Below are 72089 nucleotides of genomic sequence, written 5' to 3'. Positions count from 1 at the left end.
CAGAGAAACACTGTTGTGATGACATGCTGAAGGGGGAGTACCAGAAAGGATAGGAGCCTTTTAAAGAGACAGAAGCCCAATTTCAAGGTGTCAGATACAGCTATGATGCAAAATCAAATTTCTTTTGAAGTTGTTTTTGATATATAGAGAATTTTCATAACAACTGAAGGTAGCACGGTTACCTTGATTGAAGTATTTAGCCAATAAATACTTCAATCTTAGTTCAATTTAATTGTACACTATTTTCTAAGGCTTTTTGCATTACACCATTGTGGTATAAAATGGAACTACATGCCTGAAAAAATGCGTGATACTCCCTCTTTAAAATGAAAGGAAGAAGGGGAGTATTGTTCTGGCCACACAGTTGTGTTTTAACTAAAAATTTAGCACAGCAAAACAGATTAAAAGATGACATTTGCCGAGCCATTGCTGAAGCTGCATAATGAGATGGATCCAATAACACTTTGGTGAAACCTATCCATAAGGTGAATTAATGCACAGACAGGAACACATGTGGGTGGTCTGATTTAACTGCAGACTCTTTTGGCTCAGCAGACTTCTTGGGTTTTTTACTTGCTGATCTTTACCTTTTCTTCTTCTTTTTTTTAAAAAAAAACTCTAAACGTATACATTCAGGCCCTTATGATGCAGGCATCATTTCAGTGCACCTTTTGTAAAATCTACCAGATATTGGGTGAATTTGCAACTTTTAAATATAATCAAGTTAAAAATTTTAATTTGGTGCCAATTTATAAAAAATATATAAGTATATTGATCAGTTGTGAACCAATTAGCCAATAAATACTTCAATCTTAGTTCAATTTAATTGTACACTATTTTCTAAGGCTTTTTGCATTACACCCTAGTATAAAGGATAATGGTCCTGTTTCCCATTATAAGAAGATGGAATGTTTATAAGTGATGTATGGTTACAATAAAAGGTCCAATGGGAGCTTGGGCTGATACAAAATGATGATGATGAAGTGGTGAAGGTGACATGAATGTTTTCAGGTCAAATTTAGATTTTTTGTTGTTGTTGTTTTTTAATGCAAAACATGCAGCATTTTGTCTTTCAACATGAATTGGGAGAACTAATTTTTTGTACAATCTGAAGATAATTTAATTTAATTTTGTTTGGACCAGCATATTATTAGATATAAATGTCTACTAGCATAAAGTTACAACTTTAATTATTTATTGGTAAAAAACAAAAATAAATAAATAAAGTACTATCAACCTAAATGATTAGCTTAATACTCCACACATTCCATTTTTATAGTCCTTCACACTTGGCCATCTTGTTGTAATATATTGTGGCTGAAAGCTGCGAGCTGATGGAACAAACAGCTTTTTGGGAGGTCTGTCACTTTAATTAACACTGAGGGTGAGCCTGACAGCTGTGATGGCAACAGACAGGCCAATCACAGGTGCTGCATGTGGCACAGAGAGCAATGTCAGCTAGTGTTTGACAGAGGAAGCCATGTGCAGAAATAAGTTGACAGGTGGCCTGATCCAACGTTCTGGTTGCCAAAGTGAGTCTCCTTTTGGGATTGCTGTGGAAACAAGCCAGTGTTAATGAAAAAGGCAGCATTTAAAAATGTTTCACCCCACAGAAACATATCCAAAGGTTAGAGAAAGTAAAATTGGATATTGGTAGCCTGAAATATTTCTGAATTCAATAAGTATGATGTTTTAGCAAAAGTATCCAACATGCAAGTAGTTTTACTTCTGAAAATTTTACGTCTTATGTTTTATCTGTTGAATAGACTAAAGCTTGTCAGACCATCAAAAAAGCATGTGGATCAGCAATGCAGCTTTCCAGCCATCGCCAACAATGTGATATTCTCTCTGTGCTGTTGGGTCACAGTGAGATCTCCTCTGAATACCTCACAACCTCCAGGAAGCAGAAGCACCTCCAGGTGCAACAACACAACTGTGTGACTCAGATGCCAGCGTGGAAACATGCAAGGAATTTCTTTTTTAAGGATTGGCCTTTTTTAAGCTTTCTAAGAGTCAGATGTCACACTTTGTATGCTTTTCACAACAGCATGGAAGGTACGTAGGTGCAGAGAAGTAGCTGTACAATAAGAACTGTGTGTGCAGAAGTACAGTGTTGAAATGTAAAATCTGGGGTTTATTTTAGGGGGACAAAGACACTTGCTTTAAATTTGTGCTCAGGATTTGACCTAAAGTTGATTTTGCTTTCTAAGCACTGGAAGATGAGAAACAGGTGGCCAACTAAGCCTTAAGAGGAAATCCCTATTTGAATCACAGCAGTTATTAAGACCTATTTATTATCTATTTATTTTTTTAAAAAGGGATTCCATTATAGAGGGAGTTAGGTTCCAGATTTCTCTAGAATAGATCAAATCTGCAAATACTTGCGACCCCCTTAGAAAAACGCTTATAAGCTGCCTATTTCAATATGCAATAATATGCACAATAGAACTGTCTTAACATTAACACATAACCTAATGTCTCTATTATTTTTCACTAGGTAGAGTCAATCAGCACCACGCAAAAATAAGTGGTGCTCTTGGATCGGCTGTTTTGCAAATTCTAGATAGCAGCAAGTCAAGTAACATTGAGTCTATATATTTCAGCTTTCAAAGCCAGTTTATATATATATATATATATATATATATATATATATATGTACCCAAACATTGTGATTTCATTTTAGCCTACTTCTATTTCATTCTCTGAACAAAGCAATGTGTCATTTCAGACTGAGTTTTTATGAGTTTTGGAGACAAGTTGTCATTAAAGTGCTTAAATATCACCTAAAGTTAGGTTACCATTATTTATGCCTTTTTCAAATTTAGATTTAAAGTTGTTTGTTTTTTTGTTTTTGTTTTTCTCAGTCTATCTGCAGCAATCATTGAGCAAGAGGTAGAGTACACCCTGGACATGTTGCCAGTCAAATCTCAGGGCAACAAAGTGACACAGAACTGTACATCCACAAATTTAGATGCATGAGTACTTTACAGAGACCATTTAACCTAGCAGTCTTGTTTTTGGACTGAGGCAGGAAGCCAGAGTACCAGCAGAAAACCCACACCCTGAAACAAAACTGAAAATGAAAAGTTGAGAAAAAGGTGTTGAATGCCTTTCAGATTTTAAATAACTGTTGCAGGTTTTATTGATTGAGACAGAAAAAAGAAAACAACTAAGTTCTATCCTGACCCAAACAATGCCTTCATGATTTTATGTTGAATAAAAAATATGACCTGCCTGTAGCAGCTATGAATCAACCTTTACCTTCTTTTCAAACTGTGGTGTCCACAGACAGGTCAAATAGAGGTTGGAAAGTTTCTGACACATGCCTCAATATACAAACAAAACAAAACAAACCTATTCATACAGCCATAGAAATAAAACACACAATCCGTGTTTGCCTTGTGGGTGTGTTCTCATCCTCGCCAACATTATTCGTCCATTTCAGCGTGCATCTTCTAAGTGTCAGCTAAGTTTTCTACAGTTTTGCAGCTCTGTGAGCAGCACAGCATGTCAGGGCCTGCTTCCTAAGCCCGCTGTTCTGACACACATAAAGGTGCTGCACATCCAGGCTTTGTGTCAAGGATTAGAGGAGCAGATACTCTGCAGCCACAAAGAGACACACATCGAAACTTGCCGCTTCCGTTTTTCCCACATACCCTCACCATTAAAGCGAACAGTGGATTCCTGACAGCGTGACATAGATATGCAGCGAAAGTATCAGCAGTACCCAACAGGCTTGAAGACTCCAGCAACAGAGAGCGACATAAAAAATAGAGAGTGCTTTAAGAGATAATCTGCAGTTTCAGGAAATAATTTAACTAGCTTGACATGTTAGAAAGTTTTAGCACAGTGCAGTGCGGCACAAAAGGCCTCCGCTCGTTTCTAGCTGGTTTTCTGACCAAAAAACAGCACGACCCATCAGGTCCAATTAGTGTTGCACACTTATGCTGCGGCCCAGCAGTACAGAATGCCAAACTGAGAGCAGCAGGGAAGGATTAAGGGCCTCTGGAGGAAAGCAGTATGAAGAAAAAAAAATGAGTGAGTTAAAAAGTTCTTTATTCAGAATCCGACCATCTTTTGGAATTGATTAGTGCTCTAGTCCCGCTCATTGTTTTCTCTGACCTTTCATTTACTCGCTAAATAAACAGTTTTATGGAAGAATCTTTATCCTCTGCTTGATCATATATCAATCTCTGATGTGTGTTTGCAAGAAAAGCTTCAGAAAGACGAACTTTGAAAGGACTTAAAACGCGGCATGAAAGTACTGATTAGGCAAGAGTTAAGACTATTGTCACTGCCTGCGTGACTGTCAATATAATGGATGATTTTTAATGTCTACACTAAATAAACCTTCCTCTCTGAAATGTTTGCTTTGCTTTCTTTTGTTCTATTAAAAGCAAGATTCCAACTGCATGGATGTCAGCAGGGCTGTTGGGCCTGTCTGTGCTCATCTCTGGATCCTTCAGCTCCCCTCTTTTCTTGCACCCTTCATGCTTTCCATTTCTGTCTGTCTTCTGAGTCTGGTTTTATTTGAACCATTTGCCTCTGCAGATCCAGTTGGACGCCTGAGGTTTTTTTTTGTGTGTTTTTTTAATTCAGGTCATTGTGTAGGGGAAAAATGTCTGACAGCTGCTTGTGAGAAACCAAGCAGCTTCACTTCTTTGTCAGGCTGTTCTAATGTGGCAGAAGACTCTTGGGTGTAAAACGTAGAATTAAGTTAATGAATAGAAAATAGTTTGTGGAAAGTTTTTAGAGGGCAGGGAGGAAGAAAAATAATCAATTATTAAAATAAAATGAACAACTCTGTTACAGTGTGTTGTAAGAAACATGCACATCCCTTTAACTTTGGCGCACTAAAATCTTTCACTAATTTTCAAAATCTGAAATGTGTAGCAGGCATATACATTCAGCCATGAATAAATACTTTGTAGTATGAAGAAACCTTTCGCTATGATTACTGCTGCAAGTCTTTGCACATCCAGATGATTTTTTTTTTTTTACCCATTTTAATTTGGAAAGTAGCTCAAGCCCATCTGGACTGAATTGAGAGATAATCTAATATATAAATATATACTTAATCTAAATATTTTTATTGTAGTTATGGCTGCATGTTTAGGATCCATGTCCTGCAGGAAGGTGATCCTATGTACCAAGTCTCAAGTCCTTTACATAATCTGATTTGGCTCCCATCTCTCATAAGGAAGCATCCTCTCAGCATGATGCTGGCACCACCATATGTCACAGTGTGAGTGATGCATTCATGGCAATTGTATTTTCCCACATGGTGTTTTACACAGAGTTCTAACCATTAAAGTTGTGTCTCATCTGACCAGAGCACTTTCTTCCACATTTTTTTGAACGCCCTCCATAAAACTGCAAAAGGTACTTTGTGCTTTCTTAAAGTAAATTCCCACAGCATTGTTCTGCAACCACAGTGTTTCAGCATAGAAGTGGTTTGTTCCAGGTGTTACTGTTCTACAACACAAAACATTTGGCATCTGACCAAGACACTTGAGCGTCTTCTCCCACATGGTCTTGGGGAATTCCTCAAAAGGGTTTGGTAGGATTTGGCCAGAAGCTGGAAGGAGAGCTCAAGACTTCAGCTGGTGGTTTGATTTTTTTTTTCCCCAGCTAGTGCAACATGCAGATAATGATTGTAGGAAAATATTTACAAAAACTATCTGTAGAAAAAACACTCCCACAGTTTTCAAAGTAATAAAGCTTAACTTATGGCAAAATTTATAAGGTGTCACTGGGCCCTAGGTTGTGTGATAAATACAGTCTCTCTATTAAAGGCTTTGGAAACAATCTGCTCTGACTTGACAGAGACACATGAAGGTAAAATAGAAAAAACACTGATAACTATTAAGATCAAGTGACCAACAGGTGATCAAAAATCATTACAGTCACTGTAGAGAACAACACAAACCAAGCAGCGCCATTTTGTTTTTCGCTACTTTTGCATAAAGGCCACATTGGTGCAATGGACAACTAAAAGTTGTCTTTTTAACAGATGTTCCCCCTTGAGCTGAAGATTCTTTCTATTTACACTTAGATTAAACAAAACAGAGTAGAAGTTATCTTTATTTACCAGGTGATTTTTAAACTCTCTGGTTGGTTATTACTTAGTGGTATTGGAGGTAAAAGGGACTGGATGCAAATTCATGTCATAGATTTCAGATATTATTTCTAAATCTAGGCTGTGTATAATTTTTGTTGCACTTTACAAGTATGCACTCCTTTGTGCTGGTCTGTGACATAAAACATAACAAATACTTTTCATTTTGTGGTTGTCAGAAAAAAAACCCAATAAGAATATAAAGATGTTCGGTTTACACTAGTGCAAAGCGATGCATGTGTTTTAATTTCAAGGTGAAATAAGGGAATGGTTTGCGCTATTCAGATAGCGCCTACATGCACATGGGCAAGTTTTGACAGAATCTCCTAGCCGATTTCTTGGTTCTGTGATCTGACAGAAATTGAGTGTCTTATCTGAAATGGCAGAGAGATGTCAGCGTTTCTCTGCATAGGCTGTGTCTTCTGTAAATTTCATGTTCTGAGTTCATAAACACACCATCAGGCAAGCTATATTAAAAGATGCTTCAATTTGAAAACTTGTCAAGTGTTTTCATTTATAATACTTTTATATTTTTATTTAAGATTTTTTTTATATATGCCACCCAGCCTGCACTATTCAGCTCTATGTTGCATGTCTCCTTAGATAAGACACACTGTGTTTTTTGGAGCTGATACCTCAGGATTTACTGCAAAGATGCAGCTCAGATTACAAGTTCAGATCACCTTACCATGGAGAAAAAGAGTAACACAAACTGGGAGGTAGACAAATATAATCCAACTATCTGTAAAACTCTCACACACTGCTATGCATTCAGAACACTACGTCAAACAAGCATTTTTGCTTGACCTTAGCATTTTTCCTTTTTATTTCTATTACAGATTAAGCTAACTGCGTGAGCCCGCTGTGAACTAAAAAGTAGAATCTTCATGCTGTGAAGCAATAATGCTAAAAACTGGCATTATGTAGAACAGAACTAAACTTAAGAAAATAAGTTTAGTTCTTATTTTCTGAATGAAGAGTTAGATATATCATTACTATTCTTTAAAACATTGTTTTGACAGGACAGAGGTATACAATCATTTTAAAGTAGTCACACATATATAGAGATATTTATTAAGGAGTAATTGGCACAAAGGGGGAAAAAATCAAGAGGTAAACTGGTGAGACATAGGGGATTGCACAACAGGAATCTGATAACTGAGAGTAAATCAGAAAAATAAATCCTAAGTAGTGGGATTAGTAGAACATTGATTACACTGATATGAAATACTGAGGGAAATGGAACAATAACTAAACGCAAGTAACCTCAAAAAAAAAACCTGAGATAAGAACAACCCAAATACTGGAACTAGAAATACAGAATGTAACACAGATCATAAAAAAATATTTTACAATCAATTGATTTTACATATGCTATAAATAATTAGGTGAAAAGTGATAAAGACTTTTTGTCTTCGCTTTTGTCAACACTGCAGTTTATTATGGCACCTTCTAAACATAAACATTTTACTGGAGAGTCTTCATTATTGCGTATTATGATTGGTGATTATGCAGATTCTTTTTGACTTTTTCAGAAATTGTAAACCTTTTTGGGGATTTGATCGTGGATATTTATATTCTTTAAGTTGCTGTGAAAGTTTCACTTTGAACCTTTAACACTACTTCTCTTTGTTGCATCTGTTTTTAAGTTCTTTGGTCTTCCCATACCTCTATGAGTATGTGCACCTTTTAATATGTTAAGGCTTCTGTTTACAATGCTAACTCCTGTCTTCGGTTTGCATCTGTCTGATTCCGTTGAGGGAACTGAATTAATGCTTCTTTTATTACCTCAGGCCTTTTTACAGCCTCCATTGTCCCTCAGTTGCCTCTGGCTTGGCTTGGTTCTGAATACATTTCTTTAGTCTCTATAGTCCATGCTTGTCCTGTCAGCTTTAAACAATCGCATCTCTTGCTCATCACTCCAAAACAAATATTATTCACACTCTGCATCCATGTCACCACCTTCTGGCATCATCTTTTCTTTACCCTGTCATTGTTTCTTTCTCAGGCCTCTCTGAGATGGACGATTGGCCACCATGGAACACTGCCAGTGACCAATGTGAGAAATATTCAATGTGAATATGCACTTATATGAATATGTGAAAATGCTCTTAGTCAACTGAAAACTGTCTTTTTTGTGATTTTGCTTTCTCGTTTGCAATGTTTGAGATAAATTTACTGCGTCTCTTGCCCCCTGTCCTCTCTTCTCATTTTGTAAGGTTCTCTAGAAACAGTATGCTGCCAGTGTATTTTATGTGTCCAGGTGGAAGAAGTTACTTGAAAATATCTTCAAATTTAAAAAGAAATCCAACTCAACCTTCCCTGTAAAACTACAAATGCTGCATCAATAAGTACAGTTGCAGTTCTTGCATGATGTCCCTTCTTTCTGCCACCCTACACACAACCAAACACACACCGTAGCAAAACCCATTTGTCGTAAAAAAAACTTTTATCTTCACAACTTCAGATATAAAATAGCTAAGCAACCTGATAGCCAGATTCTCAACCTTTTTTAATAAAACTAAAAAATCTCATTTTGTTATACAGATAATCACAAGCTTTGTTTTCAAGCATCTGTAAGTAATGCTGAATACATCTATACATTTTTGTCCTGTCTATATAATGTGCAATTTTGTTTGCTTTTATTTAAGGTGGTCCTAATGCCAAGAAAGCAATGAAAATGTTCTATTGTAGAAGAAAGTTTTCAGATTGGGTTCTAAAGAATCTCTTTTTTATGTAGAAGAAGTGAATGTCTGACCATTCTAATCATAACAGATATGGAAGATGGTCAAATTTTGTCTAGATTCCAGTAAAAATGTAGCACAGAATCCTAAGCTAAGAATTAAACACCACCTTCAGCTTCACCAGTCACCCACAGGGTACAACGGTATTTTTTCTGCAACCCTTACACTGTGCGCAACATAGAAGTGGAATGCAATCATGTTGCCTAACATGCAAATAAGTAATCAAAAGCTGTTTCTGGAGAAATCAACAGTTATTTTTACATTCTAGTTGATCCAATCACCCCCCCCCCCCCCCCCCCCCCACTCTACCCTCTGAATGCAGTGCCACCCTGGGCAGAAAGCACAGGTTTAAGTCTGGCTTTTCCCCCCAAGACAGCACAACCAAAGCAGAAAAATTAATGCCCAATTTGGCTGTGGGCCACCAGTAAAAAATGAAATCTGAAAATACAAAGTTTATGGAATGCCAAAATATTGCAAAGAGGCTATCATTATCCCACTCATCTTAATGGCAAAAACAATGAGCTTTGCAGCACTTATGCTTTCATTTTGCATCCGCATTTCTCCCTTTGGCGACACACTTTGTGCCGATTTCAGTGGTCTCATTAAAATAAATGAAGAAGCTGGTGTGCTTTGCCAGGAATAATATCACAGAAGAAAGAAATCCTGAAGAGGTGAAATAAAGCCACTCTTGGTCTTCCTTTCACATGCATCCAAGTACAGACTGACAGTCAGAGAAATCAGAAAGATTTCATCTGCTTTGTCACTAGATGAGGAACTTTAGGTCTTTTCACCCCATGGCTGTTGGCATTGCAAATTATTGGAAGCAATATCCCTTGTGAAAAAGATACATTTATTTAGTTATTTCTCCTGACTCGCTGACTCATAGTGGAAAAGGCTTTTGATTCAATTCATGAATAAAAACAAGGCTTTTACACCTGGACATGCAAAATTTAGTTTTGCTTCTAACAAGTGCAAAAGTTAAAATGATCTTCGAAGTTACTTCATTTAATCAGCTGTAAATAATTTATTTATATAGAAAAGGTTATTATTTGGAGAAACGACAATACCGAAACAACTTTGACTACCGTGAAACAAGCAAAAAACCTTCATATACTGTGTACTAGAAAATTACTTTGCATGCAGTGAAACTAAGCTTCTCATCCTGAACCTCTTGATCTAGAAAACTCTTCTTTTAAGTGAAAAATTCTGCAAAATAATAATTAATCTGCCACAGAAACCCGAGCTCTAAATTTTGCAAAATTTAATGCTGTCACTTTCAAATGTGTATTTGAACTTTTCTTTTTAGATATCATCATGAAAATATAATCAGATTTGTGACTGCAAGACGTTTTGATTATCAGTGTTTGTGAAAACACTGGAATAGGAATGCTGAATATATTTGGTGATAATGCTGAAATTACTGTGCCATTTACTGAAAGTATTTTTGAAGCTTTCAGCCTTCACCATTACTGAAGTGAAATTTGGAACATTCAGCCTCTTTTATGTCATTAAGCTATCATCCTTTTCTAAAACAACATTCAAATTATATAAAATTGGAGTGTTTTACAATGCAATACCACTTACAATGTAACACAGAAAATAGCATAAATGCCGGTCCAAATATGTGAGAAGCTATTTTAAGATTCACACACTCTCAGTAAAGCTGAAGTGGTGGCTCAGTGTCTTTCATGTTGTTGAGCAAAGTATCAGTATGGATGGCTACTTCCAGCTTACTAACATGAAGCAGCAGCAGCATGGACTCTCAAACTGGCTAAAAACTGCCAAATGCCACTTCAGATTCATTTTATCTGTTCAAATCTTAATATTAACACGCTAAATAACTTTTACTTGTTTTTAAATATACTTTTTGTATGCAGCTGGTGGGTAACTTTCACTTTTTTAAATCCAACTATTTGATGTAGCTGTGCAAGGTTTCTGATTATTAACAGTTGCAGTGTGTGTTTCTTGGGACACCTGACAGGTATGTGCATGCAACTTAGTTTACCTAAGAGATTATTTTGTCATATGTTTGGAATTTTATTACCCAGCAGTATGTTTCCTCCTCTCCTCAGTTTGCTCTTACTGATTTAAATAAAGGAACTAGACTAGGGCCTGTATGTAGACAGATAACAATTTGTTATTGTTAGTTATTAAAATGTTAATTCTGACTCTTTTGACCACACAACATTCTTACATTCAATGACTTGGGGAAAGAAAGTGCTTTTAGTTGTAGACACATATAATTATATTGAAAGTTTTAGAAAAACAAATCCTTTAAATGAAGTAGAGTATCTGTAGTGAAAATAGTCAATGTTTAACAAAATAATCGGTGCCAAATGTATCCTGCCCAGCCTTCCGGAAAAAAAAAGAAAATCGACAATGAACATAACTGAATTCTGTTTCTTGATTTCTATTTAAGTTAAACAGTTTCAACAGATTTTTGATTAGCAATTTATAGTTTTGTGTTTCTTCATAATTGCTGGTGAAATTATGAAGCACTTTGGTCAACTGCTCTTGTTTTTCCACGTGCCATGTAAATGAATTTGACACTGAAATTGACATGTGACAAGAGAGAGCATGCAATTCAAGCAAAGCTAATATTTTTATGTCTTTAGAATTTACAACGAATGAAAAATAAAAGTCATGAATTTCAAATAGCCATGTAATAAAGACTGAAATAATTGATAAAATCTTATTTTTAATTATATAAAGCAGTAAACAAAATCTCAATGAAGCAATAAATGCTCACTGTTCTTAGAGGTTGAGAAAAATATTGCTTATTTGACGAAGTTGCGGTTAAAAGTAAACAAAGAAAAAATATCTTGTCTTCAAACATCTGACCTTAATTGAGTACATGTTGATTTAAAGTTGGGAGAAAGGAAAAAGAGAAACTAGATTTTCTAATAACCAAAGCTACAAAGGTATACATTTCCAAATCAAATCGAAGTAATTCACTGAACCAGATTTTTTTTTTCAACCCTTGGAGGCTCCACTACAAAGTTTCTGGACTTTGTTTTTTTTGTTTGTTTTTTGAATAAGTAATGACCTTTTGCTCATATATACTATCAAACATATTAACAACAGTCTAATGTTTATATTTAAGCCTTTAATTGTACATAACAAGAAGAAGATAAAAGTGTATTCTTCACTTTTACAACTTCTGAAAACATCTATTATGATACCTATTAGGACAAGGTTAGATATAAGGAGATGTCTGAGCTTGAATTAAAGTTACCAGTAGGAAAACCTCCATGCAAGTTGAGACAGAATAGGTAAAGTAAATGTGGCCCAAAGGCATGAATCACTCAATTGCCATTTTGGCAACAGTATATTGATTTTCTTTCTTTTTTTTTAATAAAGTGAGCTCCCATTTTTTTCTCTATGCTGTTTAGGAGAGCTTCACTGTGTTCAAGGTGTGGTTTTAAAAAATGTCAGTAACACATTAACAAGTATTCTATCGTAGTGATTTTAAGCTCTGTTACATTATATTATCATAAATACATAAACTGGTCATGTAATCTATCAGAAATCGGCTAGAAGGAAGAGCTTTCCTTTAAACAATCTGTCTTATACATTCAAAGATGAATGGTTTCAGCATACTTCCCATGATTAGAATTGATTTGGAATCAATAAAATATCAATGTCACTAAAAGAATTTAAAAAATAAATATTTAATCAAAATAATATATATTCACTAAGGACTAACTGAGAACAGACAGATGAAGCCCAAACAACTAAGATGTTCTACTCTACAAGTCTACTGCTAAAGGAGGAATTTAATGACTAGGAATTAATCCTTTACTGTACCCTAATCTGAACTGATTCTTTAATGCTCAAATTCTGATTTCTAATATCTATTTTTATACAGGAGGGGGGAAATGAGAGGAAAAACCCAGATTAGGATGCAGCCTTGATCTGCGAATTCTGGTACCGAGCTTTGGATGTCCTTAAATTCCCATTCTGGCTCACTTGCAGAGTGTATAAGTCGGACATGAATGGTAAAGGCCTTAAAGAAAGTTACTAAGTCAAACACATGTCAAACATCTATGGAGGAAAAATCAGAAATTCACACTAAAATGGATTAGTTCTCTGAATTCATCTTTGCTTCTTAAGCTGCATGAGCATCTAAGGTAGGAGCCATCAGCAGGGACAGATAAACCAATCAACACCAATGTGAAGCAAGGACAATGTAACAGCTGGTTACATTGCTGTGTGATTAGCTGTGTTTTCAACCCTGGTTCTCAGTGCACACCACCATGCATGTCTTAGATGTTTCCCTGCTTCAGCACACAATGAGTTCAGTTGATTAACAAGCTTTTGCTGAACTGCAGTCGTCTGAATCAGGTGTGTTAAAGAGGGGGAACCTCTAAATCATGCTGGACAACATGCCTTGAGGGCCAGGGTTGGTAAATGCATGAGGTGAAAAATGGAATTCACTTTTCTCCAAAACAGCTTCTTTATATGTCAGAGAAATTTCTCTAAGCTAAAGAAATGCCAATTTTCTCTATGCTCATAACCTCAGAAACCTTATGACTGGGGTTTCCCACCTTGCTATTTTTCTTTAAACATGCAGTCATTTCATTGAGGAAAAAAAGATTGGTTCTTATTTGAATTTTGACATATTGACAACAAATATTGTAATAGAAAAACTATCTGAATTTCTAACATTACCCAAATAAGATTATTTGTGAGGAGACTTGAAGAAAAACAGCCTTATACACCAGTCTTTACCCAACAGTCAATCATATCTTCATCACAGATCAGCTACTCTCTTTAGTTCCACACGAATTTTTGTAACCTCCTTCCTGATCCAGCTCAATCTCAAGCATGCAACACATAAATCCCCAAAACACCCTCCTTTATGTAGATCCCTTCTACAGGTCTGATGTAATTAACCTTCCTCAGCTATGTTTGTGGTAGACACCGTGTATTGTATCACATAACACATCCACAGTCAATAACAGCACCATTTAGCCTGGAGGTGAAGCCTACTGTCTCAGAGAGATCATATTTCTCCCTGAATCTTTTCTCCTGTAATTAAACATCCACAAGCTCTTCAATTACTGAAAACCCAGGGCACTGACATTTCCACTTCTCATTAAGAACCACAACACACTTCACTGAGGTGAAGTGGACAAGTCTACATGCAGATATGTAGTTCGGGTCATACAACCTTTCTATCTTCACTGACAATAGAGGTATTCTGGAGGCAAAATAGCTCTTTTTTTCAGGCTGCTGAGGGGATAACATCCATCCTAATGAGCTTCAAATTAATCCGTTCCTTTATTTAGGGCTGAATTCCACTCTTCGGCAGTTTTAAGGAGACTATAAATGTTTCAGCTTGGAAATGATCTATTTCTAGGTTAGAATTGCAAATTCACTTTCCTCCACCAGTTAAGGATGAAATTATGCTCTTGGCTAGATTGTGGCAGGATTTTACTGACCTGTGATAATGCTTTTTTTCTCACTCAAATGGGTTTGTGAATTTATGTCAAACTCAACCTCATTTTATAGATGAAGAGACAGGAAGAATATCCATCTTAACATAAAGTTTAGGAGTGGGAACACTGTCAAGATACAAAATTTGACGATGGTCATATTTTCTTTAATAATAAAGAGGAACTGGAGTAATAAAATGTGAAATAGAATAAGATGTGGGATTAGTGGGAGCTGCTATCTTGGCAGGAGAAACGTAAAGACACTGTGTGTGGTCAGAGTGAAAACAAGAAGGAGCTGCAGAGCTGCTTGGGCCAAAGGTGATCTATGCAAAACCATCCTGTAATAATGAACTTTTTCTGTCTTCACTGGGTTCAAATTAAGTGCTACAACTTTTCCCACTCATATTGCTTTAATTAAAATTAATTCCTGACAACTTGCAACGAAGGCAAATTCACTCCTGGCTGCCGACAACTGGTGTCCACCTGCACTGGCTTTACCAGTACAGCTTTTGTAACAGAACGTGACAAAAAGCGAGGTCCGAATGAAGCCCCTGCAGCTGTGCACACATCACAACACTGCAGGAAACCAGTAAAGTTCAACAGTCAAGCAGAAGCAGCCAAAACATAAAAGAGATGTAAGGAATTCAGGACTGGGCTGCTTATTTTCAGAAAAAAGAATCCTCCAACATAGTTGGTAGCTTTTATTTACGACTCCCTGTTAGGTCCACAATAAAGTGTTCATTCTCTCTGTGCACGTGTTTAAGCGTTGTCTGTCTGCTTTTACAGCACTCTCTGTTGAGTTTAGATGAGAGAACTATTGGAAGCATGCTTTTCAGTAAAACACACTGCTCATGATGCTGCATCATGATGCTCTCTTGAACATTAATAGAGTGTTGTTAGATGCAAAAAAGCCTCATCTGGATTCTTTCAAACATATTTGTCATTTTGGACACAAACAGCTCAATGTTTTACTCATATGTCTATAAAATGTTTCCCCAGAAGGCAACAAATTTCAGTCAAGCTCGAAGGTGACAGGTTTGGAGCAGTCTACTTCCTAGGCTTGCTTTCGTTGTTCATATTGATGTGAAATTTACTTCAATGTGAACCGTGATATTGGTGTTCCAACAGCTTCCAATTCAAAGCAGGGTGACATCTTGATGGTCCTGGATTGTTCTTAAACATCCTAAACAGTGCTTCCTTTTGATTGAGGATGTCAGCTTTGGTTAGATGGTAGAAACATGGATGTAAGTTGGGAGTTCCTAAAGATGAATACTCCAAAACTCCATAAAAATACCAATAGGCTTCTGGAATTTTTCCTGTCGCAACACATGTGTCTAGTATGAGGAATTGCTGCAAGGTCAATGGCACAAAGCAAACAGTTGTCCACTGTTATTAAATGTTCATCAACAGGGGTAAATTCTGCAAGTCAATGACTAGATGCAATCAGCTGGGTTTCTGTAGAAAACTGTCTTATCCAATTTGGGTAATAAACTGAACTTGCCTGCGTTGTTTAGTAACTCAGGTCAGTTGGAATCTATGTACGATTTAATTGAAATAACCTTTTTTTGTATTGAGATGATGTGTTGTAAATTGGTGCAACACAAGTAAATAGTATTACATTATATTGATTCTGTGAACTGTGCTTAAAGGATGGATCATTCAAATGAAACCAACAGTTGTTTTTTTTTACTTCTATCATTAAAACTGAATCTTGTGCTATCAGTCTACTTTATAAACAGAATGGTTAAAATATATAAAGTCAAAACTGGTAAAAACATAGCTGTGACCAATGTAGACTTTTTACTAGTTGCACTTTTTATATCAGTGCAGCAAAGACACAGCAACAGACAAGTAGCATAAAACCAATGCTGTAAAAACAGTAGTGACAGCCAAAAGGATCATTAAAAAGTTGACAACTACTTCATTTTGTCTGAATAGTCACTATGTGCCATATATTTTATAATTTTAATTTTAGCTAATCAGCTGTTGCTGAATTTTGCACCTATTTTCTGTGTAAAATGTAACACAAGGTAAGACAATGACTGTAATGACTAGAGAGACAAATAAAGCCAACATCTTCATTGTTTTCATAGTGAGGAGTAAAAGCTCATCTAATCTTACATTCATAGGATAAATATATAGATTATCCTTCACTTTTTACACATAATGTTGGGTGCAGGAAATTAAAAAGGCAGCTGTCTTGCTGAGATAAGCCTTTTTTCCCTCCCATTTATGCCATCTCGCATGCAAATCAAGTTGTGGAAGCTCTACTATATGCTCCCCCCACCCCCTTAAATCCTGTCAGGTGGTAAATTGTGAGAATCAATCCTAAATCTGAGTCAGTCATATCTTTTCTATGACTATCTTTTCTAAAATTAAGCTTGATCAAGTGTGTATTCAATTAAGACCTAGACAGCACATGCTAATTATCTGTCAGGAGGTCTGAGCAAACTGCAATGTTTGGTCCACATATTCAGTAATTCTCCACTGGATTTCAGTCTGGTTTTAGAAAGGGGGGGGGAAATGGGGCGGGGGGAATACATGCTTCCCCTGCTCAAAATGAAAAATAAGATTTTTTAATGAGAGTTTACACATTCAAGTCTATTCCTCAGCCTGCATGAGCAGACAATTTACAAGCCTTCCAGCATTGTTTCTGTTGCATACCGTGGCTGTAATTCTCAACAATATCTGGGTTAATAGAATTTTGTGCATTCATACTCACACCTTATTACCAAAGAGGGTGATGCTGGTGAACAAACATAGCTTTTCAAATGCCAGTCATGTACAAGAAGCATAAATCTTACCATATTTCAGAGTATCAAATGGACTCTCATTTGCAATAATACCTAAATATTTTTGAAAAAAGCATAAATTCTGAGATTTTAATTTAACATAAACATATTCCTTGGTAATTTCTAATGCATACAAGCAGTCTAAAGATATTTTTATGAGCAAATACAAAACTGCTAACGCTATGTAGCTCAGCAGACGTAATTTTTATCTCTGTTTCCAACATAGATGGATTTTATCCATTGTTGAAGTCCACCAGAGAGCAATGGGAGGTTTGTGTAAATTTACAAAACAGATTGTAATTGGAAATATTGTTGGAGTCATTTGTGACAATAATTCAAGTTACCAAAGGAGAGCCACAAGCTTCTAAAAGCTCTGAATCATCCATTTTAAGATAATAACTGCATTTGGGTTTCAGTCATATTTCTAACCAGTGCCATCTAGTCTGTGGCACCGTTCATTTTCTGTGTAATTACTGGAGGTTTGGAGCTGCAATTAATTGTTGTTCCTTCAATGGAAACTGTTGTTTTTTTTTACTGTCTAAGCTGCTTATAAAGTGCAAGATGGAATATGTGCCCACGTTTTTCAACTTTCTTTTACTTTCAAGTCTGACTAGTCATGTGATGGTTATGCTCATTCTTTTTTATAAAATCAAAAGTGGGGTGAAAATGAAGAAAAAAACAGAAAAAAGGCAGCCCAGCCTAATTTGTAAGAGATATAAACATCACACTCAGGAATTAATGCATGACACAAACACCAATGACAACAAAAGTAAAGACAGCAAAGTTCCTAGTTAGAATATGAGTTCATAAGTCAAACTTTTATATGGGGATTTGCTCAGTATGAACTTGAAGATAAGAAGAAATATTGTTTAATAAACACTAACTTGGAGAAGTAACAAACCAGCACCTTACCTCTGGACTTAAAAGCATTCTTTGGGAACCTCTTACCAGCATTGTACTGTACTTTCCCATTCTGTTTGAGAGTGACTAGTGACAAAATCTATAATTACAAAATTAAAATTCTGACAGCATTCAGGTAAACAGACATTCAGGTTCTGACCAGCATTCTGGTGCCCATTTGAAAGATGTATTCTGAGAAGAAAATAATAATTTATTACTATAAACAGCCCCAAGCAAGATTTCACTGACATGACTGTCAGAAAAGTACATTAAAATCACTTCTCTGATTTGACAAAGAAAATGCTGTTTATGCTTAAATGCGTTAAGATTTTGAAGTTTTCTGACTTCAACATGTAAACATTGCTATTTAAACAGATAATTGAGCTGCTAACCCTACAAATGTTTTAAAGGATTATTTAACAAATCATTCAGCTTTTGATCATGAGATTTTAATCAGCTCCACATAGGATGAGCAATTAGTGGGAATTTCTTTAAGACGATGTAGTGATCCCAGGTGGGTCTGAACACAATGCAGTGTGACACCTCTGACAAGAAAAGCACAACACACTGTGATGGGCTAATTGTTATGCACCTGGAGCTCAAAAAGGCACAGAAAGGTCAGTCTGAGTATATGATGTTACTGAACCAGGAATGGCTCAGAAGCACTGCAACAAAATACAAGCGAGCAACATCTTCACTCGAAGCTCAACATTCAGACATTAAATCCAAGAATTTTTAAAGAGGAATAAATCTGATAAACATGTTTAAATACAGCCAGCGTTGATGTTTTTATATCATCATACTTAACTTTTATGAAAGGCAGCTTTAAGGTTTGTTCACGTAATCTGTCATTCTTCAATTTACTGAACTGGATTATGAATAATGAAGGTGCTGGAATATAGCTGAAAAATGTCAAAACTCTATGCCACCCTTAACAAAGGCAACATGTTAATCTTTGCGTTAGAATGCAGCATATGTATCTTCATATAAACAGTTGACATTATAAACTTTCCTGTAGATTCAAGTAGATTGTAATCTCTGCCACACATTGTCTCCTGGGTATTCTCAACTCTGCAGATTTTAATCTGTTTCTAAGACAATACAGAGGCAAATCACAGCTACATATTCAAAAACTCAGGAGCTCCCAAGGGTGCTGGCATAACTGGAAGCCTATGTTGCTATAATTGTTACAGCACATGGACGATTGTCATTGATTGTCTATAAAACTATTCATAAACCGGAATCTGACGTATGCATACAGAAGGATCCAAACATTTTATCAGTCAAATGGCACATTAAGCACATCTGTTATGTTAACTTGGCTGTAATGCCTTTAGAAAGGCAGCATGTGCACCAGCTGTGTTTGAGATGGGAGCCAGCATCCTGCACCTTTAAAGCCATTCTTTTCACTCCAGGGTGTCGCTCTTTCATGTTCTGCTCTTACATCAGTGTACAATTCGGAGCCTGTCTGTGGCCGTATGGGAGAGAGAAGGACATTTAGTGAAGAAATAGATCATAGTGGTGATTTTTTGGCTTTAAGCTCTAAGGAATGCTTTGTATTCTTGTCTAATTAAAGTTTTGTCACACTACAATCACAAACTTCAATCTATTAGATTTTTTTAAAACAGGCCAGGACAAATTAACTGTCGTTGCTCAGTAATACTCCCAAAGGAAGACCAGTGGAAACAGTTGCCCGTAGAAGTCAACTAATTATTAATATATTGTCATTTAATATCAGTATAAATACAGATGTTCTGAGAGGAACTCAGAGGAAATAAAGCCTAGAAATAAGGGTAACTCTGGAGGATGTACAGAGATTTGCGGCTCAGATAGGAGAAAAGGTTGACAACTTTGTGCTTGAACTGCAACATGAAAGACATTTTTTCTAAGAAAGTCGCATAAGGTCCAATTTAAAATTTGCCACAAATCATGAAAGAGACAGAAAACACCATGTTGGAGAAAGAGGTATTGATAGAGAAGACCTAAATTAAACATTTGGGCTACATGCAGTGTCTTGCAGAAAACCCACCATTGTCAACGCATCACACCCACAGTCAAACATGATGTTGGCAGCATCATGCTGAGGGAACACTTTTCTCTGCCAGAGCTTTTGTTAGTTCACAGAGAGATGAATGGAGCTAAATACAGGGCAAATCCTTCAGGACAACCTGTTAGAGGCTAAAAACGACTTGAACCCGGTGGATGACCCCCACCGTATGATCAAAGTTTAACAAGTCCGAACCTAAATCTAATTCAGAATCTGTGGCAATACTTGAAGACAACTGTTCACAAATCCTCTCCATCCAGCTGGACAGGATTTAAGCTACTTAGCAAGGAAGAATAGCTGAACTCGACCATTTTAGTCTCTTGACAAGCGAAGCTAATACACTCGCAGCTGTGAATTCAGAGGGGCAGCACATAAATACACATTTCAGACTTCTATTTGTAAAAAAATATTAAATAATATTAATTCTTTTTCCTTCAAAAACGATGCACTACTTTGGGTGGTCCATCATATAAAAAAATACCCCAATGATATATATTTTCACAAAAAGCACAGGGTATGAATACTTTTGGTTTTGGGCAGAAACAGCAGCAACATCACCTCTAATGGGAGCTGAAGGCATGGGCTCATTTGACAAAGTCAGGTTTTGAACAGCTCCAAGTTTGTGTTGCATCAGAGTCAGACAACCTCCGGGGGAGCTGCAAGAATCCTGATTGTTTCTGCTGCTTTATTCAGCCACAGAGGGTTAGAGGGAAACTAGAGAGAATAGGGAGAATCTGTTGAGTTGATGAAGCTGGGAAAGCTTTTAAAGCAGGGAGGGGGAGGTTGTGGTTGCAGTCTGATCCTAAAACACAGGTGCTGCCTTCCTCCTGAGCTGCAGCCCACCCCCTCTCCCCCAGCTGCAGAGTGTTTGTCCATCTGATCCTCTGTTAAATCCTGATTATTATGGATTTGTCTTTTCCCAAACCTGTGATTTGTAAAGACGAGCGTGATGGAGGTCATCCCGTAAATGGATCTGACAGTCGGGGCTATTTGTCGGCAATCAAACTAAGGCATCAATTTCAACTGTGTTAAAGGTGCGAAAAGTAAATAGGGTAGAAAATATGAGGCACCGATCCTCATCGCACGTCAGAAGACTTGTAATTGAAGTGTCATCGGTGATAGGACTGTGTGGATTTAGTTTCAGTCGGTTTAAAAAATATATATATTACTGCTAGAGACATTTTTCAGCTTCTCTTCAACAGCTGCGACCTGATCTGAAGCCCACTTCTCTCCAGTGCAAAACTACAACAGCAGGAGGGGGGTCTGGGGCTTGGGGGGGCTTCATGTGGCGTCACGCAGAGCTCATCATTGTCTCTCTCACACTTTCTAACAAGCCATTTCACAACATCCAGACAGCGGATCGGGCTGTACGCAGCAGCGGCAGCGGCAGAGTCGGCAGCAGCTTTGCCCTCGGGGCTCTTTTCCCCCCTCCTCTTCCTCCTTCGTCTTCGACCATAACTAACAACCTGGATGAGGCCAATTACTTGGACTTAATCTCTCATAACGTCTCCTTTCCGATCGACTGAGTTAAGCGATGGCTGGGGAGATCCGAGTCCGCCGGGTGCGAGAGGTGTCTGCTTGAGATTAAGAGACACTTTGATTTGGCTGCAGAGCGGATTCGGGACAAATTGATCCGACGGACCCCAGCATGCAAGGAGCAGAGGATTTTACACTCAGAGAGCCACTGACTGTGTGTGATGTAGGATTAGTGTGACAGCCTGGTGTCCGAAGAAAGATTTTTCTTTTTAATTTATTTATTTGGTCAGGAATCTGCTTTCTCTCTGTTCGCTGTCCTCCGGGTTCCTGCAGAACTCCTGACTCGCGGAGAGCCCATGCAGCCGCAAAGGTTGGTCTATGTCCTCCGTTTGTTTTACGTGCTAACCACAGAACTTCCTTTTGCATATAGATCTTTTACGATTTTTCCTTAAAATCTGGGTTCGCAACCCAGAAAGGTGAATTTCTGCAGCCTTGGATTCTTCAGTTTGAGCCAAGACACAAACGAAACTTCTAGTAAAATCTAAATAATTCAGGTTTACTTCTACTAAATATCACCTAAAGCTTCTTTTTCTTTTAGTGGCAACATTTATATCAGTAACAGTCATTTCAATGGGACACTTATTAAAGGATGATCTTCTAGCCTGTAACAGGTAAAAAAAAAAAAATGCCCCCGCTGGATGCAGGTTTTCTCTTTTTTTAATGTCTGACAGCTCCAATTAGCACAATAACTGGGCTGTCCGTGCAGCTCACAGTTAATGACAGGTTTGCTTGCCCTCGTAAAAGCCATGTGCGTTTGTGTCAAGATTTCTGCTCTCAGATCAGATCTAACAAGCGCCATCTGTTGGGGGCAAGAGGCTGTCGATGTAGATCAGGCTTCCATTAATACAAAATGCAACAGCTCACTAATGTTTAATTTTCATTTTAAAGTGCATCGTAATTTCAAAGAGTGGGATTTACAAAAAAAAATTGTATGCGACCCTATGCATATAACCAACAAATTTATTGAAATGCTGTTTTTTTTTCTGCCCATATTTAAAAAGAGAGATGCACCCATCATGCGTTAGCTGGCCAATACTGATTGTAATGGTTTCCATAAGGTCTGATCTGCCGATTATTTTTTCTTCACTTATTCTAGTGACTACAGTACGTCACTGAAGAGCAATAAAAACGTGGTACAGGTTCACTGATATGAATTCAAATGAAAGTGAAACAAGTACAAAATCCTCTCCGCTTGTGCATTAAAGTATGTCTCTAAAAATCATTACTATTTTTATCGAATGTGTTTTTTTTAAGCAATAAAGTATGTTTATGATGGGTTCTAAGACCAGCAATGGTGGCAGTTCTTAGTTTTGATGAATGGAAGGCATTCTTGTCTGTGTTTGTGGCATGTAATACTGATCAAGGGAAAAAAATGGGTGATTGCAATGTCAGATCAATTGATTGGTGCATCTCTATTTATATTGTATGGAACATAAATACAGTAATGCATCAAGGTCTGAAACATCACTGTCGAAATCAAATCAATTAATCAAACTAGGATGATTAGCATGTCACCTATTTTTATTTCTTAAAGTGACACGTGGCTTGATAAGAGACGGCAGCTGGTGTGAAGGTCTCTAACCTTCAGTTGACTGGTGGCATGACAGGAATTAGGGTTGTGCATATTGATTTAGTTTGACTAAGATTGATTTATTGATCTTTAAAATATTCCACCACAACATTTAAAACTGCCTTTGAGGGTGTGGGCTTCAGATTGATAACATGTAGCAGTGAAATACTCCATTTACATAGAATTTCAGCTGAGATTTGAAATGCTGGAAGCAGAAAGTGTTTAAATAAAGTTGGACTTGTGTTATTCAATAGTGCTTTCTGGATGGTGTAACATTAAGAGGTATGGTAACTACCACAGTTTTGATCTGGTAATTGGGATTTAATTTAATTTGTTCCTTTTAAAAACAGTAAAAACTGCTATTATTATTCCAACTGTTAAGTAATATAACATTGATGTTATTTGTGACAGTATTTAATTCTTATTTAGATTTTTTTAATGCTTAGACTTACCTTATGCGTAGACAATTACTCATAAAATTACTACAATTTACACCATGAGAAAATTTGAAAGATTTTGTGTATATTTTATTTGGGTAGATATATTCAGTATTTCTGAGTGGAAATCTTTTACATTTATGATCAAATACACTTGAAAATTGTTTTTTACATGAATATTGAAGTAAATTATTTTAATGCTAACTTATGTTTCTGAAGGACTTAACAAATCAGTCAACCTCAGCAATAGTATAACAGCATGTATTTAAGATGATTTGAAATCTAATTATAATTAGAAAATTATTGAACCAAAATTAATCTTTATTCAAGTACATTTAAAACCAACAGGCTCAGCTTGAGTAATAATTTTAAAATTGAAGTTATTATTGCACACTAATAATTTCCCTGCATCTCAACAGACATTTCTGCTTGGTCCTTCAGATTTGAGTCATTTGGGTTGCGTTCCATTGTTAAGAACGAAACAAAAATAAAAATTTCCTTGTGAAAAGAGTAAAAGAGTTATTAAAATAGTAATAAACATTGAAATCTATTTAAACAAGCCATTTATTTGCTTACTACCTTAGCATTGAGATGTTCAGTTAACTAGAAAGTTTCACTTCAGCGTTAGTGCTGTTGCTGAACCTGTAAAAGCAAGATGCAAACCTAGATTCTTAATTTACCCAACCACAAATCTCATGGCAGTTCTTTGTTTTTTTGAGTTGTTGTTTTAATTCATGCTGGAACCAATATAATCATATCTATCAAGCTGTTCTCAGCTGAAAACCAATAAAGAGTGGGAAAAACATTTGTCTGAGCCACCATCTTGAGTTAAATTAGAATTGTGCATTTTTAGGCACAACTTGTAAAAATAAGCAGTTAATAAGATCAAATTTCAACAAATAGCATTACATTTACAAAGTAATTTTCTTGAATGAGATTAACATCATTTTTTAATGACTAATTAACATTACTCGAAACTCTGTCCAAAATTTACTATTTTATAGCCAAGCTTTACATTTTACAGAATTGTGCTTTTTACTCTTTATAAAGGAAACATTGAGATTACAACAAGCTGATATTGCCCAGTTTTATAGCTTGTGATCTGCTCTGTTTGGTTGCTGAAAAGATATCAAGCTCACTGTAGTTTGAAAACATTGATATCTTGTAAATGTGTGTAATCCTCCTCCGGCCTCCACACTAAGGCTGCACAATAAATCTATTGTTGTCCGTGTATCACTGTGCTCAAGATCAATATAGCAAAGTCAAAGCTTCAAATTTAAACCAGCTTGACATCACCACTCTTCAGTAAGATGGTTGTTTATTTCTTGTAAAACATAAGCATTGGATAACATTATCACATATTGATGGTGTTTATTTCCAAACACCTAAAGTTTTCTTTTTGTAAGCAAGGGAAATGTGTAGGAACCTTCATTCAGTCAGATATAGGGCTGACTGAATGCCCTATATCTGCCCACTTGCAGATATAGAGCATTCAGCAAGTGGGCATATCCTCTCCCCCACTTGCTGCACACTTGCAGCAAGTGGGGAGAGGAGGAGCCACACTGGTATGTTATGCTCCATATACAGTTAATAAAAACTTTTGTCACTGCAGCATATTCCCTGGCATCTCCTATATGACTCCCATCTGCAAGGATTGATATGATGGAAAATAACAGTGGTTTTGAAACAGAATATCTGATACTGGTGAATATCTGAAACTGTTATTCATCTTTAGTTAAACAACACATAATGCAAAAAAAAAAAAAAAAAGCTCAGTAAAACTACAAAATAAAATACTGAAAGCAAAAAAAAAAGTGTTTATAGTAATTGGGACTAATATAATTCAAGATAATAGCAAGAAGATATGTTTAACTTTAACTTCTGTGCCTTCTCCACAACCAGAATTCCCTTTGAATTTTCTTATAATCATTTACTGACATTTATGTCATCCATGGGAGCTTTAACAACATCATTTGTTAACTAATTATGAGTCTAAGTAAACTATATGCCAACGGACTTTAAAAAAAATGGAACACACATGATCACTCCGTTTGCTCTGGGGCTTTTCCAGCCAGCAGTCAACCAGTAACACATCATAAAAATATTCACATCAAAGCCTTCAGGGTGTTAAACAACAATTTAACTCCCAGGTTGTGCAGCAGCCACAGCCTTTCTGCCACTAGCTCCAAAAATCATTCCATGATATATCAAAAACATTTTCAGTGAGCAGCAGCTTAGAGCTTTCAGCTGGTCTCATTCATTTCAGATGTGAGCGCTCGGCATATTAGTGTTGGATGTAAGCCTCTGCACAGGGCCACCCTTGTTGAAAAACATGTGTAGGCTCAGACCTCATTGTATGGGAACATATCCATCACCCGCAAGAGGGGACAGCAACCACACAGACGTTCTCCACTCCTGTGGAAAAATACTGTACGGCCAGCCACAACCTGAGCGTATATGCAGTCATCCATCAGGTGGGGTTTCAGCTTAAATGGCAATGAAAGGCAGCACCAGTGCAGCCATTTGTGAAAATGAAAGCTAATCAAGAAGATGTCTTTAATAGAAGTGGAGTTGGAAATGGTTATCTGAGGAAAGTTTTCAAAGTGATTGAACTGTCAGCAGACAAGTTAGTTTTCCCTGCATTGATTATGTGCTGCTTCAGTAGCAGTTCATCCAAATGCACTTAAATACCACTTAATACGCTAAAGCTAACATTAAAATTAAGCCGTTAATCAAAAATTAAACGCTCTTCTTGTTTCTGATTTAGCAGGGTGTTAACCCTGTGTTAGCAACATGTACTATTTAAGATACACGAATCAGGCTTTTCCTGGCTGATACAGATTTCCTGATTCCTTTAAGGTCTGAGCTGCCAATTCTAATGTTTCTTCTTTCTAATTACTATTAAAAATGTCTCAGGTCCTTTGTTAGAATTTGTAGTATTGAATATGCAAAAAGAAGGAATGGCCAGATGATGTATTTTTATTACAAGCAAATCTATAATTGTTTATATATTGATGAACTTGTGTCACAGTCATTTGGTGGGTAATTGCCCATGTTTCACCTTTAGTCAGCTGATTGGTGAATTAAAAAAACAAAAAACTATTACACATTGGTATATGTCTTGTTGAAGAAGTTGTTTTACCGTTCACTTTTCAACATTTTTAACTTGTATAGACAAAAAGTAATGATGTATATTGGTGATCAGTACACAGTACAGTTTATTGGATATTTATAATACATAACATTTTGTTTCAACACTTTAATGCCTGCAGCGTTATCATAATATGACCCAACTTAAAATATTACATTATGTTACCCAAGAGCCTGGCCTGTTTTCTTTTATTTGTTATGCTTTTTGATAAACTAAAAACCAGTTCTATGGGCGGAGAGACTCATCACAACCAAAATGACTAATTGATAATAAGACCAGGAAATTGATGTAAAATTATATTTTTAGTGGGATTAATTTGTATTTTGAGTTATCTTGTGCCCACACTTCATTGAAGAATGTGTGAAACACTTGGACATGAAGATGTTTATGGATGCTTTTAATTAAGTGAAAATATCAGTTTGCACACACACATATGGTTCACAGATCCAGTCTGCCAGTGAGTCTTTGAGGGTAAAAAAGATTTTTATTTGGCTTGTAAACACAAATTAAGATTAACTATATCTGTGGCACAGAGCCACTGTTCTCAACCTATGGCACACAAAGTGCTGATGAGACTTCGACGGTATTTTGCAACTCACAAAAAATACTGGGATTACTTATTTATTACTTTAGTAGCAAAGTAACTGTAACAGCAGGCAATAAATATGTTCATCTTTGCTTCAAATGGAAACTACTTGAAAGAGTAGTGCAATATAGAAAACTTTGAGAACTCACAGCACAACCTGAGGCAGACAACAGTGAACTAGTAACAAGTGATGGTAGTTGATATTTCCACGTGAGATCGGATCTGGAAATGACGACTAACTCATGTTAGTCAAGTACAATAATCTGCTTCGCTAAAGGATAGGCTCAAAGCTAGGAACAAAGTGACAAAGCTAGGAACTACTAGCAAGGTAAGTCATTAACAATGTGTACCAAGGCATTTTGTACTTTCAACTATCCTCACATGTATTGTTGTATGCTTCCAAAAGATCAAATAACTTATAAATGTTCCAAAGTACAAATAAGCCATTTCATTGGCTGCTGTCACAATGTTTTGCATGCAAGGAAGTAATTTTGACTGTTAAGGTTAGGGGTTGGTGAGAAACCTCCAAATATTCCCATTTAAAATTCTCACTTCAAACAACCTTTGTGGTAACAACAAACTAAAAAAAAGTTCAAGTCTCACTGAAATACTGTTTTCAGTATGTTGGCTGGAAAAAAAAAATATTTACAAGTTTGGTACTTGCTCTAAAATCTTTAAAAACCAGCCTGAGTGAATGGAAGAAGTAAAAATGAAATTTTTTCCTCACACATTGGGCTTATGTTTTACTTGTGTGGATTTAACTGCTCAACAGTAATGTGGTTATCAAAATGTTCTTGTTACGGCACCATCTGTCCTACTACTTGAACTCTGTAAGTCCATCTACCATTAGTTTTCTCACAGTAACATGTTTGATCCTAAAAGATCTTTTCAAACTAATGACATACATGTGGTGCATAAGAGTAAAGTCATAATAGTGACATACGGTGCTGTTAATTCAGCTCTGACAATGAAGAGACAAGTCACTGCTGCAGCTAATTATTATGGGTAGAACCACGCAGAGGTAGAAATATAGTAGAAATCTGCCATTCTACGCCAAGGTTCAAGTAAATCAATTTTTATGACGGCTCACTCTAAGTTTTATAGGCAAAGCAGCCATATGGGGATTTTAAGGTCGGGGTTGGTGAGAAATTTCCACTTTTTAGGGACCTATTTTTAGTATTTCCAACAATAAACTTTGATCAAGTCTGTAACACCGTACATGCTATATTTCCTTCAACCATTGATACGATTTTCTTTTTTTTAATACACGAAACACAATCGAGTAAACCATGGAGGAGGTACTTGGAGTGTTCACTGAGGTAATATCTACTTTGAATGCCACTGGCATAGAACCATGGTTCTCAAACATGGGGTACTTAGGGCATCTTCACTAGTTTTTGTAAAACTCCCAGTATGAAGCGGATGGCCATGAAGGAGAAATAAGTGCATAAGAATACTTATGCTGTGTTTCATTCACTTCTATAGTTGGAACTAATAACATCAGGCCTAAATTAAGTGTTTGTGTTCCATAAATGAGAAGCAGTTGGGATTTGGAAACTGACGTACTCAGTAACAGGGTTGGCCCGAGGTTGTATAGGGCCTTAAGCAGAATTTGATCTGGGGCCTCAGTTCCCATTAAGAACATCTCCACCACTAAAAGCTCTACAATACAGATTTGGTGGAATCTGGGAGATAGTGAGGGGGCCAAGTTTAATTGGGTGACTTAAAAAGGTTTTCCGTTTGTTTTTGCTGAAGCTACCCTTCAATTTTTTTTTATAAGAGACAGACACATCAGAAAATTAGATCAGAGTAGTGCAAATCTACTCTGACTGTTCACTTGTAATTTCAACTTCTACTGATCATTGTTCATTTTCCACTTCAATATTTACATTTTCCGCTTCTGAGCTAAGATGTAACACACCTATATCCTTTGACGACTTATAGAGTCACAATTTATTTATATCTTTTTCACAACACAATAAAAATGAATAACTGCAGCCGTTGCACTAGTATTTGTCACAAGAGCAACTCATATGTACAACTAATATGCACAAGAGCAATGTAATATGGTTGTTTGGAACCACTGGCACAGAGTGCCAGAGCTTTTGAAGTGACCAAAAAGAAAATAAATGTTTGTTTATATAGTCAGTACCTGCATGTTGGATAGTGGTTTCCCTCCATTTCTGTCGATATCAATCAGCTTTTCACACTGAAGTTTTTTCTAGTGGTTTTTGCTTTAAAACAAAGGTGTCTTGCTCATGCCGTTGCGGGCTGCAGCTTCGTGGGTCGTTAAAAGTCGAACAAGTCTGCACATTGAGGTGTAACATGAGACCCTCATCCAGAAGGAGGGTTTGAGTGCCGTGCGGACGGTCGTGATTGGCTGAGTGTGTCCGCTGGTCTCCGGAGGGAGGTTGTACCTTCTCGGCTCTCTAGAGGAGAGCCCTGCAGCCCGTCGCGCTTTAGAGACTTCTGTACCGCATACTTGTTGGTTGAAGGAGCCGCTGTGTGTTAACTGGGATACAGGAAAAAAAAAAAAGGGCAGTAAAAGCAGCTTCTGCTAACTTGGCAGTGATGAGAGAAGGACGGCTCCCGGCTTCAGACCTGTTTTGTGGACTGTCTTCTCAGTGGGAACGCTGCAGCGCTGCCGCTAACTTTTCTCCCCTGTTTAATCCCATGTGACCAGGGAGAGGAGCGAAGCGCGACCCCGAGCTGGATGGATGGTTATGGGGGAAAGAGGAAGACCCTCGGCGCTTGACGTGTGCAGAGTCTTCGCTGTGTTTTTCGCTCTTTTCCCCTCCGGTAAGAAACTCGGTGTAGGATGTTAAGACTTTAGGTGCACGCGTCACACCAGCATAGATATGTGGCCATAAACATTGTTGTTCATTTTCATCGGGTGATAAAAACTTTTTGCACTATTTTTTTTATCTGTATCAGTGTATTTGCATTGCTTTTTCTTTTTTCTTTTTTACTAATCTGAGTTTAACATAGTCTCTGATTTCAGTGTCAGATTGCATAGATTCAGATATGCTATTTTCTATGGATTAGATTAAGGATTCTTCTCTTTTTTTTTCAAATTCCACAGCTTTCCAGCCTGAAATGTCTAGATTTTTTTTCCTTCTTTTGCTTTTGTTTGTTTGTTCTTCGCTTTTGCTTCTATATAGTATCTTAGACATTTGTGTACAAAATGTTCAACAACGCTGAAGCTAACTTTTTTTTTTGCATCTGGACTCACTTCAGATAAATCATCTCTATTTTCTAACCTATGTTGGATTTTTCAATGGTTTATCCTACACTGAATGTAAATTCTGTACTGTCAACTTTGTGATGTTTGTTACCTTTATTCACTTTGTAAAAATTACTAATAGCCACAGTGTCTGTTTGGCGTCTTAAGTAAACTTATTTTGTGATCTGCATGTCCCGTTCAACCTAAATTTAAAGTTGGCAAGAGTCCACAAAAGTCCGCAATGGCTGTTTTAACTTTCTAATTAGTATATTTAGTCAGTATTTCACAAAACTGACTAAATATACCTTTCACTTTACCTATCCTTCAGGGAAAGGTAAAGTGATAAAAATCAAGGCAGAATGCATGAAGCAGAAGTAGAAGTTAAAGCATGCATTTAAATATAAACTCATGTAAGGGTCAGAATCAGTTTGTCAGTGCTCAATTTCTTTATTCGTATTTTATCCAGACCTGGAAATGATTTAATTCACCTAATCTAACCTAACTTCATTTAGAGTCACAGCTTTTACCATCTATAATGATTCTTTAGGTAATGAGAGTTACTACAACCTCTGAGTGTAGTAGAAGTTTGTAACTGGATGGAATTGATAAATAGTTAATGAATTAGGATCAAATTGAACTGAATAAACTAAACTGAACTATTCTGGTGGGAATACCTTGGTCAGTTTACTTTACAAGTTTCTTAGTATTATCAACTTCGCACCTAAATCACTTACCATTTAGCAACAACGGTGATAAGGAATGCAGCGAGCAAAAGCGATGATAGCTGAAATCAAGATTGTTGCATAATATCAGATGGTTGTTAAGTGCTGAGTGAGGAGCTATGCCAAAGCTTTTCCAAAAATGTTTAAATTGTGCCTTTACAAATTTTGCTGTGACTTTTGCTTTGTAACATTTGGCGAAATAGCCTTATACATAAATGCTTTATTAGCCCAAGGTGATGCTTGTCAAACAAGGTGTTGCAATAAGGCTTTCTGAGATATGTTTGAACAGTGAAACAGTTCAACAATCTTTGGGACAGGAGTGATTAATCATCACTAAGCCTGGAGATTAGAACCAAAAGAAGGGTTTTAACTTAAAACTTTCAAGGTAAGGAAATCCAGTCCTTTACTATAGCAAGAGACTTGAATATATTTTTGCATTAGGTAGATGGTCAAAAATGTGAAAACGCTGTTTTTAACTTTCAGCATGCAAGTGTTGGCCAAATAAACTTCTTTCCTTCTAAGTGTATAGAAAGTAATGTTTCATTTGTTGTCTGAGCATTATGGATTAGTTTTAGAGAAATAAAAACACTACTCACTTTTAATTTACAGCTTAGTGTGTCAGCGTCATATTTCTAGACTGCATACCTTTCTGATTCCGTTTATCTTCCTGACAGCGAGTCTGCAGTGCAAGGTAATCAAGTGCACCACTGAATATCTGGCAATCACCTCAAACTCTGGACTCGGGGAGGAGGAGTACTGCACGGCTCTGCGGGTGTATAAAAGCTGCGTGGGTCGACTGGCGCGGAGCTGCAGGGGCGACCTGGCCTATCACTCCGTCCAGCATGGCATAGAGGACCTTATGAACCAAAAGAACTGCTCCAAGGAGGGGCCAACGTTCCAGCCGCGAGCCAGAACCCCGCCTCCTCCTCCTCCACCTCCCCCAGTCGTGACCGACAGCCAGGAGCGTTCCGATGGGCCGGAGGTGTGCCACTATGAGCGCAGTCTGACACGTAACTCGGCCCCGCCTAACTACACCCACTGTGGCTTCTTCGGAGACCCTCATCTCAGGACCTTCGGCGATGACTTTCAGACGTGCAAGGTGGAAGGAGCCTGGCCCCTCATCCATAACAAATTCCTGTCGGTCCAGGTGACGAACTCGCCTGTGCTTCCAGGATCTATGGCAACCGCCACAAGCAAGGTGAGGATTAAATGTCTGTCTGAGTCCAGCCCAGTTTATTTGGGTTAATACAGCTTTTGATGAACCTTTATGCAGAAAAAATGTTTTACAAAATGGACATAAGGACTGTATGGAGATTTCATGTCATAGTCAGGAATTTATTTTTAGCATTTTTTGCAACTGATTGACATTATTTTTGATGTCATAATTTCTTTCATCTTTTTGCACAAAAACACCTAGCTTAAACATACAAAAGTGTCATGTTCTAGTATGTGATTTAAATGTTAATTTGGCTGTTTTTGATTTAGCCTTTTTTTCTTCTGGAATTCATGTTATTCCAATCAAATGTGCAATTTTTATTCAGATATTACAAACGGCTAAAATGGTATTCTGTGTTGTGTATTTGGTGCCAGTTAATGTTTGATGAGCTGTACAAAAGGTAACTGGGTTCATGGTCTTGGAAAAAGTTTGAATTTGGATTTTAGCCATGTTTAAATTCTTGGTGGGCAACAGAAACATAACCGAGGATAAACGTTTCAAGACTTTATTGCCCATTCCATTATCAGAATTTAAAAAATGAATTTCAGAAAAGGTTTTGGGCCTTTAGACCTATTTAGATCAGGGTTTTAAATCAGTCTTGTGATTTCTAAACTGAGTCAAATTGAGATTTCAAACATAGCATGATATTTTTTACTAAAACAATCAATTGTCTTAGTAAGTATTACAAGCTGTTCTTAAAAAATGATATTTAGTCTATTCTACAATAATGCATTTTAGATTTGACAAGTCTGAGTATTAAAGATAATCAAACAAAGTTGGTCTAGATGCCAAAAAACTGCAACGCAACCTTTCATCACGATGGAAATAAATACAGCTTTGTGGTTTATGGATAACAAACCCAACTAGGTAAACAATCTTAACTCCAAATGCTAAAAATTAATTGTAAAAATCCATTGCAGTTGTTTTTGGCAATAGATCATATGGCTGTGATTGCAGATTACTCCAGATAAAGACCGACAAAATTATATAATTTAAAAAACAGACAGTCCCTCAAAGAACAACATAGCAATTATTGTATAGACTCATTTACAACACTAAAGTAGTCTGAGTAGTGCAAAAAAGAAGCACTGAATACCTTCATTTAATCATGGTTTTAAAGGCCGAGCTGAACCAAAAGTCCAGAAAGCTGTTGGTGTATTGATTTTTGCATGTGTCTGCTGTTTGATGCGGTCTGACTGTTAGCGCTGCGGAGCGGCTTCCCTTCTGTCAAACTGTGGCGTCTGGATAGTGTTTGGAATTAGCTCCATAGTAACACATCGAGAAGTCCAAGCCTGGTTTGCAATCGCTGAAATCTTGATAAGCCCCCTAAATGACATGTTGCAGCAGAGCAGAATCAGATGTTAACACAAGGATTTATTTTCACTTCAGCTCCGTCTGATGTTTCTGCTGCTCAGGGTGGAGTTAGCTATTGTGTGCATACTTGGTTTTCTCATATCTTTATTTGCCGAACACCCATGATTATTAGTTTGCTTAAAGGCACAGAGGATAATGTGGATAGCTGCTGCTAAATTGTCTTCTAGCATCATGATGGAGTTGGCCCAGATTTCTTAGAGCCTTAGGAGCAATTGTAATTGAGGCTCAAAACTGAAGTACTTAGATGGAGGAATAGAAGGGCTCACATTAGTAGGAACTGTAATTTTCTGTAATCAGGGCTTCTTAATGACACTTATTAAGCATTTGTGGCTTATTTAGCTTTAAAGTGAATCACATTTTTGTGCTGCTATTCTTGGAAGTAAACGGAGACAGCTTTTTAAGAGTGCTCGATTCTGGATAAAAGGGGAAACAAAGCAGCAGCAAGTGCCACCTGTGCAAACAAGAGCCTTCTGGTGAAAGATCTGCTTTAAATAGAAGAGCGCCATGTTGGTAGTAACACTGTTCACACAGCAGCAAATAAAACTGTCTTCATTCAGAGGGAGCACGGATAGAGGCTTATGTCTTTTGATTGCTTCAGAGAAACGTTTAAGAAATGAGCCGTGGGTGCAGGGCAGCCGCAGCACATTAATTGTTAGGCTAATAGAGTGTTGTGTAGACCCCCTGTCAGAAACAGACAAACAGAAACAGGCTGTCCTCGTACCATTGCTCGGACAATGGCCCATTGGTGTCCCATGAAACGGAGCCTGGAGAGTTCTGACCGGCCTCGCTTAATTAGCTGCAGAGTCTATCGCCGTGTCCTGGCCCGACGCCACTCCCTGGAGCATAGTTCTGGGGGTTCACAGGCAGGTTTTTCAGCGCTATGAATAGATCGTCTTTGTGTCTGCAAACTGAGGCCTGATTTTTACATGGCCAGGAACTTGTGTTTTTGGAGGGCGTTTACCTTGGCCTCCCCCCTTGTTGAGCCAGCACTGAAATGTGACACTTTGCTGGAGTAGAAGGGAGTTGATGTAGTACAAACCTATCCTCAGTGCAAAATTATAAACCTTTCCATTTTTAATTGTGATGTTCACAACCTCAGGGATAAAAAAGGGATAAAAGCATTTATCCCTCTTGAACATTTCCTCATGCACATTACAACCACAAATTACAACGTGAAACGTTATTTGCAACGTGATACGTTGCAAATAATTGTATTTATTAGACTGGATTTTATGTGTCGTACACATAAAATCACATACTACATACTTTTTGGTCCAAAACTGAAGCTTTTGGTCTACAGACAAAATGGATGCGTGATGGAAAACAAATGATGTACCCTTTCCTCACAATCCACCCTCTAAATCATGGCTCTATCATTTTGTGGGGATGCATTTCTTCGGCATTGAAAAGTGGTTGAAATGAAATGCAAGGCAATCCTGGGAAAGAAACCATTTAGAGCTTGAAAGAATTAGAACCAGGTTGTAGGTTCAACTTTGAAGCAAAACACAAACTCTAACCATAGAGGTAGTGCTACTGAGTCAGAGAGGCTAGACATAGATCCATGCCACACTTTTCAGATTTACATATGAAAGAAAAATGGAAATGATGTGTCTTTTTCCGCAGTTACTTTCTATTTTCTGTTAGTCAATCACTTAAAATACCAATAAAAACATTAAACTTTAAAATTAAAATGAGACATATTCTAAAAATGGGAAGGGTGTAAACATTTTTTAATGCGCTATACATTTATCACAGTTTGTTATGACTGATTAGAGAAACTGCTACTAAAAGCAGTTACTTTCACCAACTTCAAACAGAATATTTATTTTTATTGGCAGTGACTTTTTTTTTTCTTGCAGCTGACAATCATCTTCAGAAATTACCAGGAATGCGTTGAGCAGAAGATGTACCACGCAGAAACGGACGATCTGCCGGCAGCGTTCGCCGACGGCTCTAAGAATGGTGGCGACCGCTACGGGGCCAACACTCTGCGCGTGGTGGAGAAGGTTCCCGGGCAGCACGTGGAGATCCAGGCCAAGTACATCGGAACAACCATTGTGGTCCGGCAGGTGGGCCGCTACCTGACCTTCGCCGTGCGCATGCCTGAGGAGGTTGCTCACTCGGTGGAGGAAGGCGACACCCAGGACCTGTATTTGTGTCTCCACGGTTGTCCGGCCAACCAGCGCATTGACTTCCGGAACTTCAAAGCCCGGGCGGCGGAGGCGACTCGGGGTGCCAGTAGGACGAGGGGCAGCGCCGGGACACACGGCTTCACCTTCAAGTCGGCAAAGGTCAAGTGCAAAGAGCGGCTTCCAGTGGAAGATCTGTACTTTCAATCCTGCGTGTTTGACCTCCTCTCCTCCGGAGACATTAACTTCACCATGGCGGCATACTACGCTTTTGAGGATGTAAAAATGCTCCACTCAAACAGCAACAGATATCACATCTATGAAAAGGATGCTCTAAACAGCGCGACACGGGGGGGCAAAAATGTATTTTTGGCTTCGGTCCTGAACCTGCTGGCCGTCTTACTGTGGAGCGCAGCTCTTCTGTAGTTTGTTTGACATGCTCTCCTCATGTCGTGTCTGTCAGTGAATGTGGAAGTACAATCGCTGTGTCGTATATATCTGCCTCTCCAGCAGCTCATTTTGGTGGTTCTGACATCTGCCTGATGACAGGATGACGCTCACCACTCCCTCGCCCGCCTGTCATCACGTGCATTTAGCTGCTTTTACTCTTTGAAGAGAGCCCAGATCTCAGGATGTCCACCTGGGATTAAAACGTATGACTAACCCCTAAGATGATCTTCTGCAGAAAGAGGGGTCTGCTGATCCTCCCTCCTCTGATCCACACATTGGTGCCAGGTCCAGCCAGGGCTCATGTGGCTGAGTAGGGGATTGGAGTGGGTGGGGATTGGGACCTGACAGGGGCTTTTGTTAACCTAAGGCGAAAGGCAGCTCCACGTTTGATTAGTTTCCAGCTTTGGAAAAGGCTGAGATTTTCGAAGGAAGCTCCCAGCCAAAAGGATGTCAGAGCAACGTCTCCAGTTGTCTGCTGTGGAGATTAATGAGTCATATTGTTAGGTTTTGTATGTATCCGTGTGTATGGGTGTGTGTGTGTGTGCATGTGCATTAGTACAATGTGTGTGAAGAATTCAGCATCTGTGGTTAATTTGGTGTGTTTTTAAGAGCAGGATTTTCCAGCTATATATATAAATATAAAAGGAAAAAATCTCCAGCGGGAAATCTTTCTCATGTCTTTGTGTTGCTCCCAGAATATTTTGGAGAAATAAAAGACAAAATAGTCTCCTTCTGCCAAATCACCAACTGGAATCAATAGAAACGCGTTATTTGTCAGTGACACACAGGCGGCCCCGCTATTGTTTAAGCTGACACACACTGTTCGTTTTTTGAGCCTGTTGTGTGAACGTGGCAGAGAGAAGCAACTTTACTGGCGCTTTGGAGGAGGTCGATCAACCGATCGGACTGTGACAGCTCCGTTTTAACGACAATAAAGATGGCGACTGTTCGGCTCAGGAGACGTCACCTCTGTTTGGTTTAAAGCGTTTACAGACCGAGACTTGACTGAGTCACACCGGCTAACATTGAGCATGTCCTGTAAGGGGAAAAAAAAGGTGATCTCATGGCTGAAGTTGTTGCCAAAGAACGCCTTCCTGTGCCAACGTTTGCCTCCTAACTGAATTTTCATCTCTCAACCTCAAGCTCTTTACATTACGGGAACCTTCGTTGTATATAACTCGTGTTTGCCATAAAGTGAAAAAATACAGTTGCTTTTTTTTTTTTTTCGGTGTGTTCATGTCAATACATGCTTCTCGCTGGAGGACATCTTTCAGCTGCAGCATCTGCTCCATGCTCTTACTACCTTTTCGGCTTTACGGTCGTTTATCGTTTACCCCAAAAGTGTGCGGCAGGCCTTTCTCACTGCTGTTCTGAAAATGCGTTCTAAATACACTCCAACAACAAAATAGTAGTGGTGTTAAACCTTGTGTTAATGGATGTAACTGTGTGTTTTACAGTATCTGGTTCGACTTGTATTCTGTGAGAATTGTACATAGGTTTTGTGCATTGTTGTGTTTAGATTTCTATATCACTCGTTGTGTTTTTGAATTTATCCCTTCAGATTTGTACACAATGTTTTCGGTGAATGTGAGCCTCTAATTCTTAAAAAAAAATAAATAAAGAGGATTTTAAAATAATTTTTCAGCAACACGAACGCCATAGAACAGTTTTCAAGACAGTACACATGTTGACAGAATGAGAATATTACTTGTTTACCGTAGATGTTTTAACACAGCCCACCTTTCTGAAAAAGAGAATGTAGGAAAATGTTCTGTGGCGTTTGTGTGTTTGAGTTTGATGCACTTTATGTTTGGTTTTTCTTTTTATTCTGATGCTTAAAATGGATTGTACAAACTAGCTGACTGGGATAGGCCAGAAAGATCAAACTGTGTTCTTATGTAAATCTTATGTGGGCCCACATGCCAGCTGTTGATAATGTAAGTTATTTATTGAATAAAAGACAAAGTCTTGTCAATGAGCTGCCTTCCTTTGTCTCAGTTCTGTTCCAGTTTGAGCATTTTTTTAAATCACCTTCTGCTAATAATTTCTAGTGTTTGACTGCCCCCTCCTGCTCAAACGTGGTGCTACTAGATGTCTTCATACCAATCTCTTACCACCTATTTTTTTTAGTAAAACCTCTGAGTAGCTTTATAAAATAAGCAAAACTTTTAAAAACAGTGGAGACTAGTAGATTAAATAAGCATGCATTTACTGCTGTAGTAGTAAATTATGTCACTCTAAAATGTTTTGACTTTTTGGAGTATGGAGAATTTGTTCAGTTTCACATCAATATTATCTAAACTTGATGTCCTTCCCATCCTTTCTTTGTTATTCCTGTCCTTTTTCCCTTCTTCCTCCACTTATCCTTTTTTCCTTTATTTAGTAACTCCTTGCTACTTTTGATCATTCCTTGTCTTCTTTTTGCGTCCTACATTTTGTCCTCCTTCACGTGTCTTTTTTTCCTGAAATTAGGTTTACTTAATGAAATTTGATCCCCAACTGAGTCCAAGTTTAACCACAATTAGCTGTTTGTTGGACAAGGCACACAAGAAGCTTATTTGAGATCATTTTCAGGGAAAACCGACTCAAAGAACAGCATTAATGATTAGGAATCACTTATGGTGTGTGCACTAGGTGAACTAATCAACAGCTGGTTTAAGCATCTTAACAAAAACAAAGTTTAAGATATTTGGTTTGAAACATGATAGCATGGGTAGAGCATGCAAAGCAACAAACATCAATTTCTAAACCAAAGGGGGAAAACTATGAGTCCCTCTGAGAGGTTATCTCCAAAGAGTCAAACTAAAATGGCTCATAAAAGCTGTGAAATGTGAACATAAAAATTCACGGTGCCTAAAGTAGCATAACTTGAGGCAAGACAAATGTGAAAATTAATGACAAACCTAAGTACTCTTGCTTTTTAACCGTTTCCCCTTGCTAATACCAGCTTACTATACAATATTTTGGCTTTTATTTTACAAAAGAAACCAGGCAAATATTTTAGTTCTACACGCCAATAAGTATGAAACCAGCAACCTTGTTTAAAAGTAAAATATTAAAAAATGTGAAGATGGAATTTTTTCACAATGAAATGTAACCTCAAATAAATGTTACATTTAGGATACAAGTTAGAAAAAGGCCTTTTCCAAACCTTTTCAAGAAGTACTAGTAAACATAGTCATAGATGAATGCATGCATTCATTTGGCAAAGCTTTTGCAAAATGGAGGTAAGTTTCAATTTTCCTAAAAATGGAAATTAAGTAGAAAACAAAAAATTTGGCTTCATTTAGACTATTGCTCGTAAATAGGACCACTAACACCAACACCTTTATTCAGCATTAGACCACTTATCAAACTTGGCTAAACACAATAATGTACCAAGTGTTTTGAAAGAAAGATTTGCCATTTTCTTGTTCAGGTCAGTAAAAATGAACTAAAACATTTTCTAGACCCAGAAAATAGAAAAAGAAACCAATATTCCTTTCTTTTTTTTATAAGGCAACGGTGCAAAACTACCGTTTAGTGTTCAGCTGGTGAAGTAATAATAAATAAATCTGAATAAAATTGTGAATTTTTAATTTTGTCTACTATTTAAGTAAAAAAAACCCAAAAAAAACACTATGATACGATTAAGGAGCATCAAAAACATTGTTGTTCCAATTGTGATTTTAGATTGAGCCTGGTGTCAACAATAGGCATATTTTGTGTAACAAAGTTTATTACATATGTCCAGACATATGTACAGCAAATTTTGTCATGAAGGGTGGTTTTGTCACAAATATAAATTATTTAAACTTTCTTACAGAACATAATACAGGAACGTTTGTTTTGAGTGGGAGAAAAACAACAGCTGGTTGTTCACTGTAAGAAGTTGACTGTAAGTGCCCCCGCTCCCCCCAAAATATCAAACATTTCATACCATGGTTTTTACACTTTGCCCCTAAAATCAGCCGTTCTACCAGAAATCTACATTAATTACCAGAATATGTTATCATTTTTTGAGCTTTTAATCAATTTATAATTTAGCTAAGAGCAGCACTTTCATATTCTGTCAGGACTATTCATTAACCGTTCTGCAGTTTGATCCTGGAAACAGAAATGGTACTTAAAGAAGCTTAAAGAGACCAGAATAAAGGTGGGATGAAAGCAGATTTGGCACAGGAGTAACAAATAACAGCAGTGCACAACCATCTGTGGGTAGAAACATAACGCCTGATTAGGGAAGAAAAGGTGAATTACTTAAAGAAGCAAAGTACCATTTCTAAGCCATCATAATACTGCAAGACATAATAAAGGATTGTTTGGATTTATAGTGTTATGAACTCCTGAAAAAGTCATAATAAATACTGCTTTGATAGCTTCAATATTGGCGAGGAAAGACTTTAAAGTGAACAGAGCGGAAGGGATGGCAATGACTGGCATAGATACATAGTTACAGAAATGGTACATAACGGTACACATGAGAAATGTGAATTGGATTTAAAACAAAAAAAAAAATTCAAAAGTTCTCCTGAGTGATGCCGGCTTGTTTAATCAAATTTCCAGCAACCTCAGACGAAATTCTCTTCATCTGCACAGTGAAAACTCCGTGATTCTCTTCAGCTACATGGTCAACATGTTTCCAAGGTGCAAATGATTAACACATTCAACTTCTGATGACATCTTTTTGCAATACTTAAAGCTAAGCACAGGAAAAAAAAAAACAAGTGTCCATGGTTGCTCCGGGAACATTCCCGTACATTTACCCTTCAGAAGGCCAACACTTTCAGGCACTTTTAGGAGTGAGATCATTCATCTGTTCATGGATCCAAATCTCCCTTCTAATAGTCCATAGGACTAAGTTTCCGCAGTCATTCCACTCAGTTGCTTCATAATCAACTGAGGAGGCAGGTCATTTAAATAAAGATGCACAGTTTAGTTCATTTCCTTCCATCTTACAATCACAAACACTGGGAGAAAGTTTGCTGGTAAAGACGGTACATGTTGATTCCCTTTCTTAACAGTCAGCTTATAAAAGGAGACTCCTCATGGCCCTGGAGGCTCTATGTTTTCCTGCTGTTCCAGTTTGGATCCGCCATAAGGCCAGGATCCATGGGGCGTTCCAGCGGGGAGCGGGAGTCCTGCGGAGACTTCTGAGCCTGCGGGGAGCGGGGGTCCATCAGCGGGAGGGGTTTGTCTGGGTGGAAGGGCCGGTTGTAATGCTCCGGCCCCGGCGGACCCTGTGCTCTGTGATCCGGCGTCCTCCTGAAGTCCTGAGGAGGGCCGTCCCTGCCCTGGTGGTAACTGGGGTGGAACTCATCGGGGCGTCTCCGTTTGTTGTCCGGGTGCCTGAAAGACATTATTCAGGATTCACTTTTTTTAAACTGAAAAAGATCACATGATTGCTGAATTTAAAAAATATATATTTTCCATGTCCATGTGTTTAAAATATTATAGGGAGTTACAATTAGTTATTAGAATTATTGGTGATATATTTAAAGATGTTATTCCCCTTCATATTGATCCAAATGGCTTATAGCAAATAAAAACCAAAATTCTGTCTTCATAAAATTTGAGTATTACATAAGACCAATAAAATGTTCCTATATTTTAAATGTTTTTTCTACCACACTTTTACATAGAGGAAAAATATTATAGTTCTTCCACTCAACTCTAATATTGTTGGATAGAGCATTCAGAACAGAAAGTTCCCTCATCATCGACCTTTTCTGGCTTCTGATGGTGAAGCTGTAACCTCTGGAGGTTACAGCGTAATGTTTTAGAAAGCCAGCTAAACAACTTTTCAGATGCTTCTTGAGAAAAAAAAATCGACTTTCCTGCCCTGCTGTTGACCAGCTAAATAGGGCGTAAATTTTAAATGACGAACGTTGATGAGTTTAGGAACCACTTCCTACCAAATTTGAACATTTTCATTTCAAGTTTTTCCAAGCCTCTAAATTTAATCAAAAAGTGTTCCTTGGTTTTGTTTAAACCAGTAAAATGTTTTCCTTTATTTTCCTTATCCCTCCTTCCCTCACACAGATACTGTAGCAGTCGTTGAATAAACCATGCCCTGTATGAGCCCCTCTTTTTTTTGTACACATGTAGTTTTTTGTTCTCATAAACAAAATAATATGTTTTGACTTTCAGAAATCAAAAAAGTGTTTTAAACAACCTGATCAGTATGTAATATTTTAGTTCAGGTGTAAGCTGCCTGTATTTTTTTTTTCATGCTATATTTTTATAAATATATTTAGAAATTTATAAATATTTATAAATATATTTATTTCAAAAGCGTTTCTAATTTTGAACCAATGATGAGTAAAAAGGAAATCCATATTCCTCTTTTTTTTTTTTTTAAATAACTTGCTCATGCTACTCCCTGATGGAATGCCACCCTGGGCCGGTGTCATATATTTTTCCTCTATGTAACGATCATGTAGTAAAGTGAGATGAAAAGGTCTCATCCCACCTGTCATAATAGGGCCGATGTCCCCTGTGGTCCCTGTCGTTGCCGTACTGCTCATACGGCCTTTTTCGAGGAGAGGTGTTGTTACGGTAACCTCCTGAGCTTCGATACGCGTCTCCGTGGGGACGTCGATCTCCGTAGTGATCCTTGTAACGATGAGGGTCGTATGGATGGTGGCGGTCTCCCTGCCAAGGCTGATTGCTGTTTCCTTGATAACCGTATTTACGGTCTCTCGGCCAGTCTCCTCGATCTGTGAAAAAAACAAACAGTTGAATAGTGATGGTTTTGCTTGTTTGGAATTTTAAAAGAATTGTTTGGGCTTTGAAGTAAGGCAGCTGGTCCACACGCACCGTTGTTGCCAAAGTGTCGTTTGTTAGCAGCGTTGTATGGTTCCCTGTGGTGTCCGTGTGTTCCTGATTGGCTCGGGAGAGGAGCGGATTTGGAGGACGGTATGCCTGTGGAGTCTCGACTGGACCCCGAAGGTTCTGGTCTGAAGGATTTTATCCTCCCTGAGGAATCGTCCTTCTTCTTGTGCTCCTTCTGGAAACGTCACGATGTATTTAGTGGCGATAACACACGGCAGCTCGTGTTCCGACCAATATGCTCCAACTTACCTCTTCATCATGCGATCGCTTCTTTTGAGCCATTTTGTAAAGCTTGTGCAGCTTTCTGGCACTGAACTCTGTAAACTTTGACACAAAAATCCAGAGATTCCTAAACAACAAATGACAGAAAATAATTAGAAGAGCAGACCAGAGGAGTTTGATGTTTAATTCAACCAAGATATCACTTTTTTTTTTTTTACCTGCGCCATATTTTGACATGTTCGGGGTCGCTGTACGCTTTAAGGCACTCTGTGATTCGGTCTCCGATCTTCAGCAGGCATGTGCGTGTGTGCTGGAGCTGCTCCTGGTCGGACAGTCCTTCATCGGGTTTGTCCAGTTGCTTGAGGGCCTTCTTCACCGGCCGCATGCGCTCCTTACACTGCAAACGAGAACGTCATGCACTAATGCCTATGCAGGGAAGAGTAAGAAACCCGTCTCACTGAATCGTTGCTCAACTCACAATACTAAAGGTTTCCTGGTCGAGCTCGTCATCCTCCTTTCCTTCGATGGGAACGGGCTCGGAACCGGCTGTGATGTGAACTGGACCTTGAGTCTTCTTCCCTTTGGCTGCCTTAGCCTGGCAAACAAAAATATACAACAGTAAGGGATTACACTGACAAGGATGTTTCTAAATCATTTATCTGGTATGAATATATAGACTTATTCCATAAAAACCACTGAATTCTAGAGGTAAAGTTCTGAGATACCTTCTCCTTTCTGGGCTTGGCGGTTTTCTTTTCCTTGTCTCCATCTTTCTCTTTTTTAGGTGTTCCCTGTTTTTCTTTGTTTTCCTTGTTATCTTTTTTCTTTTGCCTCTTCTTCACAGGAGACTTCTCCGCTCCCTCTTCCTGCTCAAAACACAAAGCCATGAGGAAAACAATGAGTGGAAGGTCAAGGAATGCAAATATTAAGAAATTAAACTCTACTTTAAACTACTCCTTAGTATGCTGACACAGACATTAAGTGAAAAGGTTTACAACGCTTACATCGCATCATAAAACTATCAATGTGGTTGTAATCACTCAGCAATTTAGATATAAAAATGAGTTATTGTCATTGCACAAATAAGACAGTTTATTAAAATTCACATGTAGTATGACTCTTAAAAAAATCTCATTTTAACCCCCCCCAAAAAAAGAATTTAAATATCTACTCCAGATGTGAGAAAAATTAAAATCAGTTAATTGTGGAGCCTCTGAGGAGCTGACTGACCTTGACCTCTCCTTCCTCTGACGGGTTATCGGACAGCCGGGGGGACGAGATCTCGTTGCCCTGCTCGTCTTTGAGAACCTTGGCTTCCTTCTTAGCTCGGGGCTTCCTCTTCTTCACCTTAACCTTGGAAGAAGAGACCAGAAAAGCAAAGTGGTGTAAATGAAATATTTAAATCACACTCAGGAGAAACTGCTATTTGATGACCAGCAGCTCACCTCCTCTCCGGATTTAGATAGAATCGCGTTGTCTTGCTCTTTCTTAAGCAGCTTGAGCAAATACTCAGCTCTCGCCTGCAACTGCTTGCCCTGAGGCTTCTTGTTTGGGTCGTCTGGAAGAATCTGTGCAGAAGGACAAGAAATGTTAGATTTTACAATTCCTGTTTGTTTTTAAAAGAGCTACTGACCAAAAAGGTCAGATGTCAATGTTTTAAATTTGAGCAAGGAGGTTATGAGTAGAGAGCTGAGTGCAGGGTGGGAAAGGAAAACAACTAATTATCAGCTAATTATATTCTCAGTGTTACTCTACAAACAGGAGAACAGTACATGTGCTTCAAAACTAATTAAAAAATTGTTATTTCTTCAAATCCTGTGTTTACATCTAAAGATAAAACCATCTACCATATTTTCTGGACTACAATTCATTAACATTAACACTGGAACTGGAAAGCATTTTAAATATACAAAATAAACAAACAAAACAACAAATAAAAAGAATTATAGCGTCTCTATAACCAAAATTGCATTTAAAAAAAAAAAACATTCAGTTTTGACATGGAAAACAGAAAAAGTGGCAGGTAGTGCAAACTACTTTGTACTAAGAGTCAAATGTTTGCAGCACTTCTCAAAATGTTGACTTTTCAATGATATTAATCTCTTTAGCAACAGTTAAAATTAACTATTGCCTTGGCAGTTAATGTCAACTGTCATCACATTTATCATTAAATTGATTTATTGCTTATTGTGACAGGCTTAATTATGACTGTAATAATTCATTTTCCATTATTTTAGTCAGAGTAGGACACAATTTCAGTTTTTAAATATTAAGAAGCTAATTAATCATTAAATAAAACTCTTCATGAAGGTTCTGGGACTTCAAAGCGGTGGAAGATAATTAAACTTGCCTTATCAGCCAGTTGCAGGTCAGGATCTGTCTTTATCAGATCCCAGTTTCCAAAGCCGTGCTCGTAGATGCCCAGTAGAAGCTGAGTGTCGTCCTGCAGATCCCACTCCACATCGAAGTGGGCGACTTTAACCCTGCAAGTCAGTATGAACCTAAAGGAAGGGGGCGCATTTACTTTAAACTGAACAACAGAGATAGACTCTTCAGAAACACCACAATGTGGCAGAGCAGAGAAAGATAGAAGTTTCTCACTTGTTCCTCTCAGCGGGGTTAAGGGGTACGACCTTGTGAAGCGGCTCAAACTCCTCCTCGTGCTGGATGATTGACTTGGCATTGACCTGAACTCCTGAAATCTTAATGTTGATTCCTCTGCGTTTCCCAGGACCTTTGGCTGAAAGAAAAACATTATTTTTGTAATTCTTTTGGCTAATAAGTGGGAAAATCAAGTTTTATTTTCAAAATAAACACAAGCTACAAACCTTCAACTGGGTTCTCTTTGAGCTGTTCCTCGTGTTCCTGCACGGCCGTGACGCAGCTGGAATGAATCAGTTCGCCCAGCCTCTTGAGGTCTGCGATGGATTTGTCCACCAACTCAGAGTCTCGGGCGATGGCTTCCAGTCTGGAAACAGGAAGTGTGTTTGTCAAATATAAAGCTGGTGAAACTCCAGCTGAGTGATTTCTCATTAAATTTACCTCTCCAGTGGCGATCCAAACTTCTTATAGGCTTTAATGAATCTGTTAAAGGGATATGGAATAGATTTATATCATCCTCCTAAATGGATCTGATTCTGTTTGATTTCATGTAAGACAGTTAAATACTGTACCTGCGGATTTCTGCATCGGTGAAGCCCTCCACGTTGTTTTTGCGAGCTCGAGGTCTGCCTCTTTTCTTTGGCTTCTTGTCGTCGTCGCTGTCATCCGTCTCGCTGTCTGAGCCAGACGAGCGCTGCTTCAGCTTCGAGCCCACATCGCTGTCGCTGTCATTGGCTTGAGCCTGAAAAAGCAGCGTTGTTAAGAGTCAAACTGGCTTTGAGCCAAATAAGATATCTGCCTGAGATCTTTATGACTATGCACAATTCTCCTTATTTCTGACATTATTGAGTGAAAATAGTTTAACTTTTTGATTCTAAGAACACAAGATCTCAACCCAACACTAAATTGCCTCTAAGCCCTACCCTCTTGTTGGAGCTCCTGCTCCTGGGCAGCATGAAGATGTCTTCCATCTCCCGCTGCTTCTCCGCCTCCTCAATTTTACGGCGCTGCTCCTCAGGAATGATGTCGTCCCATTCCCGTATGGGCTTCTCCTCAAACTCCGGAGTGGTGTCTTCCATACTGGAGAAGTTGGCGACCTGAAAGGAAGGAGGAGAGCTTAACAAATATATTTTAGGACTGCAGTTAATGATTATTCTAGTAATCGATTATCTTATCAATTATTCTGACGATTAAAATGACAAAACAGGCACATTCTGCAGATTTTCCATTTAACCACTCGAGCCTTTTTTATACAATATTAGATACAGAATTTGACATGTAAATAGGCAAATAATTCAATTAAATTTTTTCAAATCATTTGTAGCAAAAGAGCCATCTGCAGCTACAAACAATCGCTGCACTATTACTCTACTAAAACCCTACTAATTCTGTTGAATATTTTTTGATTAAACGATTAATAATTGGATAGCAAGTTACTTAATCTAAATTTTTTAACATCATTTGAACCAGGTGAAACAAAAATGCCACTTGAGGAGTTCTGGGTAGAACAGATTTACAGACAATGAACATTTTTTCACCTTAAATGGAAAATGTTTATATCTTTTGCACAGTTTTGGCTTAATTAAATCTGATTGTGCCGTTCTTCCACCAAATAGCCTTGTTTGGAGTTTGTATACTCAAGTTAATAATTGCTTTCTGAATTAGTTGAGTTGATTAATAGATTAATCACTATTTATAATTTCAGCCATAATACATTTTAGCTTTATGTAACAAAAAATAAATAAAACAGTCAATGCAGGCACCTTAAACTGTGATAGAAGCTCATCTGTAGCGCTGGAGCCTTGATCAGTTTCTCTTGTTTCTGCCAACCTCAGGATCTCTTCTATATCCATCTCCTGAAAATGAGAAAATGTGTTTAACAGTCAAAAACATAGCAAAACATTCCAGTCCAAATCATAGTAACCCCCTTATTGTCTTACCTGTGGCTCGGACTCCTCTCCCTCTGCCTCTTTGAACAGATCTTCAGCACCAAACTTGAGAATAGCAGTCAGTTCTTCCTTATTGAAGGGGTTTGAACTGTCAAAAAAACAAGAAGAAAATGTAAAAAAATAAAATAAAAAATCATATAAAACGAGCTGATTAGCTGTAATTACTGCAAGTCTCACTTTGAGTTTCCTGAGTTGTTATCCAGAACCGTTCGACCTGTCGTGTCCATTCTCTGAATGACCAGATGGTCCAAAACCATCTTCTTCTTTGCCCTCTCGATGATGTCCTCTTCCACCGTTCCTTTAGTGACGAGCCGATATATATTCACCTGCGAGGAAACACAATGTTAAAATAAAACAATGAAACAATAAAACATGGATTAAAATCACAGGACTTTCCCTTGATTACCTTTCAGCTGTCTTAGATTCCGCCACCAAGAATATTTATTTTAGTCCACATTTTGTGAATTTAGTAAATCAAAGAAAAGGTTGGGAGGATTTATGCTTTAATGTAAATATGGGGATAATCACCCCACAATCTTAATCAGCCTATAAAAGCCTGATTGATGCATCTTTACTCATGAGTCTTACAGTTTTCTCACAGCGTGAAGCACGCTAACGTGCTAGCATTAACGCCAAACCACAAAACAAATGACTGCAGTCGTATTGACAAAATATGAATATATACAGTAAAAAGGAATAAAACTAGCCAATAGAAGAAGAGATGCATGCACAAATTTATACAACATAATGAAATTTAAGATCAATAACAGAAAGGCCGGATAAATTTAGGACTTTAAATTACCTGCTTCTTCTGTCCGATCCTGTGGGCTCTGGCCTGGGCCTGCAGATCGTTCTGAGGGTTCCAGTCTGAGTCGAATATGACGACAGTGTCTGCCGAGGCCAAGTTAATACCCAAACCTCCAGCTCTGGTGGACAACAGGAAGCAGAAGTCCTGCAAAACAAACGCAACGCAACAAAAAAAACCTCAGTGTTTCCGGACAAAACATTCCGGGTCAGACTCCATTCCAGGTAATGGTGTTATTAGAGTCTAAAGTCAAGGAAAATGCAAAAGATTTGACAGAATATTATGAGAGAAATTGCAACTTTCATCAACAACAATTTAAAGTAGGCATACCTCTGATCCCTCTGCATTAAAGTGGTCCAGTGCCTGCTTTCGGATTTCTCCCTTTATTGAACCATCCAGCCGCTGCAAACAGTTAGGTTCATATTTTAAATATGCTCCGGTTACTTTCTGCAGACCGACCACAACAGAGTAACGCAGCGACCGAGTCAAAGGAAACAATCTAAGTCGGGTGACTTGCAAAACCTCCTGCTGGTCTGCAGCAGCAAATAACTTGTTGGTATAAATAAACCCAAGCCCATGTCCAACAACGCTGACATCCGAGACTAATCCTGCTGAGTGCAACCTCTAAAGGACCCTTCAGTGTAAACATGTATACAGCAAGAGTCAAAAACCAAAATCTGTTTTCAGAAAGAAGCCACTTCCTTTAGATTAGTGACACTAAAAGAAGCTTTACTTTAAACAGGACAGCGAGACCGCAACGTTTCAAATTCAGTATCTTCTGTTTTTACATCCCACTGATTGAATAGAGGTCCCCATGTTCTTCTAGCCGAAGCTAGTGTCAAAGCTAATTTGAGCAGAATATGGATGAAACGTTCAAATCTCACCTGAAAAGGGTATCGCTTCTTTGTGAGATATTCAGCCAGTATGTCCAACATCCTGACCATCTGGGAGAAGATCAGGACTCTGTTGCCTCGTTCGCGGAGTCGGGTCAGCAGTTTGTCCAACAGGACCAGCTTTCCACTGCCCCTCACCAAAGCCTGGAACAAAAGAAACGAGGAAAAAAAACACATGAAGAACATTGCTTCTATAGAGTTCTGAAAGAATTTATGTCTAAATTCAACACTTTTCTGTAATAATTAAATTTACAGATTTTAATAAATTTTTGAGGATAAATATAAAAGCTCATTTAGTGATATTCTTACACAAGTTAAGCTTTAAATCTTAAAGGATCTGCAGAAAACAAGGCTTAAAAAGGGATGAGAGACTGAAGGAAAAAGGACTAAAGAACAAGTCTGAGAAAAAGGATTGAAGGAAGACTGAAAGAAGAAAGGACTGAAAGGAAGTTTAAAACCACTGAATGAAGTAGAATGGAGGAGAGGAAGGCTTGCAGGAAAGAAAAACCAGCAATGATCAAATAAATTTCATCAACAGCAATTCAAGGTAGGCGTACCTCTGATTAGAAAGGAAGACGGAAAGGGATTAATTAAAAAAAATGCTGAAGGGAGACAGAGAAGTTTAAAAGAACAGAGAAGGAAAAAAAAGAAAAATCTGATTCAAGAAAAGACAGATTTGATAAAGAAGGGATTGAATGAAAGGAAGCTTAAGGGAAGAATTTAAAGTTTTAAAAGAAGGACAAATGGATTTAACAATTAGATGTTGAGGCAGGTTTTAGAAAGGGAAAAATATTATTTTTAAATGTTGGTCCCAATCTGGAAAACACTGCAGACGTTTCCATGCTTTCTGACTGTGTATTATAGATAACACCAAGCATCTGTAGCAGAGGCGTCCTGAGGAGACGCCTGGAGCTGAAGGAAGCTCAGGATGAAACAAACCTGGAGGCTTTCCAGCTGCGTTTCTCCATCTCCCTCCTCAGGCAGCTTAATGAGGAAACTATGGTTGCAGCACTTTTTAAGCTCCATCACAATGTTTAGGAAGCCACTGGAGCTGCCGCGGGTACCTTTGGAAAGGGCTTTGTAATTCCTTGTTAAAATCCACCTGTAAAACAAGGAGGGCACATTAAGTAAGACGTGATTTATAAAAAAATTATTCATGTTGCGAGGGTTAGAGGAAAAAGAAAATCCTACTTGTAGAACTGTTTCTGCTGTGCCGACATGTCAACGCGGAGGATTTGCTCCACTTTGGCAGGTAGAGATTTCTCTACGTCTTTCTTGACCCTTCGGAGCAGGAATGGCTCCAGGACTTTGTGGAGACTCTGATAACCGTTGTCCCTTCCTTTTCCGTGTTCATCCTCAAAATCCTCCCAGGAGTCAAACCTGAAGTGGTAACAGATATTAAACAAGTCTCCCTCCTGTCTGACTCAGTTTATTTTAAGGCGTGTGAAGACGTACTTGTCGGGCATTAAGAAGTGTAACAGAGACCAGAGCTCCTTGAGGGAGTTCTGTAGCGGAGTGCCGGTAATGAGGAGTCTATGGTTGGATCTGAACTCCATTAAGGATTTGTAGAGCAGGGAGTCATCATTCTTCAGCCTGTGAGCTTCATCCACACCCAGGAAGGCCCAGTTAATATTCCCCAGGACGCCCTGTAGTCAAAGATTGTCACATTTTAAGAATCTTTGAAATGTTACAGAACCAGAACAGAGACCTATAAAAATAATGTCCCAACCTTGTCTTTAAGCAGAATCTCATAGGTAGTTAAGAGGGCGCTGAAACGGATTCTTTTGGTCTGATGGTTCACCCACTCGTAGTCACGGATCTAAACACAAACCAATATGTGAGCCACGAGATGTTTAAGAAAAAAAAACAGTCGGAGTCAAAATCAAACGAACCGTTTTCCTGCTCATGACGTCGCCCAAGTAGACCACCACGTTCATGTCCGGAGCCCAGGTGTCAAACTCCCTCTGCCAGGAGGTCAACGTGGACAGAGGCACCACCACCAGAAAGGGTCCGTAGAGCTGATGCTGGTGGAACAGGTAGGACAGGAAGGAGATGGTCTGGATGGTCTTCCCCAGCCCCATCTCATCGGCCAGGATGACGCTGTTGCACCTGCGAGTGGAGAGCGGATTCTTTACTGGGATCAGAACTTGGTGTTAAACATAAAACCATCAACTTTGTTGGTAATCTACCTGCACCAGGAGTGAGCCAGCCAGTTCAACCCGTCCAGCTGGTAATCTCTTAGCTCAAGGTTCTCATCACCAATATATGATGGCTGTTTCTTTAAGGCGACAAACCTCGGCCTTTGCTTTAATACCTGAGATAGAAAAATAAAAATTATGACTGAAAATTGTACTTCCAAGACGAAGCCATGTTTTGTTAGCTTTGCTTAACCTCCTACCTTGCAGTCCTTAGACGGGATGGTTTTACTGGAGTTTCGGCTCATGAAGCCGTCGATGCAGTGCTGAAACTTCTTCCTGACCAAGGCGCCGTCCTCCCAGCTGCACTCAGAGTACGGCAAGCCCATCCACTTGCACAGGTACTCCGGCTCGTTCGAGGATGGAGTCTTGTGACTGTGGGCTGTTTGAAAACACAGGGAATAATCAAACAAAAGTTAATAAGTTCACAACCTTTTTAAAGTTAATTTAGTTAAAAGTCAGAATGCAAGGAGGTACGTACAGGGAAAATCAGAGGAACCTGGAGTCTTTCCTGTTTTTGTTGCTGTTGGTAGGAAAAAAGAAAAATATTTTTAAAAATGCTTGAGTTGAACAAGAAATAGATAGTGATGGATTGAGCAATGATGCTGAACTACTGGTTCTGAACTGGAGGCTACAGCTGAAAAACATCTCCAGAATCAAGTGTTTTCATTAAACTGGGAAACTTTGAGTTAGAGAGGAACTTCAAACGTAATCTCAAACAGTTCATAACATCAGGAGTGGGCTAGGTAAATGTACCAATATTCACCTGATTGGTTAAGTTTTCTCAGATTACCCATCGTACTGTTCCTACAGTCCAGAGTCGTTTCTGTTTTAAATGTCAGACTTGCCAGAGTTTCCACCAGCTGGATTAAGCTAAGAGCAAATCAGTGCTGCCCCTCCCCCACGTGTTGCTTGCTAGTCGAGGGAGACTTAGCCAAGAAGCACAGCTCATTCACTTAATACAATTAGGGTCTTTGTAAATAAATATTTTAGTAAATTGAAATCTCGGAAAAGTCTCTCTCTGATAAATTTTTCACGAGAAATTGTATTAATCGAGGTACTCGAATCCCTCGAGGATTCGTTACAGCCCTAAATATAGTTAATTTTATATAAAAGCAATTTGAATTTTGATTTTTTTATTTTTATTTACAATGAACCATGGTACTTTAACTCAAGCCTGTGCCTAGCTTCTGTGTAACCTGACCCAAGACCTTCAATCAACTCCCAAAACTCTTAAAGACTAGTTCTATAAAGGAGCTCCTGCTGCTGCTGACACCTACACTGCTGCCTCTCATCTCTGCCACTGGTGAGATTTATAGCTTAAATATATAAATACCCTTGTTAAGTCATACAAGGTGCTACCTTTGCCCTACATATTGAACCTGCAGTTGATAAATCATGAACAGAAGCAGCTTTAAGCTGCAGAGTAAACCGATATGCAGCAGAAGCTCACCCAGATAACAGCATTTTAGACAACTAGTAAAAAGATTTGCAGACTTTAAAGACATTATTATGTGTTTGAATGTACTTCTGGTAGATACCTTGCTTTTGGGGCACATTTAGAGCAACCCCACTGCTAAAAAAAATGTTTGCATTCTTGCACCCCCAGCAGTCCCTAAGTTTATGCAGATAAATCTTTAAATTACTTTGAAATCATCACTAGCTTTGGCCTCATAACAGTAAAAATTTATTTAAAGAAAAACAACAAAAAAAGAGAAACAACAGATAATTTAATCGCTCTTATTTTTATTAAGATCTTGTCAAGTATTTGTCATGTTTGTAAGACAGGATTCCAATAATGAATGTTGAATTTTATTTTATTTTTTTTCAGATTATACAGGATGCTAAATTTAAATCAAAAAATAGCAGTACCCATCCTTACGAGCTGTTGCTAACTTCTTACCAATAACTCGCTCCACAACTTGAAACTGCTTCGTCAAGTCAGATGTGAGCTCCTGCTGGCAGTTATGAAACTCCACATCCTCAGGAGACGCTTTACTTAACCTGAAAACAGATTCAATTAGGTTTAAGTGATAGGTCTGGAAGGACAATTTGCTAAATAAACAACAGTAACATAAAGACAAACACTCTCACCAAGAATTCAACTCATCATTTTTCTTCTTAAAGTTGTCCAGTTTCTTCAACCCCTTGACCTTCTGCTGCGTTAGAGTGTCGATGCTCTCCCAGGTGTTGTGGATGTAGGACCAGCCCTTCCACTTGATCAGATACTGAGTCTCTCCTTCATCTTTCTCGGGATCGAAACCTTCACACGGGTCCCCGTTCTCCTCCACGGCGTACACAGTGGTGGAAGCTCCAGTGGCTGAAAACGCCCAAACATTGAGTTTGAAAACTGATCCAGAGCTTTTTTTTTTTTACTTTAACTTTGTTTAGGAAGCAAGCAAAAGGGAATCACCTCCTTTGCTGCCAGTCCTGCAATCAAGAACCCTCTCGATGGTTTCGCTGTCGTCGTCCTGCTGCTCTTCACCAGCATCTCCAGTCATTTCGATCAGGTCATCAGAGTCGGTTTCGAAGTCATGCTGATCTTCTTTATAGCTAAATAACACAGTAAGAAGGGAGATTTCAGTTCATCTTAAATTTCTCACAACTAGAATCAATAAGTGTGAAGGACAGGAAAATACAGATTGTTTATATTTTAAAATCAGTTTAGGTGTGCTGGTTGTGAAATGTCTAAAACAGTGGTTCTTAACCGGGGTTCGATCGAACCCTAGGGGTTCGGTGAGTCGGTCTCAGGGGTTCGGCGGAGCCTCCGCCACGGAGGTCAAGACACACCCGACTTATTATGTAAATTTGTGATGACATGCCCGCTTGGCCATCACTTGCTGCAGATGATCACGTTACATTAATTGGCCAATCAGTGCTGCGGGGACTTTATTGTGCTCAGTAGTCACCATGTGACTGTCGTAGTCGTATGTTGTATGGTATCTTTCTTAATATTTTAATCCATACTAACTATGTCGAGCAAAAAAAGAAAGTGGTCGGACGAATATGTACAACATAGATTCACATGTATCACGGAACGTGATGGGAGTCAGCGTCCTATCTGCATGATTTGCAATGTCAAGTTGAGCAACTCTAGCCTCGCACCGGCAAAACTGGAGGAACACTTCTTGAAGCTGCATGGAGATGGGGAATACAAGAACACAACGCTCGCTGAATTCAAGGTGAAAAGAGCCAGATTTGATGAAAGGGCCACTCTGCCTGCTCTTGGATTTGTACCCATGAACAAACCGATTCTCACCGCATTGTACAAAGTTGCTTACCTGATCGCAAAGCAGGGCAAGCCGCACACCATCGGTGAAACACTCATAAAACCAGCGGCGTTAAAGATGGCGAATCTGATAAACATATACCTATGTCTTGAATTTGGAAAAAAATCATATTTGATTTATCACTAAAGAAGGGTTCGGTGAATGTGCATATGAAACTGGTGGGTTCGGTACCTCAAACAAGGTTAAGAACCACTGGTCTAAAATATCTGACTGAACTTTGTCTTTAGGAAAAAAAAAAGTCACCTCTTAATTTTTGTGGCCCCTCTTCTTCGAGTCTGTCTCTTTGGAGTATCGTCTTCATCGTCGTCGTCATCGTCGTCGTCATCATCGTCGTCTTCAGCTGACGATTCCTGTTTTCTCAACTTTCTTCCTTTTTGAGACTGCTGCTTTTTTGATGATTTGGTCTGAGGCCTGTGGGGAAAAAATAAGCATAGAAACAGAAGCCTTAAGAAACACACAACAACGCAATCAAGGTGCCTTTAAAAAGTATTCACACCCCTCTAACTTTCCTTTTCTTTTCAGTTAAAACTGTAACTTTGACCCAATTTTCTGGGATTTGATGAATAATTGTGGTGAGGAAGGAAAAAATGCAGAGTTGACAAATGTTATATATATATATATATATATATATAAATAATGGAAGATTTTATATAGTCTTGCTGTGCAAAGTTATTTCTCTACTAATTTTGCACAGCAAGATTTTTTACCCTAACTTTAGAAAATACGTCAAGGTCAGTCAGATTGGATGACGCAAATAATTTTAAACTCTTCTAGAAAATGCTGAATTGGATTTAGGTCTGAATGAATATGTTTTACCAATTAAGTGACCAATTTGGTTCCACTTTGGTTTTTTACTTTTATTAGAGTAAAAGGTGCTGAATGCGAGATTAAAAACATAAAATAAAAACCTACATTTTCCATGCCCTGTCAAAATAACAGTGAAAAAAATAACAGAAAAAATAACAAAATAACAGATCTTTCCCTTAAAGTCTGTATAAAATACATCGTTGTTTGTGGTTGGAATATGAACACTTTTTCAAGGCACAAAACATTGAGATGCAGCAGTCTGGTTGTTATTTTTCAAATCAAAGAATGAATAGTAAATGATTAAGTGACAGAGAAGGATTTTGCGATAACTATTGGGTAGCTGTCTGATGGCCAGGCTTTGTTACACTCTTACCTTCTAGCAGGAAGTCGTCTGGATCTAACTTTTTTCTCTTCCTGCTCACTGTCTGAACTGTCGGATGTCTCCTCCTTCTCCTCCTCCTCCTCTTCATCAATTGAGTCATCATCTTTCCAGATATTTCTTATAACAAAGAAATGCCACAAGTTCACCCTCAAGGCCCGTCATAGCCGTTTATGCTCGCAGACCAAATTATGTTTAAATGGTGGTCACAACGTGTTCAGTGTGACCAAATTCAATCAGGGATGAGTCGTTGATTTGACCAATCAAATTTGACTTAAATGTAGAACATAACCTGGCTGATAGGCACAAACTGAGCCCATTCTGAGACAAACAGATACCCATTTATAAAGTAAGCATTTAACTGACAAGCATCACAATATGGAGTCAAATTGACTGGGGAATGACACAGATGTGAAAACAAAAGAGTACTGTAAGGATGAAATGCTTAAAAAACCTCACTGGCAAAATGTATGTTAAAATAATATGTCTATGACAGAATGTTAAAGAAACAGAAACCATATTCCAGACCTTCCTACTTACTCCTTTTTCTTTGTTCGAGAAGATTTTCTTTTAGGGCTCTCGCTCTCCGAGTCACTGCTGCCCTGTAGAAGAAGCCAACATGTCAGTAAACAATCCATCTAAAATCAGTTATTGCACAAAATGTTCACTAGATGGCACAAGTGACCGATGATGGTGAACTGATGAGTAGACGAAGTATAACATTTCAGGTTCCACTGTTCTCCCATTAGTCTCTTTCACATTTGCTTACCTCAGCTCCGATGTTGAGACGAGCCGGCTCCTGTCTGCTCCGATTTGACCTCCTGACGCCGTACACATCTGGGTGTTCTTCCCACATCTGTAAACAAATCTGATGCTTGAAGGCAGAAATGATAATGGAAAATAAAAATGCTTTAATTCTACACTTCTCATTTACTGCTGACTGGACGTCTGTCTGACTAATACTTAAAGTTTTTGACAAGATATAACATATCTGGCATTTGTAAAAAGTATGACCAATTCCCAAAGATTGGCAACACTTCTGTTATGTTTTGTGTCATACTTCTACACCTGCACAAATTAATATGACCAGACGCAAATATTTGGATGTTCTTTCATTAAAACTTTAACGTTATTAAAATTTGTTTATATCTGTTTATATACATACCTGTTGTATGTATAATTTTTTGCAGCTTACCATTAAAACGGTTATGAGGTTTATTATCAACAATATCAATGAACTCTGAAGTTTTCAGTTGAAAGCTGGATGTATGTATTCCTAAATCTCAAATTAAATTACGAAGCAACATTTGTGAACTTCAACCATTTTCTTTTGTGGCTGTAAAATGACATCTTGATCAGTGGCCAATAAACATTAAGAAATGACTATTTGCATGCCTTTGAAACAACTGTACCTTTTATTCTGTACTAAGGTGAGAGAAGCCTAAAGAGGGAGATGCTAATATCTTATCCTGTTTGTGAGGCATAAACTTAAGTGTCCTGTGGATCCCTACTTTTGGCCTTTAATTATTCAGTCTTCCAACATATTCAAGACCAATCGGGGACGGTCAGCGTCAGACACAGCATAGTTTCGTGAGGCCAAAATTCACAAAACTGTCATACTATAAAGGAAACTGTCCCTGTGAAAGAATTCAACCATATGAGTCCCGCAAATCCAACCTTGATTGTATTAAGAGCCCAACTACCTAATCCAAGAGAGGTCAACCTTCACTTCCTGAAAACTGGAACTGTAATCTGATTCAGAAACACTGATCCTCCCTTCCTATCATCCTCACCCGTCACCAGGAGTCCTAATCAAATGACCTTTACCTTCTTCACATCAGCCAGGCGCTCCTTCTTTCTGACTGGTTTGTCTTTGGCCTCAGAAGTGGCTTGCTGCGATTTGGACCCGACGGACTCGCTCTCTGACTCTGAGCGGCTCTCTGACTCAGAGGAGCTGTTTGACTCAGAGTTGTGCGATCGCCTCCTCACACTGCCATGCTCGCTTTCTGACTGACTTCCAGACTCGGACGCCGAACGGTTGGACTCCTCTGAAGCTGAATTGCTATAGAAAAACAAAATATATTGATTCTTTGATTGTGTGATGCAAGTGTGTTTTATATTTCCTACACTACAACAAATCCAACAAGGTGGATCAAATGCATGTATTCTCACAAACTTTGTGCAAACTGATCATCTGAGCAAGTAGTGCCCCTCTTCCTATATTTCTTACAATTGCCAACAACAATTTTTCTACATAAACTCAAGGTGTAAAGATCACACACCCTAATAATGGATGATTCAGATTTTAGCTCCTCAATGTTCCATTTGAACCATTCTGGTTTTAGAGTGAACTCATAATACAACACATTTCAGCAAAACATGACTAAATGATAAATACATCTCCATTCAAAACTAGTTTTTGAATTAATGAGGCAATCATAAAGTTTCTGCAATGGCCATGCACTCGGTCCTATTGAAAATATATAAATTATTCTTAAAATGGAAGTCAATAAGAGGAAGTCATTCAATTTAAATAAACAGAACTATTTCTCATAAGTGGACTGGTCAAACATACAGTGAAAAATTAATCCAGAAGCTTGACTGCTATAAAATATGTGTGACTTCTCTGTAATTTATTGAGACAAGCCATCGCAAATATTAGAGCCTTTATTTAAATTTTTGACAGCTGAATTAATAAAATCCACATTCAATTCAAACTTGTCCATTCAATTGTTGTGAAAATATATGTAGATTAATTGGCTCAAAGTGTACTAGTCCCGCCGTAAGCAGTTCAGCCTGTGCTCTTGGTAAGCCTGATGCCTTTTGTTTACAGGAGCAGTTGTAGAAATTATCCTGAAAAATTCTGTAGTAAAGCCATTAACCAATTAGTCTTTCTTAAACATATTATCTTGTCTTTAAACTGACGCACTTATTACCCTTTATCACATGACTTCCAAGTTGTCCTTAATTGGGAGGAGGGTAACTTAAACCTTTTTGTTTAGGTTTAGAGATACATTAATACATCTTTGTATTCAGTATCAACAAGAAAACTGTACACAAAACTGCTTAGGAAATATCTCAGGATTATTTTGGGTCTCCTTGCACATAAATTCCTCAACAGTAGACAGAGTAAGAGTTGTACATTGAAGGTCTAGCTCCATTTAGCTTTTGCCCGTATCTTTCTCTGCATGCAGTACCTCTTTTGTACACATGGAGTCACTATCGGCCACAGTGAATAAATCTAAGCCTCTTTAACAGAATGTCTGAGCATAATAAAAAGAAACATAACCTTCGGCTACTTAAATTAGCATATAATCATACATAATTCTATTTAAAATACATTTCATATTTTAAAAGAATACATGCTTTCTGTATGCGTTGCACTTTCATATAAAAATGTTTTAATCTTTTCCCTTCATAAAATTACAAGAGGGGCTCAACAATAATAAAAAACTACGAAATAATATGATAGAAAATATAATAATGTGACGGTAGTCAAGCCATTGCTTCAATTCTTACTGCCCCTTTAAGAGATAGATGAAGAGGGTGGGACATGGCTTTCTTCTTGAATTACTATTGGCTATTGAGCTGTTGTGTGACGTCAAGCCAATCACAGACCTGAACGCAGGCTCCTTTAAGCAACGGTATTTCCTGTTCCTCCTGTGTAGTTCTGAGCCCAGTTTTAATACAGACAAGTGAGCAAACAAGCCACACAAACCAAGGGCCATTTTGTGACCTATGAGTATTTGTAAGCTGTGCTTTTTATGTTGTATAAAACACAAATCTATTCAACCTTGTTTTGCTACCTCAACTGATCTGATTGAACAATCTTCTGATCTATAATTGTGTAAAGATGCAGAGCTGAAATCACAAGACACCATTTTACTCTCATCTTAAAAATACTAAAATGGCTGCCCGAAGATCACGCAGAACACTACAAGAGTGATGTAACTTGCTGGAGTGCATAGTCAATGAAAGACTCAAAGGAGAATTAGCTGCATTTAGCTTACAAATGTGTGGTGTCTTCATTTACAGTGGAATATAAATATTCTTTATTGTCCCTCCATGGGGGAAAAAATAGAAATAATTTTTAAAAATCAGTAGCAAAGTGACAGGCATGCCAAAGCAAGCAGATTCTAAAGGCAAGTATATAGTTATTTATTCTGACAAAAGGTCAGTAAGCCTTATAAAGAAACTAGTTATTTGTGGGGGGGGGATGATCAGGTCTGACACACTGTTACTGCATTGTCCTGACACCATAGAATGATCAAACAAAAACTTTATTGATTAAAGTTTGTTTCCACTTCTTTTGAAACTTCTAGTCACGATATCTAGACATCAAGAATTTTACAGTAAGAAAAACAAAACTCACCATATAAAGTGTACAGTTTGGCATGATGGTAAATATTTAATAAAGAACAAAACATTTTTTTGGCTACAGAGCTAAAAACAAAAAACATTTGCAGAAAAGGCTTCAACTAGAATGTTACCCTCAAAATATCCAAGACAGAATATTACAGCAAAGGTTGCAGATAACCTTGTATGGAAAATTATCTTCCTTGTTAAAGTTCTTGACAATTCCTTTTAGCACAACAAACAAATGACCACTACATGAGAGGAAAACGTTAGATTAAAAAAAGTACATATATAAATTACATCTGACTGGACACAGATGTAAACCTGAAACTTAATGTCAAATATTACAAACAATAGCATGTATTTAAAACAGCAGAAAAATTAAAAAAATTGAAATATGTATTGTTCAGTAAAGCCTCTAATCCATACAAAAATAGATTTAATAATCAGATGTGAATATCTGAAGCTTATATATTTGTTGAAATACACTTAAGATAAAGTACACTCTAAAAAAGTACCTTATAAAAACAACCAGTACAACATCCACAATACTGGATTTAAAAAAAAATGTTCACAGGCAATATAAGGTTTGAAAAATAAAACTAATCTAAATATTTATAAATTGGTGCATTGCAGTACTGACTTTTAAGACAAGGTCATGTTACATGTTAAATTACATAATTTTATTTGCAACATAGTACAGGATATATAAGATTTCCTGTGGTCAAACATCAACATCTTGTGGGCAATGATGTCTGAACACAGGCCTAAAAACCTCAGTACTGAGAGCAAGAAATGGCAGGAAAAATCAGGGTGTGGCTATTAAACAATAGCAAGGTCATTCATGACTCTAGTGATCTTCTTTAAAAAGCAAAGGTGCAAATATAACACAGATGATCAACCATGCTTGAAAAGGTAAACAAACCAGATTTGGGGGAACAAATGTAGTGTAAAGTATAATGGATCATACCTTGAAGCATTACTCTGGGTCGATCCTTCGTCCTCTTGTTTTTTATTTTTATTCTTCATCATGATAAAATCCTCAAGACTCGATAGTGATAATCTGTCCTTGTATTTACTGTCAAAAAGTTGAAGGTAGCATGAACTACCACAGAAGTCCCATCAGACTGCCTTTTCTCAGGTGGCAGAAAAAGCCCAGACGATGCGACACGAAATGAGAAAATAATAAATCGACTGATTTGAAAATCATAATTTACATCACTAATTTAAATTGAAGGTAACAATAAGGATAGATACTGTTATAACAAATCAAGTATTATGCGTATATTCTCCAAAATAGTCCACAGATACAGCCGCATGCCGTGAATTTTAACTGCGTCATCGCATGAAGCATTACAAAAAGAATATACACAGACTACAAATTCGCTCAATTATTCCTTACAAAATGTAAACAAATCAAATCAATGAGAAAACGTGCTAACCAACAAGACGTCTAATTGTTTCTCTTTCTTTTCCGCCTGGTCGCAGATTAAATATTTATCCGACTCGGATTTAAAAAAAAATAAGCAGTATAAATTAGAACTTTACAAATAACAAAAACGAGTTTGTTTCGAAAAGCTTTCAGGCCTTTAAAGTCTGCAGTGCCTGACAGCGCGACAGAGGCGAAGAGCAGCAGCACACTAAAAATGGAGGCGCGCCATGGCTGCCGGAGCCCAGTATGGAAAACAACGACAAGCACACGGCCAGAACAGACGGCTCCTCCAGCTCTCAAAATCAGCCAAAAAGAGACACAAAACGCACAAAATCCCCCTAAAAAGCGACCGCGTGAACACAGAGCACAAATTTACATGAAAACTAGCCGGCATCGATCGAAGACGAGTAAGAGAATCGGTCTGACAAAACCCAGGGCAGCCTTTCCAAGGCTCAGCCGCCATGTAGAGCTCCTTCCCTGCTCTGAAAGCTTTGCTCTTGATTGACGTTATTTCCATTTACCCCATACTCAGGTGATGCCTAAGTCCCACCCCTTTTATTATGTTTAAATTTTACTTTATATAAACTAACAGATGATTTAAAACTTAGCAAACAAGCCCCAAAATGAAACCCTTTATTCACAATTACCAAAAGGTTATACTAGACTGTAAAAACTATATATTTTGCAGCAATTACATCACTTCCTGTTCAGCCAGGAAGAAGGACAAGCAGTAGCCATTTTATAAGGCCTTTCACTATGTGCTTAGGAAACCATATGAATTGCGAACAAAGCTCTTTGATTAATTATATACGTTTATTAATTAATGCGAAGCCTTTAAAAATAAACAGCACCATAATTAAACATCAAAACTTGGAAAGACTAAGTTATAATAATCCACCAACACTGGACACAAAAGAAAGGCAAACCACCTCATTTGCATTTAAAACGCAACACTATAATCTGCTTCCGAGTTTTATGCGATGTCAGAATCAAAACGTGGCGGGTAATCTTTTGATTTTCCAACTGTTCAACTAATGAAACAAGGCCATTGATGTATATACATACGAGTACACACTTTATTTAAAAACAACATTTGAATGTCAAATGTACAGATTGATTTTCGAAACAATTCCGATTTCCTCCTAGCATTGGTGATCCATAGTGTCCATGTTGTGGTACAAAAATAATAATAATAATTTTAAAAAAAATTAATTCCACTCCCAAAGTCCATTTAGAAAAAAAGGTTTCATCTTGACAATATTTGGCTAACTGCCAAATCGCTTGCCATCTTCGCGTTAAACAACGCTGTCTCCACTGCAGCAATATCCAGTTGATTGGTGTCTTGATAGGATAAAAAAACAGAAGAATTGTAAGCCCACGGTGGAACTAAAAAGATATGATTTACTGACTGACTAACAGTGTAGCATGACAAAACTACACTAAAAACAAATGAACTACTTGGCTAAGTTTCAGTTGTGTTAGCAAGAGCTGTACGAGCACAACATTTTTGAAAATGTTAGTGTTTTAATGTCAAGTAAAAAATTGTTTGTCATGAACTGTAATTAACAGTCAGTATGACAATGTACTGGATAAAAACAATTTGGTATTGTAGCGTTTGTAGTAACTTATTCTGATTCATACGCGCATAAATTTTAGCAGATGTTTAAATTCCAGTACAACACAAAATTTTATAAGAACAAACAAATTAAGACTTGCACAAGGGACTTGTTATCATTATAAAGTATAATGAAACAATATGCATGTCTCACTGTTTACTTTGCTACATTTGGTGGGCCATGAAAAGTTTTGAATAGTTTCCATTAATTAAATGCCGAAAAAAGCAAAATAAAAAAAAAAAAGTAATTAACTGGCCAGTAGGGGCAAATGCATCAAAGCATGTTAAACCAAAAACATTTTTATTTTGTGGGAAAAGTTGATTAAGCAACAGTTGTAACCAAATTACAATTACACAAAATATAAACTTAGCAGATTAGCAAACAACACACATTAAAACCAAAGTAAAATCTATTGTTTTAATGGATCAGGTTAAGTTTCAAACAACCAAATTCCGACCACCAACACATTAGCACGTTCACAACTTGATAAAGATGTTATTCTGAGTGTGGAAGCCTAATGTATGTCTTAACATCGGAACAATTGTGTTGTTGTTTTGGAAGACATTTTAAGAAACAACAAATTTATGTATTCAAGCTTTGCTAAAGATGCAACTAACTATTCAGCAAAATAATGGCAGATTAAGAAAAAAATTTACTTTTTCTTACAAGTGCCACAAAGAGGCAATCCAAACAATATCTAAGAAAAAAGACTGAATTAACTTTTATCAAAAGTTAAAAACCATTTAGGGTAACTGCATTTTGCATGTACCACTGATTAAATAAACAAACACATGGTTTGAGAATGTCTCCACCAGCTCATATATACTGCTTGGTCAAGGCTTTTACAACAAAAACTCAATGTGACCAAGACACAGTTAATATAAAATAACTGGGCCAGATTTCCTAAATCTATTAAAATAGGATGGCAAAAGATATTTAAGCTTCCTCATATTTCAATATTGAAATGGGAGGAACTTACAAAGTTGTCTTCTTTCTATTCGGATTTGGCACATCTTCTTGCAAGGATTCTGTGTCTGCTGTGGAATAGAAAAAGAAACAATTAATGATAACCACTAACCTACATGAGGTCTGCAACATTTCCCTTTTTAGGTTTACAATAAAAAAATCAAAAAGTTTTCAAGTCAATGTGATAAATATATCGATAAAGAATATGTCAGATATATTTTGAACCAATATTGTGGCTTCAGATAAAAAAATATTACATCCTAAGGCATAAACAATTATGAGGATTCCTGTTGGACTGTTCTGAGACTCCAGTTTACATTAAAAATGCACCTAGCTGCCAACAAACATTTAAAACTAGTTCCATTTGTTCTTTTTGCCTATATTCCACATTACAAGGTCAACAAAATTTCTGAACAATTTAAAGAAACCATGGTGAAGAAATTTTGAGTCAAGGGGCATACTGAGATACTTCTTGTAAAAATTACCACTTAAGATAAAAAAAAACGCAAGCAAACAAAACCAAAACTTCTTTAAACAAGTTCTGTTTGTCTTGACATTTTGACTTAATTGGTACAAAAGACTTAATCAGTATATATTGTGTTTTATCATAATATCTATCCGTTTCCCACACTGTTAATAATTTTTTATAACTTTATGACATAAACATTATACCATTTCTGTCAAAAAGGTGGGTGGACTGGGTGGGGCTACGCAATACATTGCAAATTTCTTGTTGTCGCAATGTTACAATTTGACATACCTATTGCAAAGAACTGCTTGAAGTCAATGTTAGTTAATTAAGTAGCATGAATTCAGACTTTTCCATGTTTGCAATGTATCCACTGACAAAGTATTTTAGAGGTCGGTAGTTGTTTAATTGCCAAAATATCAGAAGTCAACAAGAAACAACTTCTTCAACAGAACTTTAACTTTTGGTAGAAATCATTTGTGTCTCTACTTCAACATAAATGAGTCAAATAAGTGCATCACTAGCAGGATTCTGGAGAACTTGACTGCATACTGAGGAGGCAATTCAGATATTTAATTCAGGTGTGTTGGACCAAGAACACATCTAAAAATTACATCTAAAAAAGACATAAACACTGTTTACTTTTTTTAATTTAGATTTATTATTTTTTATTTATCATAAGAGATGTTGTGATAACAATGTAAACACAAAATCGCATACTGCATGTTTTCCCAAACACCCTGCAGTTGCAATGTTACCATTTGGGCAAATGTTGGCAATGACAAGTATTCATTAATATTTTATGTTTGATCCAGTTTTGATAGGTGTTCCAGGAGTTTAATCAGCACAAAAACATACTCTTGTACTTGTGCTGATTAAACTCCTGGCGATTAAACAAATAGTTGGAGTAAGGTGTTAAATGTTAAGAAAGCATTTGGATATTCAAAACCATGTGAGTATGGCATAGGCTTACAGAAGGAGTGTCATTTTGTTAGGAAAATTGTAACCAATGTACTTAAAGACTTTGACTGAACGGTACTGACGACAAATGGAACGCATCCATGATCAACTGAAGTAAATTGGTTACTGAATTAATTATAAACTTTTAATGCAGTGGGAAAACCTTTTTTTTTTTTTAACATTAGTAAAACAATTTCCATGGAACGCAGAATTCATAGCATGGTGGTCATTTGATGAAATACACGTTTGGTACATGTTTAACATTTCCTTCACGTGTACGTCTGTTTTGACAACTGATTGTATTCATTTTAAGCACAAAACTATTGTTTACCAAATTGTAACTAACCAATTAATGAACAAAAGTTTCAAAGGTTTTTGTACAACGAAAATCCCTGTTTACCTAACAGGTGAACTGAAGAAAAACCTATCAAGAGGCATAATTAACATATTAATATCAAGTTGCTAAAACACCACACACAAGTGTTACCATGTGAAAGGTGACGCTAGACTTTCATTTTAGGATGGGAGTTCAGTACGACTGGAAAATGATAAACAACAACTATGTTTTATACTACATTATAAATATGGATATGAGTTGAGGTGAAAAACAAAATTTTGAGCATAGGTTGTTGGGACTTTAAAGCCACCACTAGGGGGCAATCAAAGTTAAACACTTTTTAAGCCAGGGCTAACCATAATTTTTTCTACCTTAATGTAATGTGTGAATTTACTATAACCGATTTAGGTCAATCATTGCTATGCCTTTAAGTTGGTGAAGGAAGTAGTCACAGAGCGGAGTTGGTGAGTAGGTGTGACTGGGGGTTGGGATGTTGTAGTCAATAAAGCTAGAGTTAATGCTTTGAATCAGTGACAATGATTTCATTCACAGTCAGCAGGCGGGTTGGCTTTTTTTAGTCCAATTATCTTGATAAGCTGGTAGGCATACATTTGCAGGGGCAACTGAATAATGGGCAAGTGAAATAGGGTTTGTTAAGCTAACTTGCTAATTGAAAGCATATTACGTCATTTTGTAAAAGCAACACAGTTAGATGAAAATAAATAGCCGAAGTGGTCATCTGTAGCAGAGTGGGGTTCCAAATTAACAAATGAAAATTGTGTTAAAAGGGTTTTGTGCAACACAGCGGTTTATGTATTTTAAGGCAAGAGCATTCATAAACTAAAAAATCCCCAGTTAAATAAAGCCCCGCCCACTACTTTTGGTTTGAAAATAGTTAGCTTGGATTAATTATAGCAACAAACATCTTACTTGAGTGTCACTTTGTGTTGTGAAACGTGTTAAATGTAAGTAAGTCTTGAACCAGTTTATCAGTAATGTAAATTTGAATTAAACATTTAGGCTTGATTTTAATAAATATATGTGTATGACAGGCTAGCTATTTATAATATATTCTCAATTAATTGAAATTAGATCAGATGTTGATTTTTGACATGGAATAGGGTGCTGAAGTTGACTCTTCGTTGTTATGCCTTGGAACTGCCAAAGGAGGCAGTCACATAGTTAAGGTTGCCTGAAATCGTGAAGTGAGGGGCATCAATACATTACAATAAATGGTAGTTCAGTCATTCATTGGCTACGCAACTTTAGTTGCAAATTGTTTTGCGATATGCCAAGTGGTTTACCACGAGTTATTGATAGTTGTAAAAGTTTGTTTAAATTCGCAAATTTTTCGTGAAACTGTGTTTTGACACGGGGCTGTTGATATGATGTTTCCGTTTGTATGGCCGGAACCATGCAAAACATACGTTTTGTAATACAAATACTTATACTAAAAAAAGACGTAGTCAGGGTAACCTAGTTTCATGCTAGCCAGTAGGTGAGCTTGCCAGAAATACATAGTTTGTCATCACACATAAAACCACTTGTAAGTACTCGTTGGCTAGAGCTTACATTTCTTTAAGATAATACGAAAGATAAATCAGGAGCTGTTATTCAACATACAACATAAATAACATACATTTGGTCATCTAACAACATTTTTCAATTTGTGTCAAGAATAATACTTACAGATTTCCATTGCAGAATGAATCCGTCAAAGTTCTTCAATTCGCAGCGTCTAACCTTTAAAACAGAAACATAACGATTCAGAAAAGTCAAGAGAAAACAGCACACCCTACTGGTTACACATATATATGTATTGTAGTAAAGACAAAGAAAATTATAACTGCACAGTACAGCTAGAATTACGGTACATAAAATAAAACATACCATTCTACATCTTTGAAGCAATCTTCAATTTGACGCTCTCTGCAAAACATCGGAATTTCTGTGAAAAAAAAAAACAAAGCAAAATTTTGATTACTCATGCCAAACAAATTTGCAAATTCCTGTTGCCAATAAAACCAGTAACTGATTTTCATGTCCACCATATATAAATTTGAACTGGTAAATGGTTCATTAAATAGTGATAAAGTATTTGTATATTTAGTCAATGAAAGATTTGATTTTTGAGGGACTTAGTGGTTCAAAATCCCAAGTAAATCTGTCTTAAATCATGGCATCCATTTCAGAACAGCCTTCAGTCTACATTTTGTCTATGTGCTGGGTGATACTAATCCTTTGGATTTTAAAGTAGTGCCTGACTCAAATAACTAATTTAAGACTTGATATCATCGATTTCACTGTTTGACTTTAAAAGCAAATGTCTCAATATCCCTCTTTGTGAGACAGAGAAATTAAGAGAAATTTATTTATTTATTATATATCAAATAGATTTTCTTCATATTAACAAGTTTGTTTAGAATTTCTAACTTAAAATTCTTTACTGACAGAAACTAAAGCAGGAATGTCTCAAAAAAAGAAAGACTTCTGGTAAATATCCATATTAATTCTCTATTCAGTACCTCAAAGGGTTAAAAGCCAACACCCTATTTTGTATTTCGACATATATCTAAGCTTTTATAACATAAAGAACCTTTAGTTAGGAATCAGGTCAAACATAGTAATGTGTGGGGTCCAAAAGTACAGAATTATTGTCAAAAGTTATATTTTTAATGTTTTAACAAGTTACCACTATCTGTTACTATTGTTTAAAATGACTAAGCATTTTGAAAAACCCATTTCCAGAAAATCTGTTACAAACTACATTTGCAACCTTTATGAAATGATTACACCGAAAAAAGAAAGATTTTATTTATTTTTTTTTGTTATTTCCAATCCGATGAAAAAGCTCAAAAACTGAATAAACTGAAAATAAACAAAAATGTGCTTAAGGCTGTTGTGTTGTTGTCAACTGATGTCAATAAAACGTTTAAAAAACGAAAGGTGAAGGTAATTGTCCTGTTTTTATCGAGTAAAACCAGAGAAGAGTATTTTGCCCTCTCAAGGACAAAGCAAATTTTAAATGCGTAGGTTAAAATAACTCCAAATACATCAAGAATAAATACACTTCTCTACACATGAACCGAGTTAGCTCAAAACACAGACAGCAAACATGCAACATTTGTAAACTAAAACATAATTGTAAGCTTTTTACAGTATGTTAAAGGTTTTCTCTATTCTTCGCGGACAACACACCATGGCCATTTTTACAACACTGCGCCTAACTGTCGTTCTTTCCACCATATTGCCATGCGCGCCTGATTCATATTTTACGGCTAATAATACAGGATTTCTCGCAGTTTCTTACCAATTTCATCAGCCGTGGCTACCCCACATCGTCTACCGCCGCCACCGTAGCATTTAGTGGAGATTTTCGTCGTTTTGGTGGGTTTTTGAGCTGCGCCGTCGCCGTCTTCATCTTGCCCGTCCTTCGCACCTCGCTTCTCTGCTGTGTCTGTCCTCCTCTCCGCCTCTCTCTGCGATCATATCCTTCAACGGCTCAGCCCACTTTCCTCTCAACGTAAGCCAAACTTCACTTCCTCTACAGCCCCATCCAGACAGCTGGGGCAATCCAAGTAACCGGAGAAAGGCCAGAAAAACTAGCATTAAATGACTCTGGACAAGTTTAATCTTTTCTTTAGAAACATTCTTACTAACATGAAAACCTATAACAACGAATATGTTTTTTTTTTGTTAGATTTTTTTTAGTCGAAAAATCTCTTCGCACTCAAACTGTAAAAAGAAAATTAAGCATAACTGGGTTTGAGTAAATTGATTTTCTCACCAGAGGCCAATAAAGAAAAGATAAACCAAAATAATAGAGTATTGAATTAAAGTGCAACAAATTTTTGTTTTTTGTTCATAACCAGAGTATAATAAATTTAAATTTGGTGTAACTTTCTTTTCACGTAGGTGTAAATATAAAATGTGTAAGGAGTAAGCAAGAATTTGGCCCATTTTCGGATATTCTGAGACCTTCCACATCTGAATTTGCGCTATAGCAAATGACGTCACTGCTCATTTGTGGCTGGATGGGTGCTTACTGATTCTCTGAACCCATGCCATACAAAAGACGTTACTTATCATAATATTTAATATTTTTGTTTTATCTGGTATTGTTTTGTGGTTTAAAAAAATATATGTGAGACTCAATATTTTAATTGCATTTTTAATGTAGGACGAGTACAATAATTTGACTGATGAATTGAAAAAAGTCAGAAACGCAGTGAACTCACTCATGTTCAGTGCATTTACCCAAGGTTGCCAACTGTCACTTTTTTAGACTCAAACTCCAGGTTTACCTTTATCTCTTACTCTTTTGATCTTCCCAGGTAATTCTCATCACAAATAAATAAATGGCTTGCACTCAAACTTTGCAGTTTTTGTCGTTTTATACCTTAATACCTTTCTAACATTTTTCAGGTATAAAATGGTATGGTCCTCTGTGGGTTGTCGAACACCTACCATGCCTTAGTTTGTTCCTGCCAAAGTAAAAAACACACATTGACACATAATGATTTATGAGTGAGGGTCATAAACTCTCATGTTTGATATCAGTCCTTTTTTCTGAATAGGGATCAGAACTAAAACAAATGGAGGGAGCGTGAAAATTTTATTTTCAAATGGTAATGTCCAATTGAATTATTACAATTTTTCACCCAGAATTATAAAAATATTTAACTACAACAAAAAGTAATTCCATATATCACTTGTTTAAGTACATTGTTATAAAATATTTTTTGTTTATAAGTACAAAATGGATGTACGGATGGAAAAAAACTTTGATGGGATGATACAAAATTGAAAATTAAGAAAAGACAGAAATGAATTATTTTTTTGTACTCTGCTGTATGGGATTTTGTAAACAGTCTCCTTGTGCAAATTTGCATTTAATAGATATAAAAAAGATTAAACTTCCTTCCACATGAACATGAAACTGTGTTCCAAAGTAAATAGGCAGCATTCACAAGAAAATAAATCCTAAGTGTCTTTGTTGAAACCTGGTTGGGGCTGATCAGAACTTGCTTTCAGTAACTTTGTTCAAACTGAATATGCAGGAACTAGGTGCTGTTTCTTCCTGACTGAATAAAAAAGAGGGCTAGAGAACCTGAAATAGCCATGCAAACGATATCCAGGGCAGTCAGGGATTTAAAGGGGTGGTACTTGGACAGTCCAGACTACTACTTTGGTAATAGTAGTTCTACCTACATAGTGATTAATTTAGTCAGGAATCTCTAGATGAGGCAGCAGTAGAATGTATTCAAATGTTTGGGAAGTTGCATGCTTTGATTTAGGTCAATCTTCCTCTCTCTCTTTAAAACTATTGCAGCCCTATAGTTGTTAGGGTATGGTTACCCTAACAACTATAGTATGGTAGTATGGTTAGGGCATGTCCTCTTGAATGTGTTGAACTATGTCCTTTGTTTTATTGGAGGTAAAGAGAGATTTGCTATTGTCACTAGATTTCTTACTTATATATGCTTATTATTAGTGACCCACTTGAGTTATATCTAGGATGAGGTTTTCCACAGTCATTTAACTTTGAGAGGACACCTTTTGGTAT

General features: G+C 37.4%; 2 protein-coding genes and 1 long non-coding RNA gene across 4 annotated transcripts; 1 reads left to right on the top strand and 2 right to left on the bottom strand.

Annotated features, from left to right (window-relative positions):
- The first annotated feature begins 21331 nt into the window (after positions 1-21331).
- rgma (repulsive guidance molecule BMP co-receptor a) lies at positions 21332-38411 on the top strand. The gene is made up of 4 exons (XM_028037701.1): positions 21332-21885; positions 30003-30118; positions 31939-32462; positions 35714-38411. The coding sequence occupies exons 1-4, from the start codon at positions 21872-21874 to the stop codon at positions 36407-36409; spliced, it is 1350 nt and encodes a 449-aa protein (XP_027893502.1). The 5' UTR covers positions 21332-21871; the 3' UTR covers positions 36410-38411.
- On the bottom strand, positions 24304-30065 carry LOC114157036 (uncharacterized). Its single transcript, XR_003598076.1, has 2 exons — positions 25104-30065; positions 24304-24977 (listed from the first exon to the last, which is right to left on the bottom strand). It is a non-coding gene; the product is annotated as an uncharacterized LOC114157036 (long non-coding RNA).
- Positions 38412-39730: 1319 nt separating the features above from the next.
- Positions 39731-70048, bottom strand: chd2 (chromodomain helicase DNA binding protein 2). 2 transcript variants are annotated; one of them, XM_028037685.1, is made up of 42 exons: positions 69834-70048; positions 68414-68471; positions 68213-68266; positions 64771-64828; positions 61714-63516; positions 58215-58449; positions 57157-57243; positions 56928-56989; positions 56382-56507; positions 55445-55612; positions 54325-54464; positions 54006-54231; positions 53815-53915; positions 52393-52434; positions 52115-52293; positions 51906-52030; positions 51609-51825; positions 51446-51535; positions 51172-51362; positions 50908-51096; positions 50656-50818; positions 49708-49860; positions 49154-49225; positions 48821-48970; positions 48196-48344; positions 48010-48106; positions 47833-47925; positions 46993-47166; positions 46642-46811; positions 46511-46552; positions 46297-46436; positions 46070-46208; positions 45819-45969; positions 44914-45036; positions 44699-44821; positions 44194-44334; positions 43947-44063; positions 43687-43865; positions 43496-43595; positions 43232-43421; positions 42885-43131; positions 39731-41761 (listed from the first exon to the last, which is right to left on the bottom strand). In XM_028037685.1, the coding sequence occupies exons 5-42, from the start codon at positions 61773-61775 to the stop codon at positions 41476-41478; spliced, it is 5439 nt and encodes a 1812-aa protein (XP_027893486.1). In that variant the 5' UTR covers positions 61776-63516; positions 64771-64828; positions 68213-68266; positions 68414-68471; positions 69834-70048; the 3' UTR covers positions 39731-41475. The 2 variants fall into 2 exon arrangements, with proteins under 2 accessions (XP_027893486.1, XP_027893491.1); XM_028037690.1 differs by lacking the exon at positions 56382-56507.
- Positions 70049-72089: the final 2041 nt, after the last annotated feature.

The sequence above is a fragment of the Xiphophorus couchianus genome, chromosome 2, assembly GCF_001444195.1.
Source record: "Xiphophorus couchianus chromosome 2, X_couchianus-1.0, whole genome shotgun sequence".
Taxonomy (NCBI): domain Eukaryota; kingdom Metazoa; phylum Chordata; class Actinopteri; order Cyprinodontiformes; family Poeciliidae; genus Xiphophorus; species Xiphophorus couchianus.
Note: the sequence above shows the minus strand (reverse complement) of the source record. Positions and strands in the feature narration are given on the sequence as shown.

Bases quoted from the DNA above. Each gene is read 5' to 3' on its own strand.
- rgma (XM_028037701.1), top strand. The intron at 30,119-31,938 runs GTAAGAAACTCG...TCTTCCTGACAG, and splicing joins TTTCGCTCTTTTCCCCTCCG to CGAGTCTGCAGTGCAAGGTA. The intron at 32,463-35,713 runs GTGAGGATTAAA...TTTTTCTTGCAG, and splicing joins TGGCAACCGCCACAAGCAAG to CTGACAATCATCTTCAGAAA.
- chd2 (XM_028037685.1), bottom strand. From the start codon at position 61,775: ATGATGAAGAATAAAAATAAAAAACAAGAGGACGAAGGATCGACCCAG. The intron at 46,209-46,296 runs GTTTGTAGCTTG...TTTTTCTTTCAG, and splicing joins CAAAGAGAACCCAGTTGAAG to CCAAAGGTCCTGGGAAACGC. The intron at 45,037-45,818 runs GCAAGTTTAATT...CCTTCTGCACAG, and splicing joins ACCTGCAACTGGCTGATAAG to ATTCTTCCAGACGACCCAAA.